The sequence below is a fragment of the Nicotiana sylvestris genome, chromosome 9, assembly GCF_000393655.2.
Source record: "Nicotiana sylvestris chromosome 9, ASM39365v2, whole genome shotgun sequence".
Lineage (NCBI taxonomy): Eukaryota > Viridiplantae > Streptophyta > Magnoliopsida > Solanales > Solanaceae > Nicotiana > Nicotiana sylvestris.
Genome location: NC_091065.1, coordinates 14,535,376 through 14,607,464, shown reverse-complemented (window position 1 = coordinate 14,607,464; position 72,089 = coordinate 14,535,376). Strand labels below are relative to the sequence as shown.

At 38.2% G+C, this 72,089-nt stretch overlaps 2 protein-coding genes and 1 pseudogene across 11 annotated transcripts; 2 read left to right on the top strand and 1 right to left on the bottom strand.

Moving 5' to 3' along the window:
• Positions 1-21,807: 21,807 nt before the first annotated feature.
• On the bottom strand, positions 21,808-22,212 carry LOC138877249 (uncharacterized). Its single transcript, XM_070156842.1, has one exon. It carries the CDS (start codon positions 22,210-22,212, stop codon positions 21,808-21,810), a length of 405 nt encoding a protein of 134 aa, XP_070012943.1.
• Positions 22,213-25,300: 3,088 nt separating this feature from the next.
• Positions 25,301-34,045, top strand: LOC104240770 (putative disease resistance RPP13-like protein 1). Of its 10 annotated transcripts, none has more exons than XM_070155736.1 (8): positions 25,301-25,660; positions 25,739-29,919; positions 30,015-30,111; positions 30,964-31,050; positions 31,531-31,609; positions 32,347-32,455; positions 32,667-32,736; positions 33,098-34,045. In XM_070155736.1, exon 2 carries the CDS (start codon positions 25,748-25,750, stop codon positions 29,888-29,890), a length of 4,143 nt encoding a protein of 1,380 aa, XP_070011837.1. In that variant the 5' UTR covers positions 25,301-25,660; positions 25,739-25,747; the 3' UTR covers positions 29,891-29,919; positions 30,015-30,111; positions 30,964-31,050; positions 31,531-31,609; positions 32,347-32,455; positions 32,667-32,736; positions 33,098-34,045. The 10 variants fall into 10 exon arrangements, with proteins under 10 accessions (XP_070011837.1, XP_070011834.1, XP_070011835.1 ...); XM_070155733.1 differs by having other exon boundaries at positions 31,188-31,609; XM_070155734.1 differs by having other exon boundaries at positions 30,964-31,056.
• Positions 34,046-44,469: 10,424 nt separating this feature from the next.
• LOC104233342 (putative disease resistance RPP13-like protein 1) lies at positions 44,470-66,667 on the top strand (annotated as a pseudogene).
• Positions 66,668-72,089: the final 5,422 nt, after the last annotated feature.

The window sequence follows — 72,089 nt, the reverse complement described above, 5'->3', positions numbered from 1 at the left end:
AGACTTCAGCCTCCGACCTTCAGTGGTGCAGAGGGAGAGGATGCCCAGGGTTTCTTGGATAAGCATTAGAGGATGCTTCGTACAACGGGTATTCTGGAGACCAACGGGGTCATTTTCACTACTTATCAGTTTTCGGGAGCTGCCTTTACTTGGTGGGAGACTTTTTAGAGGCATAGGCCTGTTGGTGCAGCACCCCTTACCCGGAAGCAATTCTCCATTCTCTTTCTAGAGAAGTATGTGTTGCAATCTCACAGAGAGGAGCTGCGCAGGCAGTTTGAGTAGTTGCATCAGGGAGAGATGACTGTGACGCAGTATGAGATGAGATTCTGTGAATTAGCTCGTCATGCTATTTGGTTGGTTCCGACAGATAGAGAGAGGATTAGGAGGTTTGTCGATGGCCTCACTTATCAGCTTCATATTCTCATGACCAGGGAGAGGGTGACTGGTTCTACTTTCAAGGAGGTTGTAGACATTGCTCATGAGATTGAGTCTGTTTGTCGCCAGGAGTGAGAGGAGAGAGAGACCAAGAGGCCTCGATGATCTGGTAGTTATAGTGGTGCTCCTTCAAGAGGTCAGTTTCAGCACGGTAGAGGTCGTCCATTCAGGCATGCTCAACCAGCTCGCCCAGGTTATCGTGGGGCGTCATCGGGTCATGGTTCTCATAGTTCTCATCAGGTCCAGTCATCACTTAGTGCCTTTCCAGCTTAGAGTTCATCCCGTGCTCCATCAGTTCAGGGCTCTTCTATGCCAGGTGCATCAACTAGTCATTTCGGTGCTAGGGGTTCCATTCAGTCCCCGTCTCCAGCACCCGGGAGTTGCTATGAGTGTGGAGAGATGGGCAATATGTGGAGGTAGTATCCTCGTCATCTTGCGGGTTCATCTTAACAGAGGGGTCAGTCATCGGCTTCAGCGCCAGTTACTTCACCACCACCCGCCCAACAAGCTAGGGGTGGAGGTCAGTCAAATAGGGGTCGCCCTAGAGGGGGAGGTTGATTAGGTGGCGGTCAGGCCCGTTTCTATGCACTTCCAGCTAGACCCGATGCTATTGCTTCCGATGTTGTTATTACAGGTATTGTTTCAGTCTACCACACAGATGCCTCTGTATTATTTGATCTCGGTTACATCTTTTCTTATGTGTCATCATACTTTGCTCGTTATTTAGGTACGCCCCATGAGTCTCTTGTTTCAACTGTCCATGTATCTACCCCGGTAGGCGATACTGTTGTGGTAGACCGTGTGTACCGATCGTGTGTGGTGAATATTAGGGGTCTGGAGACCCGAGTGGATCTTTTACTATTATGTATGGTGGATTTCGATGTCATTTTGGGCATGGATTGGCTATCTCCGTGTCGTGGTATTCTGGAATGTCATTCTAAGATAGTCACATTGGCTATATCGGGTGTGCCACAGAGTGGTAAGGTGTGACTGATTATGTTCCCAGTAGGGTAATCTTATTCTTGAAGGCCCAGCGTATGGTTGGGAAGGGTTGTCTTTTGTATCTAGCCTTGTGAGGGATGTTAGTGCAGAGACTCCCAGTATTGATTCTGATCCAGTTGTGAGGGAGTTTCCCGATGTGTTTCTTGCAGACCCGCCGGGCATGCCACCAGACATGGATATTGACTTTGGTATTGACCTGGTGCCAGGAACTCATCCCATTTCTATTCTGCCGTATCATATGGCACCCGCAGAGTTGAAGGAGTTAAAGGAGCAACTTTAGGAACTCTTTGATAAGGGGTTCATTCGGCCTAGTGTGTCACCTTGGGGTGTGCCGGTTCTATTTGTGAAGAAGGATGGCACTATGAGGATGTGCATTGATTATAGGCAATTGAACAAAGTAACAGTTAAGAACAAATATCCTTTGCCTCACATTGATGATTTATTCGACCAGCTTCAGGGAGCGAGAGTTTTCTCCAAGATTGATCTCCATTCAGGTTATCACCAGTTGAAGATCAGGGACTCGGATATTTTTAAGACAACTTTCAAGACCCGATATGGTCATTATGAGTTCTTGGTGATATCTTTTGGGCTGACCAATGCCCCAGCAACGTTCATGTATTTGATGAACATCGTGTTCTGGCCTTATCTCGACTTGTTTGTCATAGTCTTCATTGATGATATTATGGTGTATTCGCGAAGTCAGGAGGAGCACGCGGAGCATTTGAGAGTTGCGTTGCAGAGATTGAGGGAGGAGAAGCTTTATGCAAAATTCTCCAAGTGTGAGTTTTGGATCAGTTCAGTGGCTTTCTTGGGGCACGTGGTGTCCAGCGAGGGTATTCAGGTTGATCCGAAGAAGATAATGGTGGTTCAGAGTTGGCCCAGACCAGTCTCATCCACAGAGATTCGTAGTTTTCTTGGTTTAGCGGGTTATTATCACCGGTTTGTTCAGGGTTTCTCATCTATCACATCGCCCTTGACCAAGTTGACTCAGAAGGGTGCTTCATTTGTATGGTCGGATGAGTGTGAGGAGAGCTTTCAGAAGCTCAAAATAGCCTTGACCACAGCTCCAGTGTTAGTTCTGTCATCAGCTTCATGTTTATATACCGTGTATTGTGATGCTTCGAGAGTTGGTATTGGTTGTGTATTGATGTAGGAGGGTAGGGTTATCGCTTATGCTTCTCGTCAGTTGAAGACCCATGAGAAGAACTACCCCGTTCATGATTTAGAGTTGACTGTGATAGTTCACCCGTTGAAGATTTGGAGGCATTACTTGTATGGTGTGTCTTGTGAGGTGTTTACTGATCATAATAGCCTCCAGCACTTGTTCAAGCAGAAGGATCTTATTTGAGGCAGCGGAGGTGGTTGGAGTTGCTAAAGGATTATGATATCACTATATTGTACCATCCGGGAAAGGCCAATGTGGTGGCCGATGCTTTGAGCCGAAAGGCGGTGAGTATGGGGAGTTTGGCATATATTCCAGTTGGGGAGAGACCTCTTGCAGTTGATGTTCAGGCCTTGGCTAATCGGTTCGTGAGGTTGGATATTTCGGAGCCCAGTCGGGTATTGGCTTGTATGGTTTCTCGGTTTTTCTTATATGATCGCATCAGAGAGCGCCACTATGATGATCCGCATTTGCTTGTCCTTAAGGACATAGTTCAGCACGATGATGCCAGAGATGTGACTATTGGTGATGATAGGGTGTTAAGGATGCAGGGCCAGATATGTGTGCCCAATGTGGATGGGCTTCGGGAACTGATTCTGGAGGAGGCTCATAGCTCGTTGATCGCTTCCAACTCCACACTACTAAAAAGTAGGAAGAGAGGGTCGCAATAGCTTTTACCCGATATGAGGGTCGGGATCGATTTCTACAGGGAACTAGGAATGGAGTCGAGTATCTATCTAGGCTAGAAGTGTGTATTTATTCTAAATGTCACTTCCATACATTTTTGGGTTTTAGATTATAAACTACTATTATCAAACTATTAATTGAAACTAGATTATGCTACGAGATAATTGTTAAGTTGTATCTAATGGGAAGAAGGGCACTAGGGTCGGACATTACCTAGGTGGCTAGTTGACGGGTAGATGTTACTAAGGTTCGATTGACATACTTGGGGCTTATGCTATAACCGTTGCACAATTTTACCCACTCTCACACCTCTCGGTAGAGAGAGTGATTTTGCCCAATTGACTCTCTCGAGACCAAATGAGTAGGCAAATTAGCTCAAGCAACTAGGGTTCAAGTTGGGTAATTACTCTCTCGAGGTTTAACCCTTTAATGGGGACTATCAATTCTCTTGAGTTCATCCCAATTCCTTGTTGGGTCAATTTTGGAGACTTAGGCTCTCTTTCCCAAGAAGAGCCAAGTCAACTTAGCATAAATCAGTGTTTGCAACCACCAATTCATAGATTAAATCATAAAATTGACCCAAATAACAAACACCCATAGTCAATCTAACAATAGATGGCAACACCCATCAATTACCCACACTAGGGTTGAGCCACAACCCTAGCTAATGGGTTTAGCTACTCATGCTTGAAAGAGAAAATAGAGAAATAGATGAAGAACAAGACATATTAATTAAATGCTAAATTAAAATACAAGAGTCTATCGTTAATTTGAAGCTAAGATGCCAAGAAATGGCTACAAATCAAGTTCCCACGAGCGCAGCTAAGTTCTGGATATATCTGATGACCTAAAAATGGTAAAATGTTCTATTAAAACTAGGCTGGAAAAACTGGACAAAAATACCCCTGCGGGGTCAGTGCAGGCCGCATAAAATGGACCGCGGTTGCGCTAGGCTCTTGGACTTCAATTCTAGGCTCTCTGACTTGGGTTCCGCGGACCACGTAGAATGGACCGCGGCCGCAGAGGCAGCTGTCGCGGTCCGCACAACCATGACCACGGACTGCATTGGCATTTTGCCTCTCTCTGAATATCTCTTCCGCGGACCACACAAAAAGGTAGTGCAGTCGCGGAACCTTCACCGCAGACCCCATAATGTGTAATGCGGCCGTGTTGCCTAAACCTAGTTTTTGTCATCTCTCTGAATCTCTCTTCCGCGGACCGCACAAAAAGGCAGTGCGGCCACGGAACCTTCACTGCGGGCCGCGCAGTGTGGACTGCGGCTGCGTTGTTTAAAGCTTGATCTTGCCATCTCTCTGAATCACCTAGTGCAGCCGCATTCCATTTTGTGCGGTCTACACTAGGATTGTTTGCCCTTAGTTTACTTTGCCTTTGATACTTGAGTAGGTTTCACTCTTTTTGAGCCAATCTTTGATATTTCGTCACTTTGTAGATCAAACCTGCAATCAAGCACAATATATGAGCCTTTTGGGACTATTTTGTAACAATTTATAGTCAAGGCAAGAAGGAGCATGAAACTCGTTAAAATCCCTACTTATCAACTCCCCCAAACTTAAGCCTTTATTTGTCCTCAAGCAAACAAAATAAGACCCACCCCTTAAGGGAAAATCCAAGTATTTCCAACTATCCTAAAGTAACCTCAACAAGCATCAATTGGGACTAACAATTGCCCTCAATACGAACGAATCATTAACAACATTTAAACTTGGAAAAACTATGGATCAAGTATGACACAAGAGCATCAAGAGTTGACTCATTACATCAAAGAACTCTCTCAATTACTTTGGTCATTGTGGAACCCAAACTCACACATCCTCAACTCTCCCCAATCAAACCTCACATTTTAGAGTATTAGCACACAAACCGAGGTTAATGGGAATTCACTAATCTATCTCAAGGAAAGGTCACAAGTCCGGCTCTAAGTACCATATGCTTGCCCCTCATATAAGTATCCACTAATGTAAGCGTCCTTTAACTCAAGATCATATAGGGCTTTTGAGTAGTCAATGTGAAGGCTTTTGGTTCATGGTAGGAAAAGTTTGGTCTAAATGGGTTCCATCTTCCCTTGAGCACTTTTTTTGATTCATTTGGCACAATTCTCTTGACTCATTGAGTATCTCACTTCTTTTTAAGGGGTTAGAGAGACGTAATGTCACTCTTTTTATTGCACTGCAAAGCGTTTCTCCTTTTTCAACTTTTCCCACACCTTTTTCTCTTTTGTTTTTCTTTTCTTGAATCCCTTTTTATTCTTTTTCACATTGGGCTTTCTTTTTGTCTTTTTCTTTTTTTTTCATTGCCTTCCTTTTCTTTGCTTTAGTACCTTTTACCACTTTGTTCCCTCTCTCGCCTCTCCCCCCCAAACTTAGAATTTTACCATTGCTCAAGAAAAGATCAGGTGCCAAAAGAGGGTATATTTTAGAACGGATATAAGCTTATAGTATTGGTTCTTGAAAGAAAAAGGTTTAAGGCTCAAAAGGTTTAACTAGGGATTATATCATTGGTGGGCTATGGAGTAGTTCAACTATCATTTGGATCAAGGAGATCCTATAATCACTTCTCAAGCCAAATTTCACTCAAGATTTTGCCTCAATAGACATTCAGGACAAGTTTTAGACCATTGGCTCAGAACTTGGACTCACAATTCAATTTCTCACCACACAAGCTCAAGGATTGCTAAAGACATAGAGTCGGGGTCCCACACCAACCTTAGACACGATTGAGCCCACAATAGTCCGGAAAAAACACATGATGATTGTTTGGTCAAAACAAGAGTCTCAAGGTCACAACTTTCACCATCCTAATCACAGCAATTTGTCTTTTATCATGGGATTAAAGGCAAATGTGTTAGGCCCAAGTGAAGCTTTGCTTGAGGTACCCTTAACTATAAGCTACCAAAAATATTCCGCCTTTGGAAAGAACCGTGGCATTTAAGAAAACCAAAGGCTTATTGAAGCGCCAAAAATGAAACAAAAAGCTACGAGCCTATCTAAGAAGCTAAAAATGATTTTTTTTTACGAAAATAGAAAATAGAATGAATATATACAATAGGGGATTTGAATATACATGGGGATGAATATATACATTAATGTAACTTTATATACAGACCAAATGAAAGATAAAAAGTGCGATAAAAGTAACGAAACGTAAAATTATATACAGACCAAAGATGAAAATCAAAAAGACATAAAATGTAACAATATATACAGTCATCCAAAAATGTAGGGCGCACCCCCCCCCCAAGAAAATAAAAGCTGGAATTGTCCCCAATGCCAACTAAACAAATAAGCACCAAAAAACATATACAGATAGGATATGAGAATTCCCTAAGCTGTGTCCGTCTGCATGGGATCATTAGTGGTCCCCGGGTCCTCTGTATGTGCGGGAACCTCAAACTGGTTCCCGGTCTCCTGCTGCTCAGCTACTGGGACTGGGGCCTAGACCTGGACGGGCTGAATATTAGGAACATCCTGTGGCTGATTGGAGGAAGCCTCCGGTGGGTCCGCCAACTGGATGATCGCCTCATCTGCACTAGGGACCTTCCTCTTCTTCTTAGGAAGCCTCTGTGTCTGCTCCTGATGTGGCTCTGTTGCTGGTACTGCTGCTGGAGCTAGATCCTCAAATAGCAAATCTAAAGGCAGCTGGTCTACCTTCAGTCTGTCCACATCTTCTCTAAGCTCCTTCACAGACTCCTTGGAAGCCCATGTTTTTCGCAGTTTCTTGTGCTCCCTGACAAGCTCCTTCAGGGCCTTGCCATGTGAATCCACTGACTTAGCCAAGGCAGCCTGAGAATCAAGGATCTTCTGCTGGTTGGCAAGAATCTCCTTAAGTGAATCTTCGATAGACTGGGGCACCTGCACTGGTTGTGGTGCCAACTAAGCCGCAATGGTTGAAGTAAATGTAGACAACTTGGACGAAGTAGTCGACATCCAGTTGTTCAAGCTATGAAGTGTCTATCTCAGCTGGTGGGCTGTGATAGGATGGGCCCGGGAAGATGGAATCCCCGGGCCAGCTGAAGTAGAAGGACCAGCAGTAGTGGAAGGTCCGGGAGGCATGTCAGCAACTGTGGAGGCAGGCTCAATAGAGGGCTCTACCGCAACCGGCTCTTCAGACTGGCCAGTTGGGACAGAAGCAAGCGGCTTGTAATTCTTGTCCTTGGGGTTGTCTGACCCCTTCAAACTATACCACAAAAACGGAGCCACGGGTTTGACCTTGATGTCAAAAGGTCTCTTCTCTACCTCCAGGTCCTGGAAATACATAGTGAGGGTGCTGGGAAAAGGGTAGTTCCGATCATGCTCAACCCCCACTGCAGAAATGACGCGGGACATCACATTGCCCACGTTGATAGGGTATCCCACCATAATAGATGCAACAAGAACAGCCCGGGGAAGTAGAATATTCTGATCATGGGTAGTGGGGTCGAGCCGACTGTACACAAAAGTCAACCACCCTCTAGCTTCAAAGTTAAAGGTTCTCCGAAGTATTTTGGCCCCTGCTTGCAACCACTCTGGAATTGTACCCGAGATTGCTAGGTATGAAGCTAACCATGGACGAACCTCCTCACCCATTGCCAATTTCTCATTGTAAAGGGACTCATCTTCTTCATTGAACCCCAGGTATTCATTTAGTGTCTTCCCGGTAAATACCACATTTTTGTTTCGCACTTGGGTCACTTTAGTGCCCTTCAAGATGTGGGCCACCTATAAAATTCCTTGACCATGTGCTCATTCGCCTTCACACAATTATCTTTAAAGTGCTCCCAACCCACTCGAGCTCGAAACTGTGTATGTACATTGGGGTGTAGGGGTAGAAGGTCTTTGTCAATGAAGCTCCTTTCAAGAATAAACTTTCGTGCCAGCCACCATTCCCTAAACTTGTGGAATGCCACCTAGCTGACGAATCTATCTTCCCAAACAGCGGGATTTCTCGTCCGGTCAACACCCCCAACCTGAGGCACACCACCCCCAGGTAACTCCCCATCACCCCTAGCACCCTCTCCAGATATTGACGCTGTGGGAGAGGTAGAGTATTCATCCCCACTACCTGCCGCTGAGCCCTCAGACGAACTAGAAGAAATGTTGATTGAAGCTTGAGCATCGGGGGAAGAGGGATGAGTGTCTCTATGTATAGATCTCTCCGGATACGGGATGTATAGTGGGACTGAATCTGAAGAGATCTCCTAGGAGGGCTCGTACTCACTCCCCGAGTTCTCAATGGCTCTGTCAGCCGCTTTGATTACTTTCCTCATATCCTTTATGTTTTTTCTAGCCTAGGGAGTGAGTTTTACCATACTTTGCTTCCCTCCTCAGGAAGAATCACCTCGGACAGGTTATTTCAAGCCTTTGCCTCGTTGTTTAACCATTATTTGCAAGCACAAACATCTAGCTTTGTTAGTATCAGCACAGATAGTGAATTAGTTGTGGAAAATGAATTGCAGAACAAAAGCCACAAGCTGCAGAACATGTTGCAGAAACAGTGCACCGCGGCCCGCACAAAAAGGAGTGCGGCCGCACTGGGGGCACCACAGACCGCATAAAGGCGACCGCGGTCCGCACTGAGGCAAGGTCTATAACACCACCTCTCTGAATCCAACCACTGCGGCCCGCACAAAGTAGCACCACGACCGCGGTGGGCCAGCTCGGACCGCACAAAATGTAATGTGGCGCGCTGGGTAAGAGGTCAACTCCTGAAAATCCTCACCGCGTTCCACACAAAGTGGTACCGCGGACCGTGTCGAAGCACCGCAGACCGCACAAAAACGATCGCAGTCCGCGGTGGGTGCTTGGTCAAGGCACTGAGTTAGGGTTCTTGGTCTTGCATTTTTGTTCAAATTTTTACCTAACTTTGTCCCTACTCAATTTACCCAGTTAATAATAATCCTCAAGCACACAAAACTTAACTGTTAAACTAAACTAACATCAAAATTAAAGAATTACGGGGGGAAGGAAGCCTACACAGTTAATAGAAAATGACATAAAATGAAATTAAATAATTAAAATAACAAGAAGTGGTTGAATTGTTACTAGATATTGAGAATAAGTGAAGAAACACAATGCAAACAAGCTAGTACGAAGAAGAGGGAAGATGAACAGTGATTTTTAGGTCTCTGAGAATCAATTTTTTGAAAAGGGTAACAGGTGACCTCTGAGGTCTATTTATAGAAAAGCACGTTAAACCCAGCCTCACCTACCAGCGCGGCCGCACAAAATGGACTGCGGACCGCGCTGGATTTGTTCATAAGAATCTTGAGAAGGCAACCTCCGCGGTCCGCACAAAACAGACCGCGGCCGTGGAGGTCCACCGCGGTCTGCACTAAATGGGATGCGGCCGCGGTGACAAACTTTAGAGAGTACCTCACTTGGTCTTCACCAGTGCGGACCGAACAAAGTGTAATGCGGCCGCACTAGCAACTTCAGAGACTGTTCAATTTTTCCAAAATGTTTTGCACTATATCAACACAATCTCTGCAATATCTCACAACCAATTAGCTCAAAAATCAGTCCTACACTACAAAGAAAATCAAAGAAAACAAGAAGAAAAAGACATTAGTTGCCTCCCAAGAAGCGCCTGATTTAACGTCGCGGTACGATGCATGTTACCAGCACATCACTTTAGATGAAGAAGTGCCACCACGTGGCTGTCATCAAATTTTTCAAGATAATGCTTGACCCGGTGCCCATTAACTCTGAAAACTTCACCATTTTTGTTCCTTATATCAAGAGCACCAAATGGGGTCACAAACATAACTTCAAATGGCCCACTCCACTTTGACTTGAGCTTACCCGGAAACAGATGTAACCGGGAATTGAACAAGAGCACCATATCTCCAACCTTGAACTCCTTACCCCGAGCATATTTGTTGTGAAGGTACTTCATTTTGTCCTTATATAAGGATGAACTTGAGCAGGCATGGAATCTAAACTCATCGAGCTCATTGAGTTGTTCAACACGAAGATTTGCCGCAACATCCCATTCCAAATTCAACTTCCTCAAAGCCCACATGGTCTTGTGCTCTAACTCGACCGGAAGATAACAAGCTTTTCCAAACACCAACCGATACGAAGACATACCAATCGGAGTTTTGTAAGCCGTTTGATAAGCCCATAGAGCGTTATCCAACTTTTTCGACCAATCGGTCCTATTAGCATTGAGAGTTTTTGACAAGATGCTCTTAATTTCTCTGTTGGAGACTTCCACTTGACCACTAGCTTGAGGATGATAGGGGGTAGAAACCTATGATTGACACCGTACTTGGACAACAACGTGTCGAAAGCCATGTTGCAAAAGTGAGACCCCCTATCACTAATAATCGCACGAGGAGTGCCAAACCTTGCGAAGATGCTCTTTTTAAGAAATGCAACAACACTCCGGGATTCATTATTAGGCAAAGCCACGGCTTCAACACATTTTGAGACATAATCAACCGCCACGAGAATGTAGGTATTCACATAAGAGCTAACAAAAGGACCCATGAAATCGATGCCCCAAACATCAAAGATATCCACTTCTAGAATCGTATTGAGAGGCATCTCATCTCTTTTTGAAATTCCACCCGCTCTTTGGCACTCATCACACCTCTTCACCAAATCGCCCGCATCTTTGAACAAGATGGGCCAATAGAATCCACAACTAAGAACTTTCGAGGCGGTCCTCACCCCACCATGATGGCTACCATAGGGTGAAGAATGGCAAGCCTCTAAGATACTCAATTGTTCTTCCTCCGGGACACATCTATAAATCACACCATCCATGCAAATCTTGAACAAGTATGGCTCATCCCAATAGAAATCCAAACTCCAGCTTGAGATTCTTCCTTTGGTTAGAAGAGAGCTCACACAGGATTATTCCGGTCACAAGGTAATTGGCAATATCGGCAAACCATGGCATATCCTTCATTGACACCGCAATGAGTTGTTCGTCGGGAAATGAATCATTGATCTCAAAGCCATCACAAGGCCTCCCCCTCCTCCAAACAGGACAAGTGGTCCACCACTTGATTCTCACTACCTTTCTGGTCAACAATTTCTAGATCAAACTCTTAAAGAAGTAACACCCATCTCATCAATCTCACCTTGCAGTCTTTCTTGGTCATCAAATACCTAAGGGCGGCATGATCAGTGTGCACTATAACTTTGGCCCCCATAAGGTAGGGTCGGAATTTTTCCATAGCAAATACAATAGCCAATAATTCTTTCTCGGTGACTATGTAGTTCCTTTGAGCCTCATTCATGGTCTTGCTTGCGTAGTACACCGGATGAAATATCTTGTTGATCCTTTGGCCCAAAACAGCCCCGACCACAACGTCACTAGCATCACATATGAGCTCGAAAGGCAAGCTCCAATTAGGTGCGGTAATGATGGGGGTAGAAGTCAACTTGAGCTTCAAAAGCTCGAATGCTTGCATACAACTCTCATCAAACAAGAACTTTGCATCTTTCTCTAGCAACTTGCACAAAGGGTGTACCATTTTGGAAAAATCTTTTATGAACCTCTGCTAAAAACCTGTGTGCCCAAGGAAACTCCTCACCCCTTTGACAGAAGTAGGGGGAGGAAGCCTCGAAATCACCTCTATCTTGGCTTTATCTACTTCAATTCCTAGCTTTGAGATTTTGTGACCCAACACTATACCCTCTTCTACCATGAAATGACATTTTTCCCAATTGAGAACAAGGTTGGTGTCTTCACACCGGGCCAATACTTTATCCAAATTTTTTAGACACTCATCAAAAGAATCCCCTACCACGCTAAAATCATCCATGAAAACCTCCAAGATATCTTCCACCATGTCGGTGAAAATAACCATCATGCAACATTGGAAGGTCTCCGGAGCATTACACAATCCGAACGGCATTCGAGAGAAAGCGAATGTGCCATAAGGACATGTAAAAGTTGTTTTCTCTTGGTCCTACGGGGCAATTAAAATTTGATTGTACCCTGAGTAACCATCCAAAAAAACAATAGAAAGCATGCCCCGCAAGACGATCTAGCATTTGGTCAAGGAATAGCAATGGGAAATGATTTTTTCGGGTTACCTTGTTTAGCTTCCGGTAATCCATACATACTCTCCACCCGGTGACCGTGTGAGTAAGAATGAGTTCATTGTTTTCATTGGTCACCACAGTCATACCACCCTTCTTTGGCATACATTGCACCGGAGAAGTCCAAGAACTGTCAGAAATAGGATAAACCACACCGGCGTCTAACCACTTGATAAACTCTTTCTTCACCACTTCTTGCATCGCCTCATTTAATCTTCTTTGATGCTCCAAGGAAGGCTTTGCATCCTCCTCCAAGATGACTTTGTGCATGCAAAATGCGGGGCTTATTCCCCGAATGTCAGCTGTAGTCCATCCAATTGCCCTTTTTCGCTTTTGAAGTATCGCCAACGTGGCCTCAACCTGCATGTTAGTAAGGCAAGAAGAAAGAATAACTGGTAAAGTAGAATTTGAACACAAGAATTCATACCTGAGGTGTGGAGGAAATGGCTTCAACTCCAACACCGGTGGATCCTAAATTGATGGCTTTGTTGGTGGAGTTTTCTGATTTTCAAGATCCAAATATAGCTTCCTCGGCTCATAAGAATAAGAGCCCATCCCGTGTAGGGCATTCATGCACTCCACTCTACTAGCATCATCATTGACATCCATGTTCAAGAGCACTGCTTCAAAAGGATCTTCCATTTTGATCATAGCACTGGTATCATACACAATCACCGATGTGACAAGGTCTACAAATGAGCACACATCGGTGCTATTGGGCTGCTTCATAGATTTATAAACGTGGAAAACAACCTTTTCATCTCCCACTCGGAAAGTGAGCTCACCCACTTCAACATCAACCAATGCCTTCCCCGTTTCAAGGAAAGGTCTACCCAAGATAATAGGAACCTCATAGTCCACCTCACAATCCAAAATCACAAAGTCGGCCGGCAATATGAATTTGTCCACACAGACAAGCACATCATCAATAATGCCCAAAGGTCGCTTCATCGATCGATCCGCCATTTGAAATCTCATTGAAGTTGGCCTAGGTTGCCCGACACCTAAAGTTTTGAAAACCGAGTAGGGCATCAAATTGATACTAGCTCCCAAGTCACAAAGAGCTTTGGCAAAATCCGCATTTCCAATAGTGCAAGGAATGGTGAAGGCACCGGGATCTTCAAGCTTTGGGGCTATTGAATGCACTATTGCACTAACTTGGTGAGTCTTTTTTATAGTTTTACAGTCCATAGAACGCTTCTTTGTGACCAAGTCTTTCATGAATTTTGCATAGCCCGACATTTGTTCAAATGCCTCCACCAATAGCACATTAATAGATAAGCTCTTCATCATATCAATAAACTTTTTAAACTGATTATCATTCTTCTACTTCGCGAGCCTCTGAGGATAAGGTGGAGGTGGCCTTGGTAAAGGAGCCTTGGCTTTTGGCACAACCGACTCGGGCATGTCAATCACGTGTTCCCTAGACGGGTTCGTGGCATCTTGGGTTTCTACCTCGGCCTCACCAATATCAATCCTCACATTATTTTTCACATTCTCTTCAACCACATCTTCAACAATCAAAGGTACATCATCATCCCGCAACTCAACATCTTCATCCACAACTTACTTTTGCTTTGAGGCATTCATATCACCGCCTCTCCCACTTCTTGTTGTAACCGCCATCACATGATTATTATTTCCACCCTACGGGCTCACTACCGTATCACTTGGTAGAGCACACTTCGGGCGAGTATTCAATGACTAAGAGATTTGGCCTAATTGCACCTCCAAGTTTCAGATAGAGGTGTTGTGAGAAGCTAACTATGCATCCGAATCCGTATTCCTCTTCATCATCTGCTCGAACATCATTTCAATTCTACCCATATCATTACCAGAAGAACTAGGACCCTGAGAAGAGAAAGGGGATAGATTGTTCAGTTGTTGGTACATTGGGGGCCTTTGAAAGTCTTGCCCCCTATTGACTTGGTTTCCATTGTTGTTCCACCCGCCTTGATTGTTGTTGTTGCCCCAGTTGTTGTTATTTCCATTCCAGTTGCCTTGATTGTTGTTCTAATTACCCCAATTGTTGTTTTGGTTGTTGTTCCAATTGCCACTACTTTGTTGTTGATTGCCCCAATTTCCTTGGGGTCGCCATTGTTGGTTTGAAGAGTTGCCTCTATTGCCTTGATAGTTGTTGACATATTGTACCTCTTCACTTTGTGTTCATCATAACCATCATTTTGACACCCATCATATTCATCAACAAATTGCTTAGAATTTCCTTGATTTTGTTGTCTCCTTTGCCTTCTCTTATTGACAAGCATACTAACACCCTCCATGGAATTCACTTGGCGAGGATTCTGAAACTTGTTGCAACTGTGCCTTAGCCAATTGATTCATCGTAGTGGTAAGCTCAGCTATCGCTTGCCTATGATCATGTAATTCCTTGTGCAAATGGATAACCGTAGGGTCACCTTGAGGCACATTTGATCTACTCTGCCATGCTGAAGAAGTGTCTGCCATTTCATCAAGTACATCACATGCCTCCTCATAAGAAAGTTTCATAAAATTGCCCCCGTCCAATTGGTTAACAATGCATTGATTTGTAGTATTTATGCCCCGGTAGAAGGTTTGTTGGATCATGGCCTCGGTCATATCATTATTTGGGCACTTCTTCACCATCATTCTATACCGCTCCCAAATCTCATGCAAAGGTTCCATTGGCTCTTGCTTGAAGGCTAATATTTTATCTCGAAGTGCCGCCATATGACTAGGAGAAAAGAATTTGGCAATAAACTTATCCGCCAACTCATCCCAAGTTGTGATGGAATGGTTGGGGAGTCTCTCTAGCCAATCCAATGTCTTTCCCCGAAGTGAGAACGGGAAAAGTCTCAACCTCAACATATCCTTGGACACATTCGTCTATTTGCTTCCCCAGCATGTATCTACGAACCCCTTAAGATGTTTGTAGGCATTTTGATTTGCAGCGCCCGTGAAGTACCCACGCTGCTTAAGTAAGGTCAACATCACATTGTTATCTGAAAGTTGCCCGCCCGGATTTGGGGTGGGACAATAGCACTTGCATAGCCCTGGTTCGGTAATACTCCGAGAGCCACTATAGGAGGAACCGGGGGAGGGTCTGGAATATTGTCATTTGGATTAGCATTGGCATTCTGGCCTCTCTGTTGACCTTGAGGTGCAAGAGGCACCTCATATTGCTCAAGATCATCTACCCCCTCCCCGGCTATCACATTTCCAAGAGGATCATTAGCGTTGTTTAAAGCCATGTTGGTACCTGAGTAATGACACAAACAAGTAAGTAACAAGGAAGGAAAGAAGAACAATACAAAAAACTAACTAAATAGATAGCCAAAACCGTTAGCTCCCCGGCAACAGTGCCAAAAAGTGATCGCTTCCAACTCCACACTACTAAAAATTAGGAAGAGAGGGTCGAAATAGCTTTTACCCGATATGAGGGTCGGGATCGATTTCCACAAGGAGCTAGGAATGGAGTCGAGTATCTATCTAGGCTAGAAGTGTGTATTTGTTCCAAATGTCACTTCCATACATTTTTGGGTTTTAGATTATAAACTATTATTATCAAACTATTAATTGAAACTAGATTATGCTACGAGATAATTGCTAAGTTGTATCTAATGGGAATAAGGGCACTAGGGTCGTGACATTACCTAAGTGGCTAATTGACAGGTAGATATTACTAAGGTTCGATTGACATACTTAGGGCTTATGCTATAACTGCTGCACAATTTTACCCACTCTCACACCTCTCGATAGAGAGAGTGATTTTGCCCAACTGACTCTCTCGAGACCAAATGGGTAGGCAAATTAGCTCACGCAACTAGGGTTCAAGTTGGGTAATTACTCTCTCGAGGTTTAACCCTTTAATTGGGACTATCAATTCTCTTGAGTCCATCCCAATTCCTTGTTAGGTCAATTTTGGAGACTTAGGCTCTCTTTCTCAAGAAGATCCAAGTCAACTTAGCAAAATCAGTGTTTGCAACCACCAATTCATAGATTAAATCATAAAATTGACCCAAATAACAAACACTCATAGTCAATCTAACAATAGATGGAAACACCCATCAATTACCCACACTAGGGTTGAGCCACAACCCTAACTAATGGGTTTAGCTACTCATGCTTGAAAGAGAAAATAGAGAAATAGATGAAGAACAAGACATATTAATTAAATGCTAAATTAAAATACAAGAATATATCGTTAATTTGAATATAAGATTCCAAGAAATGGCTACAAATCAAGTTCCCACGAGCACAGCTAAGTTCTGAATATATCTGATGACCTAAAAATGGTAAAATGTTCTATTAAAACTAGGCTAGAAAAACTGGACAAAAATACCCCTGCGAGGTCAGCGCGGGCCGCATAAAATGGATCGCGGCCGCGCTAGGCTCTTGGACTTCAATTCTTGGCTCTCTGACTTGGGTTCCGTGGACCACGTAGAATGGACCGTGGCCGCAGAGGCAGCTGTCGCAATCCGCACAACCATGACCACGGACTGCATTGGCATTTTGCCTCTCTCTGAATATCTCTTTCGCGGACCGCACAAAAAGGTAGTGCGGTCACAGAACCTTCACCGCGGACCGCACAATGTGTAATGCGGCCACGTTGCCTAAACCTAGTTTTTGTCATCTCTTTGAATCTCTCTTCCGCGGACCGCACAAAAAGGCAGTGCGGCCACGGAACCTTCACCGCGGGCCGCGCAGTGTGGACTGCGGGCGTGTTGCTTGAAGCCTGATCTTTCCATCTCTCTGAATCACCTAGTGTAGCCGCATTCCATTTTGTGCGGTCCGCACTAGGCTTCTTTGCCCTCAGTTTACTTTGCCTTTGATACTTAAGCAGATTTCACTCCTTTTGAGCCGATCTTTGATATTTCTTCACTTTATCGATCAAACCTACAATCAAGCACAACTTATGAGCCTTTTGGGACTATTTTGTAACGATTTATAATCAAAGCATAGGCAAGAAACTCGTTAAAATCCCTACTTATCACTTGCGATATTCCATTTATCCGAGGTGCCGCAAAGATGTATAAGGATTTGAGGCAGCATTATTGGTGGAGGAGAATGAAGAAAGACATTGTGGGATTTGTAGCTCGGTGTCTCAATTGTTAGCACGTAAAATATGAGCATTAGAGATCGGGTGGCTTGCTTCAGCGGATGGATATTCCAGAGTGGAAGTGGGAGCGGATCACTATGGACTTTGTAGTTGGACTTCCATGGACTTTGAAGAAGTTCAATGCTATTTGGGTGATTGTGGATCGGCTGATCAAGTCCGCGCACTTCATTCCTGTGTGTACTACCTATTCTTCAGAGCGGTTGGCAGAGATATATATCCGAGAGATTGTTCGTTTGCATGGTGTCCCAGTTTCTATCATTTCATATTGGGGCACTCAGTTTACTTCGGAATTTTGGAGGTCTGTGCAGCGAGAGTTGGGTACCCAGGTTGAGTTGAGCACATCTTTTCACCCTCAGACAGACGGGCAGTCCGAGCACTCTGTTTAGATATTGGAGGACATGTTGCATGCTTGTGTCATTGATTTCGGAGGGTCATGGGATCAGTTTCTATCGCTTGCAGAGTTTTCTTATAACAACAGCTACCAGTCGAGTATTCAGATAGCTCCATATGAGGCTTTGTATGAGAGGTGGTGTAGATCTCCAGTTGGTTAGTTCGAGCCCGGCGAGGCTAGGCTATTGGGGACAGACTTGGTGCAGGATGCTTTAGAGAAGGTGAAGGTAATCCAGGAGAGGCTTCGTACTGCGCAGTCGAGGCAAAAGAGTTATGCTGACAGGAAGGTTCAGGATGTGTTCTACATGGTTGGTGAGAAGGTTCTGTTGAAGGTTTCGCCCATGAAGGGTGTTATGAGATTTGGGAAGAAGCGTAAATTGAGTCCTCAGTTCATTGGGCCTTTTAAGGTGCTTCGGAGGATTGGGGAGGTGGCTTATGAGCTTTCTTTGCCACCCAGCTTGTCGAGTGTGCATCCGGTATTTCATATTTCTATGCTCCGGAAGTATATTGGGGATCGTCTCATGTTCTGGATTTTATCACGGTTTAATTGGATGGTGATTTGACCTATAATGTGGAGCCAACAACTATTTTGGAGCGTCAGGTTCGAAAGTTGAGGTCAAAGGATATAGCTTCAGTGAAAGTATAGTGGAGAGGTCGGCTCGTGGAGCAGGCTACCTAGGAGACCGAGCGAGAGATGCGGACCAAATATCCTCACCTGTTTGAGGCTTCAAGTGTGTTTCTTGACTCGTCCGAGGACAAACGTTTGTTTAATAGGGGGAGGATGTGACTATCCAGCTAGTCGTCTCATGAGTTACCACTCTGTTTCCCCCATTTGTGCTTCTTATTGCTTTGTCTATCGATTCAATATGTGATCGGGTTTTTCGGCTCGGGTTCGAAAATGATTTGGTAAGGTTTGAGGAAGTGTGTGCAAAGTTAGAAAAGTCAACCGGATGTTTACTTATGTGTTAAGGGCTCGGATGTGAGTTCTGATGGTTCAGATAGCTCCGGGAGGTGATTTGGGACTTAGGAGCGTGATCGGAATGTGTTTTGGAGGTCCGGTGTAGATTTAGGCTTGAATTGGCGAAATTGGATTTTTGGCGTTTTCCGGTTGATAGGTGAGATTTTGATATAGAGGTCGGAATGGAATTCCGAGAGTTGCAATAGTTCTGTTGTGTCATTTGGGATGTGTGTGCAAAATTTCAGGTCATTCGGACGTGGTTTGGTTGGATTTTTTTATCAAAAGCGGAATTCGGAAGATTTTGGAAACTTAGGCTTGAATCCGATGTGTTTTGGTTGAATCGATGTTGTTTGAGGTACTTTGAAGATTGGTATAAGTTTGAATAAGTTTATGGGTTATGTCTGTGCTTTTGGTTGAGGTCTCGGGGGCCTCAGGGTGAATTCGGATGGTTGACGGAGAGTTTAGAATTTTTGGCGAAGCTACAGATTTTCTGCTTTTGGTGTTTCCGCACCTGCGGATTGGGGACCACAGGTGCGATGCCGCAGGTGTGAGGGAGAAGGCCGCAGAAACGGAAAAGGCCTGGGAAGGCTGAAGCCGCAGAAGTGGTTGAGGAGCCGCACCTGCGATGGTGCAGGTGCGGGCAATACATCGCAGAAAGGGTTTTGGGTGACTTAAGTGAAAACCGCAGAAGCAGTTCAAGGACCGCAAATGCGGTACCGCAGAATCGGGTATTTGGCCACAGATGCGAAATCCCTGGGCCAGAAGGTATAAATTGTTTCCTTCGCGATTTTGAGCTATTCCACCATTTCTAAGCCGACTTTTGAGCTTTTTGGACGATTTTAAAGAAGGATTTCAAGGGGACTTCATTGAGGTAAGGATTTTGGACCTAAAAACTCGTTCCTATGGTATTATTTCACGGATTAGAGCTATAATTAATGAAATTTAAGGGTTAAAATTGGGGAAACTAGGGCTTGGTATTGGAGACTTAGACTTGAGTATTTAAGGGACCATTTGTGTTCGGATTTTGGTACTTTTGATATGTATGAACTCGTGGGGAGATAAAGAATCTATTGATGTGAATTTTATCGAATTCTAAGATGTGAGACAGGGGGTCGGGTTTTGGTAATTTCGGGATTTAGTTTGTAAATTGATTATTTTCGGTTGGGCTTCGTTCCCTTAGCATATTTTGACGTCGTGATTCTGATTTTGGATAGATTCGACGCGAGTGGAGGCCGATTCGAGGGGCAAAGGCATCGCTGGCTAGAGTTTGGACCAGTTTGAGGTGTGTAATAATTGTAAATGATGTCCTGAGGGTATGAAACCTCGGATTGCACATCGTTGTGCTATATTGAGGTGACACACATGCTAGATGATGAGCGTGGGGTCATGCACTGTTGGGGATTGTGACTTAGTCCGTCCCAAATGACTATTTTACCGCGTATTTGACTAAAATCTATTTGCTACTATCATATTTTGGGCTGAATGTCATATTTGGGCCTAGTGCCAACTATTTGAACCCTTTGGGAATTTTTATTGATATTTCCTCACTATTTTGACTTTATACTTGAACTCAGTCCTGCTACATTTTACTGCTTTTCATAACTCAGCCATGTTTATTCTGCTTTAACACTTAAATGATATTTTGGGCTGAGCACTATATTTTACTGTTGCCTGAGTGGCTGTGAGATTCTGACTGAGTAAGGCCGAGGGCTTATGTTGTGAGGAACGCTGATTATGATTATGAGGTCGAGGGCCTAAGATTTGTACGCCACGGGGTGGCTTGTTGATATGAGGCCGAGGGCCTAGTGATGATGCCACGAGATGACTTGATATTGCACTTGGGCCGAAAGGGGCCCCTCTAGGAGTCTGCACACCCCCAGTGAGCGCGGATACCCATTGTGATGTGAGAGATAGCCCGAGGGGCGATCCTTTATGTGTTTATCTTTCCTATCTGCGTGTCATTTGCTTGCTTAATTGTTAAAAAGGCATTTTTATGAAGTTTTAAACGGAACTCAGTAATTTTGCACATCGTTACTGCTTCACTATTTACCGGCTTTTACTGCTTCCTTATAGTCTATAATGTGCCTTACGTGGTTTCTTGCTTTCAATCTTTATTTATGATTATTACTCACTGAGTTGGAGTACTCACTTTACTTCCTGCACCCCGTGTGCAGATTCAGGCGCATCAGGTCCCGCTAGTGAGTGTTGATCTTTCCATCTCAGGTGGATTCGAAGATTCTCTAGGTAGTTGCGGGCGTTCACAGCCCAAAGCTTCTTCTTTTATCTTATCTTCCTCTGTTTTAGATTTGTAATAGACTCTGTAGACCCTTCTTGTATCATCCGGATTGTAGATGCTCATGACTAGTGACACCCTGGTATCGGGCTATGTTGGTTTTACTTACGCATTGTACTATTCACTGCTTACTTTGGGATTATTTATTACGTTTTAGACTTAATTATTATTGTTTAATTGCCTAAAACTGAAATGGAAAAGTGTCGGCTGGCCTTGTCTTCACGAGAGGCGCCATCACGATCGGATCCGGTTTAGGGTCGTGACAAAATCAAATCCAGAAATATCAAGTTTGGAAGGAGAGTTCAAATTCCTAAAAACTGAAAGTACATAAAGAGTCTGTAATAGAACAAGGTAACGTCCGGTCTCCATGATCAAACGATAAGTCCTTATTCCTTCAATTGGAGCTTTCATACAATTTCCCATGAACAAGAAATCCTTATTTGGATTTGTAGGAATCCATGCAACGTAGTAGATACATGAGCAATTGCATTAGAATCAAGCCACCAAGTATTATTAGGAAATTCTACTAAATTTGATTCGAAATATACAAAAGCACTAACTGTACCTTCCTTTTCAAATCAAGCTTTACGTTTCAGGCAATCTTTATGATAGTGTCCTTCCTTGTTACAGTATCAACACGTATCTGCCTTATGTTCCTTGTTAGCATCCCTTGGAGCTTTAGCAGGTGCTTTATTCTTCTTGAACTTGTTGGCCTTCACTTTAAGTCCTTTACCAGATGAGGTTAATTGAATGACTTCCTTGTTTCTTAAGTCTTGACTCCTCTTGAGTAAGCATACTAGAAAATTCACTAACATTCCACTTATCCTTAATAGTGTTATAGTTAATTTGAAAAGGTCCATACTCAGGAGGCAACGAGTTCAGAATAAACTGAACCAAGAAGGAGTCATCAACTTTCATCCTAAAGGTCTGAAGTCTTGCTGCAATGTTAGTCATCTCGATGATATGATTTTGTATACTGCGCGACCCATTAAACTTCATGGTCATGAGTTCAGCTATTAATGTACCAACGAGAGACTTATCTGCAGAATGAAAATGTTTTTCCACATACTTCGGGTATTCCCCGATACTTTCTGTTTGTGGAATAGCACTCTTAATGTTGTTGGCAATTCTCATTTGCATAAACATAAGGCTCAGCCTATTAGAACGTTCTCATGCTTTATAGAAAGACTTCACATCCGCACTGCTGGTATCAGTAATGGCAGCAGGCTTATCATTCAGCAGAGCCAAGTCAAGATCCATCAGAGAAGTTCAATCCGTTGAACACAGTAACAGACGAAGCATGCGAATGAAGATGAATAGCTGCAAGATAGATAATACATGTTCACAAATCAAATATAGATTCAGTAAAACAATTAAAGCCTATCGCAGTTATCTTTTGGGTAAATACTATGACACACTATCATAATTTAAATGTCATTTAGTCTTTAATAGGTAATTAAATATTTGTAACCAAACATATACGACATCTTTGGACAGAAAATATATATTTGACTAAAAAATATTGATTTACCTCATCATATTCACTATTTATAGAATAATTGATCCAGTTTTGGGCGAATCCTTAAGTTCTATCAATAGTGAAAGTTAATTTATCCACTAATTTTCAATTATAGGCATTTTATTAATTTTATGGATAAATTATATTTTTATGTATGCATGTTTTTCATAGACATACTAGCTTTTGCCACTTTGGTGACTAACAAACTACATAAACATAGGTACACACATAAATAGTTATCAAAAGAGTATATGCATGTGAATACTTGAAACACTATAGTTTGATCACTTTGGTGACTAACAAACTATATGTAACTTTAAGCATATACATTACGCAGTGCACAATATAATATAAGAACCATATCACAATCAATGTGCTACGTGTGATTTACGTGAAACTATTGAAATTTATATGTATCAGGAAGTAATTTCATTGCTTTAATGGTCCAAAATTGTTCCAAAACATAATAATGGAAGAAACATCATAATTAAGTTTCAGTGTTTATATCAAACTAACACATACTTAGGGCCCAAGAAAGCAACGATAATTACAATTCAACTCAAAAGGATCGAAACAATACTTGCACTAGAAACCCATCTAATTTGTCATGCTAAAACCATAACTACCTAGAATTTAAGAAACCTTTTAGATATCTAAGTTGAAATATAAAGTTTAAAAAAGAGCACACATTAAATCAAAAGAAAACAGTGAATAATTAATATTAACTAATCATATCGTTAAGCCCAAGGCGGCAGACAATTTTCATACCAACATTACTATTCCTTCTTTTTATTCAATCTGGTACGTCTATCAAGTAACCGATCGGACATATGAGATTTGCTCATTAATTAAATATTAATTATGGTCCTTAAACCTATTAAGCCACCAATATACGTAGGAAAATCTTACACCCCACCCTGTCCCTTTCTATACTCTCAAGTAGCGTTCTTCTCTTGCCTCAGTTATTCAATGAATAATTAAGAAATATGACTCCATTATAATGTTTTTTTTCTTTTTCTTTGTCAAAAGCAGGAATAACACTTTTTGAAAAGAGGAAAAAAGGATAATTTTTCTTACATTACCCAGTGTGTTTATAGTACGAGGTCTTAGGTTCTATTTCTTGTTGGTTCCTTTGTCCCTTTTTTTTTCATGGTCGTTGGTTTGTGTTTTAGGAAACCACTTTATATTATCTTGCAATCCAATTAATATGTAAAATAAAGCTCTTTGTAGAGACCATTTCAAGATAGATTAATGTCTATTTAAGATACTAGAGGCCCATTTCGTATTATGGAGAATCGATAATTAATCTCGGGATAGAATTGAAGATAATTTTTTTTATATTTGATTAGGTTAAAAGTGCAATATAACTAATTTCGAAATTAGTTATTCGCAGATTGTAGTGTTATTTTTACCCATATTGAATGATGAAAATCGCGGGGTAACTTGTTTTCCACCCAAACAATATGCATACCAAAACTACTAAACCCACCAATAAAATTTCCTATCAATGTTTAGGTTTTCAACTTCAAGAGGTATAGTGTAAGAAAATTACAAAACCTTAAACATAAAAAATAATATTATTTCCTCCGGTCCACTTTAGTTGCTTTTTTGGTATCTTTCTTGTAGTTTACCATATTTGATTTTTTCAAATACTAAAAAGGAATTAACTCCTTTTTTCTTCAAGGTTGTCCTTAAAGTAAGGAGCCTTGGAATATTTGTTATATTGCATGAACAAATTAAGGTTAACATCATCATTTTCATTGTTAATTAATACCAAAATGTGAACTCCATTAATATATGTGAAAATTATTAAAAAATCAATTAAAATCGACGTGAGAGTAATAAGAAACTAAATTCGGCAGAAAGTTTAAGGGTGTATTTGGCCTTTGAAGAATGTAGAAGGTAGGATATCATTCATAGAGCAATAATTCAGTAGAATCAACTCTGCACACTTTCTAAAACATTATTCAAGATATGGTAGGCCCAATACGAAGGGAGGCCTACAAAAAGACAAAAACTTCATGATATGGTAGGCCCAATTCGGTAGAAACAATATTCTCCAATATGAAAGTTTTTCTAAAACAATATTCTCCATTATGAAAGAGAATTTTATTTTCGGTGACTCACCCAATTATAATGTTAAAATAATACAGGTTAGCCAGTTTTCGAATTGATCATCCAAAAATAGTCAGTATTTGCTAAGTCATTGAAAAATAGTCACTATTTTGCTACGATAGAGACCGATCCAGCATAATATACTGGAGTTCAGTGCACTCGTGTATAAACTTCCAACATATTACGCTGGAACTCCAACACGCGGAAAGTTCCAGCATAATATACTGTAGATTCGAGCACATGTGTATGAACTTCCAGTATATTATGCTGGACCGGTATACTTTGCTGGAACTCCAATATATTTTAAAATTTTCACTCATAAAATTTTAAACACAACCCAAAATTATATTCATGTTCAACCAAAGCTCTAGTTTTTAAGTATCATCTTAGCTTCGAAAAAAATTCAATTTTTCCGAAATTTTATCTAATTCTTATGTACAAACGGCCACTAAGTTATAAATAAAGAAGAAAAAGTGCGTTAGTGGAATGTGCACCAACGGAAAGATTAGATAAAATAAGAATAAAGTTAAAGTGAATTGTGGGTCCCACGAAAACCACAAACTTCTCCTTCTCGTTTTTTTACCACCTGAAAGTCTGAAACAATACCCAAAACAAAAATTTCCCCAACCCAAAAGTTAAAGTTTCTTCTACTTAAACCAATTCTTGACCGTATTCATTTCTACAATGTTTAAACCACTTTATATTCTTTCACTTAACCAAACTTAGATATGGTATTGCTTTGAATGTAACTAGTAAATGGGAAATCAATTAATTGTAGATTGTGAGTAACTTCAATGCAAAATTGTAGCTTGTACGGATCAAATTCTAAAGATCTTCTGCAATGGATTTAAGGTAAAATATTTCTCAGAAAAAAAGGTTAGTTTTGCTTTTATTTTCAGCAAAAGCAAGAGACAGATAGCACGGAAGCGGCTACTATTCTCTGAGCAGGTAAACCTAAGGCTATTTTTAAGATCGAAATATTGATCCTCTCCAAATTGTTATATCATTTTGTGATTTGCTTTGCAGCTTTCAGAAATGGAGATTGGCTTAGCAGTTGGAGGTGCATTTCTATCTTCAGCTTTGAATGTTCTCTTTGATAGGCTTGCTCCTCAGGGCGAGCTGCTGAAGATGTTTCAGAGGGACAAACATGATGTTCGATTATTAAAGAAGCTGAGAATTACCTTGCTTGGCCTTCAGGCTGTTCTATGTGATGCAGAGAATAAGAAGGCATCAAATCAATACGTGAGCCAGTGGCTTATTGAGCTTCAAGATGCTGTGGACAGTGCTGAAAACTTAATGGAAGAAATCAATTATGAAGTTCTGAGAGTTAAGGTGGAAGGTCAGTATCAAAATCTTGGAGAAACAAGCAACCAGCAAGTAAGTGACCTCAACTTGTGCTTGAGTGATGAATTTTTCCTTAACATAAAGGAGAAGTTGGAGGACGCCATTGAAACATTGGAGGAGTTGGAAAAGCAAATCGGTCGCCTTGATCTAACAAAGTATCTTGATTCAGATAAACAAGAAACTAGAAGACTTTCAACTTCTGTGGTTGATGACTCTAATATCTTTGGCAGGCAGAATGAAATAGAGGAATTGGTGGGCCGTTTACTATCTGTTGCTGTAAATGGCAAAAATTTGACAGTAATTCCTATTGTTGGAATGGCTGGGATTGGCAAGACAACACTTGCTAAAGCCGTTTACAACGATGAGAAGGTGAAATACCATTTTGATTTGAAAGCTTGGTTTTGTGTGTCTGAACCATATGATGCTTTCAGAATAACAAAAGGGTTACTTCAAGAAATAGGTTCATTTGACTTAAAGATGGATAACAATCTTAATCAGCTACAAGTCAAATTGAAGGAAAGCTTAAAGGGCAAAAAATTTCTTATTGTTCTGGATGATGTTTGGAATGACAACTATAATGCATGGGAGGACTTGAAAAATCTTTTTGTTCAAGGAAATGCAGGAAGTACGATCATTGTGACGACACGTAAGAAAAGTGTTGCCAAGACGATGGGTAATGAGCAAATTAGCATGGATACTTTGTCTAGTGATGTCTCTTGGTCTTTATTCAAAAGACATGCATTTGACAACATGGATCCTAAGGAACATCTAGAACATGTAGAAGTTGGGAAAGAAATCGTAGCTAAGTGCAAAGGATTGCCTTTAGCTCTGAAGACGCTTGCTGGCATTTTACGTTCCAAATCAGAGATTGAAGGGTGGAAACGTATTTTGAGAAGTGAAGTATGGGAGCTGCCAGACAATGGCATATTACCAGTATTGATGTTGAGCTACAGCGATCTTCCTGCACATTTAAAGCAATGTTTTTCCTACTGTGCAATATTTCCGAAAGATTATCCATTTCGGAAAAAACAAGTCATTCAGTTGTGGATTGCCAATGGTCTAGTACAGGGGTTGCAAAAATATGAAACAATTGAAGATTTAGGCAACCTATTCTTTCTCGAGTTGCAATCAAGGTCACTTTTCGAAAGGGTCCCAGAGTCTTCTAAAAATAATGCAGAGAAATTCTTAATGCATGACCTTGTCAATGATTTGGCCCAAGTTGCATCTTCAAAACTTTGTGTTAGGTTGGAAGAGTACCAAGAGTCTCATATGTTGAAACGAAGTCGACACATGTCCTATTCAATGGGCTATGGTGACTTTGAAAAGTTGCAACCTCTCTACAAATTGGAGCAGCTCAGGACATTGCTTCCAATCTACAATATCGAGCTATATGGTTCTTCTCTAAGCAAGAGGGTGTTGCTTAACATATTGCCAAGATTAACATCCTTAAGGGCACTATCATTGTCTCGTTATAATATCAAGGAGTTACCAGATGTCTTGTTTATCAAATTAAAACTCCTAAGATTGGTGGACCTTTCTTTGACACAGATAATACAGTTACCGGATTCAATTTGTGTGCTCTATAACTTGGAGATACTTCTCTTGTCATCTTGTGAATTTCTTAAGGAGTTACCGCGGCAGATGGAGAAGTTGATAAACTTGCGTCACCTTGACATTAGCGGCAGTTCTCGCTTGATGATGCCGCTACATTTGACCAAGTTGAAAAGCCTTCATGTGTTATTGGGAGCTAAATTTCTTGTAGGTGATCGAAGTGGTTCAAGAATGGAAGATTTGGGTGAACTATGCAACTTGTATGGAACTCTATCAATTCAACAGTTGGAAAATGTGGCGGATAGAAGGGAAGCTTTGAAAGCAAACATGAGCGGTAAGGAACATATTGAGAAGTTATTATTGGAGTGGAGTGTAAGTATTGCGGACAGTTCACAAAATGAAAGAGACATACTTGGTGAGGTACATCCAAATCCAAACATAAAAGAACTTGAGATCAACGGATATAGAGGGACAAACTTTCCAAATTGGCTAGCTGATTATTCATTTTCTGAGCTGGTGGAATTGTCTCTAAGTAATTGCAAGGACTGTTATTCCTTGCCAGCATTAGGCCAGCTTCCTTCTTTGAAATTCCTTGCAATTCGAGGGATGCATCGAATAATAGAGGTGACTGAAGAATTTTATGGTGGTTCGTCCTCCAAAAAGCCTTTTAACTCTCTTGAAAAGCTTGATTTTGCAGAGATGTTGGCGTGGGAGCAGTGGCATGTACTAGGAAATGGGGAGTTCCCTGTACTTCAACACCTTTCAATTGAAGATTGCCCCAAGTTGATTGGAAAGTTGCCTGAAAATCTTTGTTCTCTGACAAAATTGACAATTTCACATTGTCCGAAACTCAATCTGGAGACACCTGTAAAATTTCCAAGTCTAAAAAAGTTTGAAGTTGAAGGTTCTCCTAAGGTTGGAGTTCTTTTTGATCATGCGGAACTGTTTTTGTCTCAACTTCAGGGAATGAAACAGATAGTTGAATTATACATCAGTGATTGTCACTCTCTTACCTCCTTGCCTATTAGCAGTCTGCCAAATACCTTGAAAGAAATAAGGATAAAGCGTTGTGAGAAATTGAAATTGGAGTCGTCAATTGGTAAGATGATTTCAAGAGGAAGTAACATGTTTCTTGAAAGTTTGGAACTGGAAGAATGTGATTCTATAGATGATGTATCACCTGAGCTGGTCCCATGTGCACGCTATCTGAGAGTAGAAAGTTGTCAAAGCCTTACTAGACTTTTTATTCCCAATGGGGCTGAAGATCTCAAAATCAATAAATGTGAGAATCTTGAAATGCTTTCGGTGGCTCAGACGACGCCCTTGTGTAACTTGTTTATTAGCAACTGCGAGAAGCTGAAGTCGCTGCCAGAACATATGCAGGAGCTCTTTCCATCTCTTAGAGATCTGTACCTGAAAAATTGTCCAGAAATAGAGTCCTTTCCTGAAGGAGGATTGCCCTTCAATTTAGAAATCCTCGGGATCAGGGATTGCTGTGAACTGGTGAATGGCCGAAAGGAGTGGCATTTACAGGGACTCCCCTCTCTCACATATTTAGACATCTACCATCACGGTTCTGAAAACTGGGATATTATGTGGGAGTTGCCTTGCTCTATTCGAAGTCTTACCATAGACAATTTGAAAACATTTAGCAGCCAAGTTCTCAAAAGCCTCACCTCTCTTGAATCTCTATGTACTTCTAATTTACCTCAAATTCAGTCACTCTTGGAAGAAGGGCTTCCCACATCTCTTTTAAAGCTAACATTATCTGACCATGGTGAGCTCCATTCCCTACCGACCGACGGTCTTCAGCGCCTCATTTCTCTTCAACGTCTACGCATCGATAATTGCCCTAATCTCCAATATGTTCCAGAATCAACGTTTCCCTCTTCCCTCTCTGAGCTACATATTAGTAGCTGTAGTTTTCTCCAATCGCTTCGAGAATCAGCGCTGTCCTCCTCCCTCTCTAATCTTTTCATCTACAGTTGCCCTAATCTCCAATCTCTAATGCTGCCCTCCTCCCTCTTTGAGCTGCATATCATTGATTGCCGTAATCTCCAATCTCTTCCAGAATCAGCGCTGCCCCCCTCCCTCTCTAAGTTAATCATCCTTACATGCCCTAATCTCCAATCTCTTCCAGTAAAAGGGATGCCCTCTTCCATCTCTTTTCTGTCTATTATTGACTGCCCATTGCTCAAACCAAGTCTAGAATTTGAGAAGGGCGAATACTGGCCAAATATTGCTCATATTCCCAACATAGTGATCGATTGTGAATGCCTGTGATGATTAAAACAAATGGTGTTTTGACAGATGTAAGTTATTCTTTTTTTTCCAATAGTTTTTATTTGTTGTTACCTCTCTTTGATTGTTTGTTAATTCTTTTCCTTTATTAAATCTTGTTGAGCAGCGTGGAGCGTCTGTTGTCATTGTGAAGCCGAGGAAGCATCTTCAAATTGGGGTGAATGGTGATCTGTTGCAACTACAGAAAGCTGCGATAAAACATTGTAAGAGAAAACCACATATAGGTCGTGATTCAAATAATTTACTCCATAAAGATTATAGCATAATATGATATTAATGAACTAGAAATGTCTGTGCATTGCCTTTTCAAATATGAATCAATTTTTTCTTGAAAATTTTAGTTCATGTATTTCTTGATGTTTCAACAACAACAACAACAACCCAGTATAATCCCACTAGTGGGGTCTGGGGAGGGTAGTGCGTACGCAGACCTTACCCCTACCCTGGGGTAGAGAGGCTGTTTCCAATAGACCCTCGGCATCCTTCCCTCCAAGAACTCCCCACCTTGCTCTTGGGGTGACTCGAACTCACAACCTCTTGGTTGTCGTTTTCCTTTAGCCAGTGAGTTGAGGAATGACCATGTTCACTCTTGAGCTTTGATCTGTCTACTGGGAAGTGTAAAATCCTTTTTTCACTCCTTAAATGCAGAGCTCTATCGTAACTCAAAGATACACGAGGCAGAATGTTTGTTTCCAATCTATCAAATAAAAAAAAGGAGTTTGCTTCTTTCTAATTTAAAAAACTTAAAGCATCAGCACCGTATTAAGGTTATTATGTATGATCATCTCCTTGATCAGTTGGTGAAAGAAAGAAATGTACTTCTTTTTTGTGTGTAATTTGCCAGCATTAGTTCTCTTTCATCAGTCTGTGAAAAGGGCTAGTCATTTCTCTTAAGTCCATCCACTGCTCTTAACTGTCAAAACTAGGTCATTATTACACATTTATTAAACTTGATTTGCTCCAAGTAATTCTTTCTCTACTGTGGATTAACAACAATTATTTGTTCTAACAAACTTTTCTTCTTAAAGATTTTCACTTGATTGCACCACTTCCAGATTTATGTTCCAAGATATCATAGCCGATAACAAATGCAATGTTTGATGAATGATAACCATTTTGCGAGGAGTCTCTCTAATGAATCAGTAAGTGTAAGTGAAGAAAAGTACTTCTCTTTTGTGTGGCATTTAACAGTACTACTTCTCTTTTGATATTTTGTCCATAAAACAATGACCTTGTGCTGTTAACTATCAGTGCTGATACTATGTCCTTGTTACGATAGGTCTTGTGGTTTTATTATAGCTGAGGGTGACAAAGTAAGCTCTGTGTATTGTAAAATTAATGCAACTTGATTTGCGCCAAGTCATTCTTTTTTACCTATTCACCTAAGCCTGGAGTCGGTATTAAACTTGTCATCTGGTATTTGATGAGCACGAATATATGTTTTACTCCTACCGATATGCTGATTGGTAGTACAATGCAAAGGTACATCGGCAAGAGCTTAGTCTTTTTTACATTTGTAGTATGTTTCAAGACCATCTTATATAGGCCTTTTTTTCACTTTTTGTTTTCGTTACTTCTCTTTGCTTGTTTGTTAATTCTTCTTGTTTTCTTTTTGGAAATAGCATTGAGCAGTGTGGAGCACCTATTTCCACTGTGAGGCGATGCATCTTCAGATCGGAGTGAATGTTAGATGATAGAAAGGTGATATGTTGCAACTATAGTAATCCTTATACTTTCTGCGAGACATTGTAAAAGAAACATAGTATAGATAGGAATTGATAATTTGCTCTCGAAGTTGATAGCATAACATAACACTGATGTACTGCAAATCTTTTACGATTCACATAGGTAAACTAATAGGATTAGAAGGTTAATATATAGAATTCCGGTTGTGCCCTTTTATTATTATAAGGTTATTTTTGTAAACTGACATTGTATTCATGCTTTTATAATAATATAGATAGATTATGTATGATCATCTGATCTCAACTTAACAATCTTTTTTCTTTCTTTGTTAGGAGTTTGGTAACAATGTGTAAGCTATTCAATCTCTTGTTATGACTCGTGATTCAAATTTTCCAAATTGACAATTGTTTTTGAGATTGGGTGTTTTTCAGATTTAGATTTTGATTAGCTTCTTGGAATAATAAGGAAGGTGATGTAATCCCAGAATGGCTGCTCTTTTTCCAGTTTCGATAAACTAGATACAATCCTTATTTTTACTCCAGAAAGTTGATAGATTTATGTAATCTTTTACCAAGCACATAAATGTCCACTCTTGAATGCCAAGCTCTAATAGAATCAAAACAATACGCGACAAAAAGTTTGTTTCTTATCTATCAAAAATAAAAATAAAAATTGCTTCCCAATAATTTAACAACTAAAAGTATCAGCACTGTATAGTTTATTATGTATGAATTATGATTTTCGGATATCAGGTTGTTCATTCCTATACTCCTGTTCTTCGATTTCATTCCTTTGAAGAAGCAAAAGTTCGAGTACAGTTGGAAAGGCAAGGAAACATATCCTACTTGGAATGATTTCAAGGTTAGATAACAAATATATACTGGTAGTAGTTTCCAATTTACTCGTTAGACTTGACAGCATAACATCTCTTATTAGTTCTTTTGTTTCAGTTGATGCATATATTAGCTGTTCAAAATATGATGCAGAATAACTTGGTACTTTATTTTGAGGATTTCCTCCTTTGCTTTTCTACTAGCTCGATTTGGCCGTTGATACATTGTCATTGTTGCAGTTGTTCAATCCTCTGTTCGTTGTTCTCAAACTCCAGTCAATTCATGGAATCACAAGGAAGAGCATGAATGGTCAGAAACACGCAATCTCTATTTCACAATCAAGTACTTTTTTTCCTGTTCCTTTTAAGAACTAGACTACATCAAGCTTGGAAAGCAAAATATATGGATCAAGATCTTCAAACTCTGTTCTTTTTCATCACGTAATGCTTTGTTCATTTTATCCTTGAGTTTCTAACCACCCTGCATTTGATAGGTAGTATTGATGAACTTTCTCATTTTCTGAAATTCTAGAGCATATATAGTTGAATGGATATTAAATTGTCACCTTCCAGCTTCATTTTATCTGTATAGTTATACAAATGTGGGCTGCTGAAATAGTAGCACATTGATTGGCTAAGTGTTCTAACATATCCTTTTCTTTTGTTTTCAGTTTGGTTTTTATGAGTTGTTGCGAAGGGAAAGTTGTTGAGGTATTTAAGTTACTCTGAGAAAGGACTTTCTATTAGGCCTTTGTGCTCTGGTTACGTTTGGCCAACAGAAAGCAAAAGACGACATAATTATTGGATTTTCCGTATTGAGTAATTTGAACTTCTGGATGCACTGTAAAATGTAAAATGTACAAGAAACAGAGGAGATTCTGAGGAAAGAACATTAAATGTCAATGAAAAGAGAAAGTGAGGTTTCAATAGTGTCTTATTTTCTTTCCTCAAGTTGGCTAGTGAAAGCTGTGCAGACATTCTTTGGAAGTTGGAACTATACTCTGCTTGTCAATAATTCAGCTCCAGATTCAGGACGGATTAAACTGAATTCATTGCGTTCTCAAACTACATATAATTGCCACTGAGCTTTGATATGGCGTTAGAGATTATAGCATGTTACTTCTTGTACGTTCAAACTTTTTTTTACTTGGGCAAATGCCAGGAAACTGGGAAGTGGGGCCTGTAAAGAGAAATGGATCCTAAACTTTTTTAAAAAAAAATTCAATTATTTGTAACCATTTGAGATGTACTGTACAACTAGTCAACAATAAAACTTTTGAGTGCTATAGTCAACATTTCCAGCAAAGCTGCAACAAGCTCTGGCGGGTGAGGATCAGTAACTGATGCTACTGCAAGTGCACAGACCTCCTCAACGTTCGGGGTATCGCAACTATGCTGTAGTAGCTGGACTAGTAACTGGTGTTGGTGCTCTCGGTTGGTATCTTCTGTCAAAAGACAAGGCTGAAGAAGTACAGGACTGAAGTATTCGTCCTTCATAGTAACAACTCAAGTAAAACAAAACAAGATCATGTATGAAAACATTTTAGGTCTTCATCTCATGTCCTTTTGATATATATGGTTTCTACTTTCTACCGGCGGCATGTACCATGCCACGTCTATATTAGAGCGTATTTAAAAATTAAGTTTGATCTGCGGCTATTAGGGAAAAAGAACTCGACTTCAATGCTTGTTTTTCACCTTTTGTACCGCCAGGCAGCTCAAGAATATTAGTGGCTTAAAGTCAATTTTTAATCTGGAGCCTTTCAGAAGAAAAAATAAATAATTCATCTATATTTTTAATTGAAGTCTATTTTTCTAGCTTTTTAAGACGTAAAGTTGATAATAGTTTCTTTTTATAATAATTTAATCTTTCCTAAGATATTGTTGATTTTAGATAATAGAACCAGATTCAAGAAGTTGATAACTTGATATCGAAATAATTTTTGATGTTCTAATATACTTGTTGAAACACTTAAAACTTGAGAGGAAAAAAGGGAAAAAGGAATGCGAATATAGTTTTATTCAACGGTACACTTGAACTCTTGTTTTTTATAGAAAAAATAAAACTCTTTTCTTTCGACAGAGAACAATATAACGTTTAATTGGAGAAAGAGAATTACCCCCCCCCCCAAACCCTTGTCCTGGATATAAAACTTTTCATTATTTAAATTTTGCGATTAACATAATTAGTGAAGTACCTATATTATTATTATTCACCTTTTACATTTCTCACTAAAAACGTGTAATAAACTTTTAGAATCTGTTTTTTTTTGGTATCTTCAATAGTCCAAGTCTTATTCTTTTATCTTTTACCTATTATAAAATAATTCACTTTTTTTTATTTTAAAATACCCAATATATTTAGACCATATACCTCTAAAGATTGTTGTGAGATGTATATGATCCAACTTACCTTAATTAGATATATTGGGTTCGAGTCCTGTGCTTAAAGAAATCCTGTTGAAATGTTTTCTCCCTTTTACTAGGCTTACGTGATACGAATCTAAATTAGTCGGGATCTCAATACAAATACGAGGAGAAAACAAAAAGAAAAATTTTGGGCCCCCGAATTTGAGGGCCTAAAGCCTTTGCTTTAGTGGCTTGACCCTTGGGCCGCCCCTGTTTGTACCTTTCATAACCTATTGATATCATGGGAAGAAAGCAGTTCAGTAGACAATAACCATCTATCCATCTATGTTTGCTAATTTGCACACTCTAACCACCTATGCACCGCCATCCGTTCCATATTAGAGTGATGTTTTGCCTCCAATATATTGTTTCTTTCTGCTTGATATTTTCAAGGCACTAACTATCTTAGTTTCACATTTTTAGGACTATGCCAAGGTAGGGTGTGTTGTGCGACGGGTGCGGCAGTGATGAACAAGTAAGAATTACCTCAATTAAACAATAATAACAATCCAGTATAATTTCACAAGTGAAATTCAGGACGGATAGTATGTTCGCAGACCTTACCCGTACCCTTGTATAGTAGAGAGGCTGTCTCCCATAAACCCTCTGCCCAGGAAGAATTGCCCATTAAAGTTGATAAAAATTGGACCTTAAGAATGCCATTCAAGTTAGTGATAAATATAATACCAAAATTTACCTATTAAAAATATAATTCGCTATATTCACAGTAGTACAACTTGAGTACAGACAAGAGAAAACAAAAACCATTTTTCTTTCAAAAAAAAAAAAGAAAAACATAGATGAACTTCTTTGTTTACAGAAGGGGAAGTTTGATTCGTTAAGATTCTCGTAACTTGTTAGATATGGCAAAGAGAGTGCCAATAATAACAATTACAACCCCTGAAATCAAAAGGTTTGATTGTCTTGTTCCTTCTACAAATAAAACAAAAAGTTAGAGGTAAATAAATATATCAAAATAAAACAAAATTCTGAGAAAACTAGATTCATTTGTCATAACTTTTCTTCAATAAGAGAAGCTGGTGTTTATAGTGGGAGCTCTTAGGTTCAAATTATTCAGGCAAATACAAAACGAGAGGTAATTTTTACACATGTTCAGATGGACACATAATCTTGGTAGCAAAACTGGTAAAATTAGTCGAGGTGCAGTTGTTTGAACACCACGATTATCCAAAAAAAAAGGAAATAATAGAACCCGTGAAATTAGTCGACGTACACGCAAGGTAGCTCGAACGTGTCACGACCCATTTTCTGAACAAGCCAGGACCGGCACTCGATCACTAAACATGACCGAGTGAACCATCTCTGCTTATCAAATCTATTATAACTCCAAACTTTATATGCAACAAGGCAATACTCTAACCAAATGTTTTTGATTAATTTAAACATTTAAATAAATCAACTCCAAAACTTTATTCATAGTAACCAATGAAATACTGCTAAGTTATTATCAAAAACATCTGAATCTTAACCCAATGACTATGTCTATGAAGCCTCTACTGATAAGCTGACGCACTGCTTAGGACATGAGATTTCCTAGCCAGTTCTCTAAGTAAAAAAGAAATAACTAAATAAAGATGACTCTAAGGAATACTCCACGAACAAAAGCAGAGCTCACCAATAGCACTAAAAGAGAAGAAAGTCCTAACTCGTAGCCTGCTCGCCTGCAAATCCGATTCCTACGTTGTACCGCAGACCAACGTAGGTTCCCAAAAGAGAACGTCAGTACCATCCATTATACTCAGTGAGTTTCAACAACAGGGGGCGAAACTTTAATAACATATACATTATGAGCAAAAGTTCTAAATGCATGTAAAACATAAAGCTTATAAGAATAATTCTAAATAATTGCATAATAGCAGTTTATGAATATTCTAAAAGAAATTCTTTTCTTTTTCTTTCTTATAAAAAAATACTTCACTTTATACTTTGGGAGTTCCAACTATCCTGACTTAATTCTGTCTCAGTCACCGTGTGATCGGCACGGATTCGATCCCAACCTGATCGAATAGGCCCAATCGACGAGGTGTCACTCGCTTCACGGTTCTCAGCGCTCATGTCTCATACCTTAGCATGGCTAAGTAAATTCTCAGCAACGAGACCCTCGGCTCGTGTGCTCCCTACTTTGGCACAAGTAGTTTCAGGAAGTCAACGCCTTGGTCAGGACCCTAGGCCTGGACGATGACTCCTGTCACACCTCCTTTTTCCGCCCCCGCGAGGGTAAGGAGTTTTTTCCAATTAAAGGACAGTCGAAACGGGATTTGTTTATTTATTTCAGAGTCGCCACTTGGGAGATTTAGGGTGTCCCAAGTCACCAGTTTAATCCCGAATCGAGGAAAAGAATGACTCCATATTACAGTCCGCGAACCAGAAATCCGGATAAGGAATTCTGTTAACCCGGGAGAAGGTGTTAGGCATTCCCGAGTTCCGTGGTTCTAGCACGGTCGCTCAATTGTCATATTTGGCTTATTTATCTGATTTTAATACAATTATGAACCGATGTGCCAATTTTAACTCTTTACCACTTTATTATTATTATTATTTTTTTTAAAAAAAATTGTGAACATCGTTTAAAACATGTCTTTGGATTACGTCACATGAAATGCACCCGCAATCCGGAACACATTTTTATTCAATGTTTTAGGATTTAGATTTGGGTCGCATGAAATGCGCATCCGAGTTTAAGAAGGTAAAATTAATTAAATCGCGCCTAAAGAGTCTAGCGTATCATTATTTTGGGTAGGGCCGTGAAATTTGCTAAAACGGCTCCTCCCTAATTCTAAGCGATTAAATGTACATTTATTGAGGGCCCCGCAATCTATACATTTCATTAAGCGAGGCTCATCTCATTTATTTGGACAAATCTTAAAACGACTACATTTTTCTATAAAAATGAGTCTCTAAAATAAAGAAAGAAAATCCTAATTTATTACTAGCTTTTATTATTTTAAGAAGACATGACATGCTAATTGCTTGATTAATACAAATATTGATGAAAAAGGAATTTCACTCTTAATTTCGAAATTATAAATAAAATAAAAATTCAACAACTAATATTCAAAATAAACAAATATAGCTAGATTAAAACTCAGCATTGTTATTTTTAAAAAAAATTATTGAGATTAATTATTCACAATCATTTGAAACTAGATTTAACCATAATTACTAAAGCTTATTAGAAAGTTTATTAGACTTAAACGTTCTCTTAATCTTGCTTAAGCTCAAGTCATGCCTTAATGCCTAATTTACGATGTTTAATTTAAATTCGTGTCTTAGCTAAATTTAGCTACTTGTTCATGATCAACCTATAATCTTGAAGCCTTCATAACTAGTGAATTAACCTATTTTGCCGAACTGATTTATTACAGACTAACTTATGATATTATTTTCTTATTCCAGTTATTATTTAGTAATTCATGAAATAGCTTAAATACAATCAACAAAAGGAACAAAGAAATAAAAACGAAATTAAAACTTCAAATTTTCATTCTTCATATGTATTCACGCTTCATATTTCGGATTACAATAAACAGCTTTTCAGTTGTGTACCTGATATTGGAAGCAAAAGAAAATGAATATGAGAATCAGCAACAGCAGTAAAATCAGTACAACACAGCAACAATAGCCCAGCAACAGTAACAACCCAGTAACAGACCGGTGGAGTAGTAATCCAAAAAAAACAAAAGCTTCCAGCTTTTATGAAACAACAATTAATTCTGATTTCAAACAACAAAAGAAAACAGAATATTTTTTTTAGTTTTTTTTTTATATTTGAAAGCTTAAATATTTTTCGGAATTTTCTATCTCTTAAATGTTCAGCCCTTTTCTCTCTCTTATTTTCAGATTTGTTTCTCTCTCCCGTTTTTTTCCTGTCTGTGTATTTCTCTTGTCCTCCCTTTTTATTCTGATTTCAAGACTTCTTATAACCCCTCTCATAAAATCTTTCCATTAATTAAAATCAACCCATTTTCTCTACCAAACCCATTATCTTCCCACTCATCCCCATTACATTAAATAAACATATCACACCACCCCATTATATTTTGTCCCCCATGCTTCATTTAAAATAATGCAAGATTCCCCCTTTAAATTAAATCTTGTCCCCCCTTTATATTAAACAACTATATCACAACCCACCCCATTTCATTTTGTCCCCCATGCTTCAAATAAACAATTTCAAAATGTACAATTCCTAAACTACCCCCTCCGACCTTACTGAAATTACCAAACTACCCCTGAACGTACTACAAATTTACCAAACTACCCATCAGCTATAACACATCAATTAATCAAACTTAACCAAAATATAGACAATATGATCAATTTCTAACAATGTTCAAACAACAATATGAACACGGATGAACATCATAACAACAATATCACATGAACACGATTTTAACAACATTTCAACAACAAAGCACATGAACATGATTTCAACAACATTTCAACAACAAATCACATGAACACAAATTGAACAACAAAGAACAACTAAAATTTGATTGAACAATATTTTAGCAACAAACAATCCTATTTTCGGATTCAACAACAACAACAAACAAGTATATTTTGATTTCTAAATTCAATAATATTGAACTTAAAATCAACTACTCTAACAACATTACAACAACAATTCCTATATTAAACTTTATGAGACAAATTCAAGAAATAATCACAAATGGTAAACAAGAAATCAAACTATACAAAATTCGGATTCAAGATCATCCAAACAAAGTATGAACATGAATGAATCTATTTTAACACAACAAACATGACGGATTAAACGATTAAATCAATATATTTCCTTTAACACAACTAAATTCTTTTTAGACAAATAACAAGATTGACGAATAAACAATTATGAACTTAAGCTTGAACTTAACAATATTAACAATTTCCAACAATACATAAACACATGAAACAAATTGAAGAAATAGTTAATTAAATTTCAATTTGAATCTAACAAACATCAAACTAACAAATATTCACTTAAACAATAATACAAACATGAAATGAATATGAAAACAACTAATTAAACTTCTATTTTGAAATCTGAAAATTAATTTAACAAAGCACATGAACATGAACAAACTAGAAAAATGATTTCAACGATGAACAACGAACAAAACAAGAATTGAATTCTTTAACGATTTTAACTTCGAGAAATATAAAAACGAAATATGGACAAAATAAAACTCAAAAACAACTAACCGAAGATGAATCAACGAAGAACTTTGATTGTAAACAAATCTGTCCGAGCCTCGACCAAAGCTCGAACAAATGACGACGAAGACGAAGAGAAGATGAAGGCAAAAAACAGCAGCAGCGGCAAGCATGTTTGGTGAAGGTCGACGAGCTGTTCGTCGTCGATGGAGCAGTGGAAACGCAGCAACAATGGAGGACAAAAAGCAGCAACAATGGAGGACAAAAAACAGCAGCAATGGAGGACAAAAACAGCAGCAATGGCGGACAAAAAGGACGCAGCAGCGGCGACATGGATGACGCAGAAACAGCTGCGACGATGGTTGTTTGGACGCGACGAAGATGGTGTAGCTGGTGGGAGTCATTGCTGCTCGTCATGGCTGCTCGTTCATGGCTGCTTGGGGCTGTTTGAAGTCGTCCATGACTGGACGTGGTGAAGAAGACGACGAAGAAACAAGGGGGGACAACCATGGATGTCGAAGTTTGAAGGTGGTCGTTTGGTTTTAATGGCGGACGGGGGTCGATTTGGGTGGTCCGACGAGGGGTTGTGCGTGTGTGAGTGTGACGTTGGGCAGCCATGGTTGAGCTTTGAGGGGGAAGCCATGGATGACCTTGGAGAAACTTGAGGAAGAAGAAGAAGATAGGAGGGGGGCGGATGACTTCTTAGTCTTTTTAGGGTTTTTTCTTCTTGTTTCTTTTGTTTTGTGTTGTAAAATGTAAGACAAAGGGGTTTGGGTCTTTTGGGTTATGGACTGGGTCGACCCAGTTCGAAATGGACTGGGTCGTAGGGAAGATTGGGCCATTTTTTGGGCCTATAGCTTGAAATTGAAGAAGAGGCCCAATTCCGACTTTCTTTATATTTTCGCTCTCTTTTCTTCTTTTATTTTTCTAAAACTAAATTATAAAAATACTTAAACTATTATTAAGAACTAAATTAAGTTATAAAGGCGCAAATTAACTCCCAATAACAATTAACGCACAATTAAGTATTAATTAAGCATAAAATTGTATATTTGGACATTAAATGCTAAAAATGCAAACGATGCCTATTTTTGTAATTTTTAATTTTTGTAAAACAATTTTAATTACTATCAATTGTAGAATTAAATCCTACATGCAAAATGCGACATATTTTTGTATTTTTTATTAATTTAGCGAATAAACACGCACAGACAAATACAAATAATTCTTCAAAATATCACAAAATATCACAAAATTGCACACCAAAGAAAAATCATTTTATTTTTGAATTTTTTGGGAGTAATTCTCTTATAGGGCAAAAATCACGTGCTTACAACTCCTTCTCAGAATAAAGGATACTCCCAAAAATCTTTTCTTTCTAAAACTTCTTCTTGTGACTTTTCAAGTCTAAATCTTTTATACATACTCATACTGATATCCTTAAATGTAAGGCATGACATAAGAATGAAATAACATTCAAAAGTATTTATAAAGGTTCTTGATCCTTCATGAATTTTCAACATGAAAATGGCATATAAGAATAACATAAAAATCTGAAATTTATGCACATATATCCAAATAATCATCTAAACTTTAACTAAAAAATAATTCTAAGCTAATAGGTACTTACTATTCCAATTAAGTATATATTAACTCTTTTATGCAATTCATCAAACACCTTGTGTGCGTGCTTTTGTGAGTTAAACCACTTTAGTAAAGGGCTATATCAACTCACCTCAATTTCTCCTTTCAAGCAACAATGTAAGTTCCAATTCTTGTAATCAACTCAACGATCAAATACTACAATGATAAGTCACAATAAGTATCCAACTTCCCAAAAGCATTAATCTTTTGTCAACTTTAAGAACTTTACGTTCAACTTCTAAATTTCTAAGTTTTGGGGTGAGGTCTTGTTCTAACAATCCTTTACTGCCTCTAACAACCTTAACCCGTCATAACAATCCAATAAAAATAAAGAATTTATCTTTTAACACCAAAAACTTACTCGTATTTGATGGATGTTCTTGAGGTTTTGTAAAACTTTCCTATGAATTTACCTTATTAAGGTTTTAGATTCTAGTATATAATGATGTTATAGCTTACAATTCCGTAAAAAGAATTACCTCAGTCGTGGCTTAAAGAAGGTCCTGCGGATTAGCTCTCAATGACCGATACGTTGCTTTGTTCTTGCTCCTAGACCTCTGGTTCTTTTTCAAAGTCTTTAAGCCTTTTTGCCTGACTAAACAGAATCAAGTTCTGTTTTTGCTTAAGGCTTTAAGCCTTTTGTTTCCCAACATATAATTAGTTCTGTTTCTTTTAAAGATTTTTTTTAACTAGTAATTAATGATATTCACTTTTAATAATTAATAATATTAAAATTATTAATATTTCCCTAATTGTATATCCAATTATTTAAGTATACACACACACACACATATATATATATATATATACATACATATATATATATATATATATATATATATATATATATATGTATGTATATGTATATTTCACTATAGGCAAGATAAAAAATAATATTAATAATAATAATTTAGTTCTATAAGTAGCGTATCTTGAAACTTTTATAAATTTGAGGAGTGTCACAGAACGCTACGGTCATCCAAAAATAACTTGGTGGATATATTACTCGGTTATTGTGCTGGTGAGAGATAGTAAAACTCGTAAAATAGTCTGAACACCACAATTATCCAAAAAAAATGACGGTAACAGAACTCGTGAAATTAATCAAGGTAAATGCAAGCTAAGATCGGACACAAAAAAAAAAAATCAATGTTTGAAAAAACAAAAATGTTAAATAAGGAAATTAAAGAAAAAGGGCTACCTTGACTTTCTTTTGTTTTGGAAAAACTTTCACTTGTCTAGAAGTAGTAGTAAAAGAAGGATATCTTTCAAAATCTTTGTCCTCTTCTGTTTCATCCACAATTTTAGCCTCAGCTAATGGTGGTTCAATTTCTTCAAGAGTTGTCATATTAACTTTGCTTTATGAAAGTTTTATAGCTTTTAGTTTTATTAAAGTTTAATATTATGTCATACTGTTTGTTTAGTTGATATGGATGAATTTAAAGCCACAATTAGAAGATATTCTGTAACACGTAAAGCACAAGTGTCTTTAATTTTGACTCTTACTTGCTATGTGTTCTCTGGATGGCATCCTCACTTTGTTAATCTTTATGCAATTTCTTATTTGTTTGCTTGCCCTTTTTTTTCATTGTCGCTGGTAATTTTATGTTTTAGGAATACTTGTTTATATTATCTTGCAATTAAATTAATAGGTAAAACGGAAAAGGCATAAAAATGTCATTCAACTTTCAGAAATGGTCTATCCATGCATCCATTAAAAAATGCTCATTTCATGCTACTGTCGTTACACATTTGACTTATCCATGCCATTATTGACTAACGGCGGTGACATGGATGAGCCAAATAAAAATTGAGTCGTTAGTCAATAATGACATGGATGGGCCAAATGTGTAACAGCAGTCGCATGAAATGAGCATTTTTTTAATGGATGACATGGATAGACCATTTCTGAAAGTTGAGTGACATTTTTAGGCCTTTGTAGAGACTATTTCAAGATAGATTAATGTCTATTTAAGATACTAGAGGCTAGTTTCGTACGAGGGATAATCAATAATTAATCTTGGGGATAATTAGTAATTAGTTTTGGAATTAAACTTAAAATAAATTTATCATATGTTTGATTGGGTTAAAATCGCGGTATAATTATTCTCGGGATTAATTATTCTGGGATTGTAGGGTTATTTTTATCCCTACGGGAGAGTGAATAATAATCGGCGATAATTAATCTTTGAATAACTTGTTTCCCAGCCAAACGATATACATACCAAAACTGCGAAAGCCACCAACAAAAAATTCCTATTATTTTTTAGGTTTTCAACTTCAAAGAGGTATATTGCAAGAAAATCACAAAACCTTGAACATAAAAAAAAAAAAAAATACTACTATAATAAGAAAATAAATTCGGCAGAAAGTTTAATGGAGCATTTGGCCTTTGAAGAATGTAGAGTGTAGGATATTATTCAAACTTCAGCAAAAATTTCAACGAATCCAACTGTCCACAATTTCTAAAACAATATTCATGATATAGCAGGCCCAATTATCACTATTATAAGCTGTAGAAAAGTTAATGAAGCTAAAGGCACACCTAACACATACCTGTCCCTTTCCATACTCCTCTCAATTATTCAAAAGGGATATCACAGAGGCAAGAATCCAAATCAAATCAGCATAAATTAAGGGGTTAATTTGCCACCCAAACAAACAAACCTTGGAACAACATTCAAGAATCTAACGAGCAAAATGTCAAGAAAATTTAAACTCTGTATACAGCAGCTGCCCTTTTAGAATGAAGCTTATTTTAATGCCAACCACAGTAGGTGGACTTTGAGTTTTAGCAAGTTGCAACGTACACTTCCTCTCTTCTCCCAATCATTCAACGAATAGTTAAAGTCTCCATTACGAAGTCTTTGTCTTTAGTTGGGTAAAAGTTCTTATTTTTGAAATGGAAAAGGCTTAAAAATTGCCACTCTAACTTTCAGAAATGGTCTATCCATGTCATCCCGTAAAAAAAATGTTCATTTCATGCCACTGCCGTTACACATTTGGCCCATTCATGCCATTATTGACTAACGGCAGTGGCATGGATGGACCAAATAAAAATTGAGCCATTAGTCAATAATGGCATGAATGAGCCAAATGTGTAATAGCACCAGCATGAAATGAGATTTTTTTAATGGATGCGTGGATAGATCATTGTAAGTTAATGACATTTTTAAACCTTTGAAAAAAAAGGAGAGTTTTGCTTTTATTTTCAGCAAAAGCAAGAGACTCTAGTATACTCTGAGCATTCTTGTTTGCATATTACTCTTAGCATTGAACAGGTAAACCTAAGGCTATTTTTAAGATCGAAATATTGATCCTCCCCAAATTGTTATATCATTTTGTGATTTGCTTTGCAGCTTTCAGAAATGGATATTGGCTTAGCAGTTGGAGGTGCATTTCTATCTTCAGCTTTGAATGTTCTCTTTGATAGGCTTGCTCCTCAGGGCGAGCTGCTGAAGATGTTTCAGAGGGACAAACATGATGTTCGATTATTAAAGAAGCTGAGAATTACCTTGCTTGGTCTTCAGGCTGTTCTATGTGATGCAGAGATTAAGCAGACATCAAATCCATACGTCAATCAGTGGCTTAACGAGCTTCAAGATGCTGTAGACAGCGCTGAAAACTTAATAGAAGAAATCAATTATGAAGTTCTGAGAGTTAAAGTGGAAGGTCAGCATCAAAATCTTGCGGAAACAAGCAACAAGCAGGTAAGTGACCTCAACCTGTGTTTGAGTGATGAATTTTTCCTTAACATAAAGGAGAAGTTGGAGGGCACCACTAAAACATTGGAGGAGTTGGAAAAGCAGATTGGTAGGCTTGGCCTAAAGGACTATCTTGTTTCTGGTAAACAGGAAACTAGAGGACCTTCAACTTCTTTGATTGATGAATCTCATATCTTTGGTAGGCAGAATGAAATAGAGATTTTGGTTGACTGTTTATTGTCTGTTAATGCCGATGGAAAAACGTATAGTGTAATTCCTATTGTTGGAATGGCGGGGGTTGGCAAGACAACACTTGCTAAAGCTGTGTACAATAACAAGAAGTTGAAAGATCATTTTGATTTGAAAGCTTGGTTCTGTGTGTCGGAACAATATGATGCTTCTAGAATAACAAAAGGATTACTTCAAGAAATTGGCTCATTTGACTTAAAGGTCGATAACAATCTTAATCAGCTACAAATCAAATTGAAGGAAAGCTTAAAAGGTAAAAAGTTTCTTATTGTTTTAGATGATGTTTGGAATGACAAGTACATGGAGTGGGATGACTTGAGAAATCCTTTTGCACAAGGAGAAATTGAAAGTAAGATCATTGTGAAGACACGTAAGGAGAGTGTTGCAGAGATGATGGGTAGTCGGCCAATTATCATGGAGATTCTTTCTATTGAATTCTCTTGGCCTTTATTCAAAAGTCATGCATTTGAAAATAGGGATCCTAAGGAACATCCGGAACTTGAAGAGGTAGGAAAACAAATTGCAAAAAAGTGCAAGGGTTTACCCTTAGCACTAAAGACACTTGCTGGTTTGTTACGGTCCAAATTAGAGGTTGAGGAGTGGAGACGCATTTTGAGAAGTGAAGTATGGGAACTGCCAGACAATGGCATATTACCAGCATTAATGTTGAGCTACAACGATCTTCCCGTGCATTTGAAGCAATGTTTTTCCTATTGTGCAATATTTCCCAAAGATTATCCATTTGGCAAAGAACAAGTTATTCAACTCTGGATTGCCAATGGTCTCGTGCAACGTTTGCAAAAAGATAAAATAATTGAAGATTCGGGCAACCAATACTTTCTCGAGTTGCGATCAAGATCATTGTTTGAAAGGGTCCCAAGGTCTTCTCAAGGGAACACCGAGAAATTCTTAATGCATGACCTTGTCAATGATTTGGCCCAAGTTGCATCTTCAAAACTTTGTATCAATTTGGAAGATAACAAAGGATCTGATATGTTGGAAAGATGTCGACACCTATCATATTCAATGGGATATGGTGACTTTGAGAAATTGAAACCTCTCGACAAATTGGACCAGCTGAGGACATTGCTTCCTATCAATATCAAGCTCTATGGGGCATTTCCTTTAAGCAAGAGGGTGTTGCATAATATATTGTCAAGACTAATATCCTTAAGGGCACTCTCATTGTCTGGTTATGAGATTGCGGAGTTGCCAAATGACTTGTTCATCAAGTTAAAATTCCTAAGATTTTTGGACCTTTCTTTGACAAAGATAAAGCAGTTACCGGATTCAGTTTGTGTACTCTATAACTTAGAGACACTTCTCTTGTCATGTTGTCAAAATCTTGTGGAGTTACCGATGCAAATGCAAGAATTGATCAACTTGCGTCACCTTGACATTAGCGACACTCCTTGCTTGAAGAAGCCGCAACATCTAAGCAAGTTGAAAAGCATCTGTGTGTTATTGGGAGTTGAATTTTTTCTTGGTGGTAGCAGTGGTTCGAGAATGGAAGATTTGGGTGAACTATGCAGCTTGTATGGAACATTATCAATTCGACAGTTGGAAAATGTGGCGGATAAAAGGGAAGCTTTGAAGGCAAACATGAGAGAAAAGGAACATATTGAAAAGTTATCATTGGAGTGGAGTGAAAGTATTGTTGACAGTTCACAAAATGAAAGAGACATTCTTGGTGAGCTACATCCAAATCCAAACATAAAAGAACTTGAGATCACCGGATATAGAGGGACAAACTTTCCAAATTGGCTAGCTGATCATTCATTTTCTGAGCTGGTGGAATTATGTCTAAGCAACTGCGAGGACTGTTATTCCTTGCCAGCATTAGGCCAGCTTCCTTCTCTGAAATTTCTTACCATTAGGGGGATGCATCGAATAATAGAGGTGACTGAAAAATTCTATGGTAGTTCGTCCTCCAAAAAGCCTTTTAACTCTCTTGAGCGACTTGAGTTTGCAGAGATGCTGGAGTGGAAGCAGTGGCACGTACTAGGGAATGGAGAAGAGTTTCATGTACTTCAGAATCTTTCAATTAAAAATTGCCCCAAGTTGATTGGAAAGTTTCCTGAAAATCTTTGTTCTCTGACAAAATTGACAATTTCAAATTGTCCGGAACTCAATCTGGAGACACCTATCCAACTTTCAAATCTAAAAAAGTTTAAAGTTGAAGGTTCTCCTAAGGTTGGAGTTCTTTTTGATTACGCTGAACTTTTTTTGTCTCAACTTCAGGGAATGAAACAAATAGTTGAATTATGCATCAGTGATTGTCACTCTCTTACCTCCTTGCCTATTAGCATTCTGCCAAATACTTTGAAGGAAATAATGATAAAGCGTTGTGGGAAATTGAAATTGGAGGCATCAGTTGGTGATATGATTTCTGGAGGAAGTAAAATGTTTCTGGAGAAATTGGAACTGATAGAATGCGATTCTATAGATGAGATATCACCTGAGTTGGTCCCACAAGCACGCTATTTGAAAGTAAGAAGTTGCCACGGCCTTAACAGGATTTTGATTCCCAATGGGACTGAAGATCTTGGAATAAATGATGACTTCTTTTATGGTAAATGTGAGAATCTTGAAATACTTTCGGTGGCTCAAACAACGTCGTTGCGTACTTTGGATATTAGGCAGTGCATGAAGCTGAAGTCGCTGCCAAAACATATGCAGGAACGCCTTCCATCTCTTAAGAAACTGGAACTGTATGAGTGTCCAGAAATAGAGTCCTTTCCCGACGGAGGATTGCCCTTCAATTTAGAAGTCCTTAAAGATCGTCGATTGCAAGAAACTGGTGAATGGGAGAAAGGAGTGGGGTTTACAGAGACTCCCGTGTCTCACAAATTTACACATCTACCATGATGGTAGTGACGAAGAGATTCCTGCTGGTGAAAATTGGGAGTTGCCTTTCTCTATTCGAACCCATTGGATAAGAGATCTGAAAACATTAAACAGCCAAGTTCTCAAAAGCCTCACCTCTCTTGAATCTCTATGGACTGCTTATTTACCTCAAATTCAGTCACTGTTGGAAGAGGGGCTTCCCTCGTCTCTTTCTGAGCTTATATTATATGGCCATGATGAGCTCTATTCACTACCGACCGAAGGTCTTCGATGCCTCAGCTCGCTTCAAAGTCTAGAGATCAGGTTCTGCAATCAACTCCAATCTATTCCAGAATCAGCGCTGCCCTCCTCCCTCTCTAAGCTGGTCATCTGGGATTGCCCTAAACTCCAATCTCTTCCGGTAAAAGGGATGCCCTCTTCCCTCTCTGAGCTGACCATCTGGGATTGCCCTAATCTCCAATATCTTCAAGTAAAAGGGACGCCCTCTTCCATCTCTGAACTAGATATTTCTTGTTGCCCATTGCTCAAACCATTCCTAGAATTTGAGAAGGGGGATTACTGGCCATATATTGCTCATATTCCCACCATAAAGATCGATTGGAAATACCTGTGATGATTAAAATGAAGGTGTTCTAACATATGTAAGTTATAGTTTTTCTTTTTTTTTTCTTTTCAAGTAGCTTTTTATTTTTTGTTACTTCTCTTTGCTTTTCTGTTAGTTCTTATCCTTTGTTAAATCTTGTTGAGCAGTGTGGATCATGTATTGCCACTATGAAGCGGAGGAATCATCTACAGATTGGGATGAATTGAATGTTAGATGACAAAGAAAAGGTGATAAAATCCTTATATTTGCACTGAAACATTGTACACAAGATTTGGCATTGGTAGGAATTCACATATTTGCTCCAGAAAGTTGATAGCTTAATGAAATATTAATGAACTACTAATCTTTTACCACACACATATATCTCAGCAATATTATTATTGTCTTCCGAAATTCATCTCAATTGCTATTCATGTATTCTTGTTATATACCTCACGGCTCACTCTTCATCTTACTTGATTGTTTCTAGTTCATGTATTGCTTGAACTTTCATCATCTATAGCAATTCATCTATTCTTTTTCTTCCCCTTTTTCTGAGTTGAGCAAGGAGGAGGTGGTTTAGAGTAATGCACATGTCCACTATTGAATGCGAAGCTCTAACAGAATTCAAAGGTATATGCGACACAAAGTTTGCCTCGTATCTAAAAAAAATAGAAAAGTTTGCTTCCCAGTATGATTATCTGATAGCAGCTTAGCAATTATTTTAATCAGGATTTGGGTAACAATATATAAGCTATTAATGCTCTAAGCTCCGCTGGTGAATGGAAGTTGTGCTGACATTCTCTGTTGAATGGACAATAACCTTGAATGTGGCTTGTCAGCAAAGTGTAAGTGAAGAAAAGCACTGCTTTTTGTGTGAAATTTCACAATACTACTTCTCTTTGATCATTCTTAGAAAATATTGTGCAAAATTTTGTATCAATTATATCACCTAGTGCTCTTAACTACCAATGTTTCAGTTTTGTATGTATCTTAATTAAAAAAATGATCTGTAGAATGGTTTAACGGCAAATTAAGAACAACTTTTCTTTTTTCTTCTATTTATCAGGATTTTGAAAACAGTATGATCAGTCACTTTGCTCTATTTTGAGAGTGATTTGGTTACGATACAATGTCATTTTCTCTTGGAAGGCTCTTTCAGTTTTTAGCTGAAGATTCCAATTGATAGTCATATACTGCTCAAACTGCATCTTGAAATTGAGTAAATGGAGGAGTGGCCAGTGATTGCTCAATCCCCCCACTGTATGGGTTGATAATGAACTCATATAGCGAGCAAGATCATTGGTGGTATTATCAAGATAAATAAGTGATTCTCCAAAAATTACTTGTCTTCCATTCGCTTGCTTATCAATTGCTTGTCTTTTCTAATATTCTAGACTGTTATGCATCATTTACTTCTGTTGCAAAAATTATTAGTCTCTTCATTCCCCTATTTATACTCTCCCGTCACTTCCTGTATAACATGAATGCTTGTTTTGACAGGTAATAGTAACACGATTTATCAGCCCTTTGATCGGCGAAAAATTTGAAACAATATAAGGCTTACAATATCTGAGGTAATATTGCTTTTCCCTGAAAATTTATTTCCCATTTTATGCTTTTGTGTACAATCATTCAAGCAGTGTATGGTCTCAAATCTCCATGCTGGTACAAAATGCTGATACTTGAAGCGAACTTCTTTTCTTTTGCAGAAGGAGGTTGATTAGAATGATATGATGCCTGAAGTTTCAGCTCAAACCACGTCTAGAATTTGGCAAGGGGGATTACTGGCCAAAATTGCTCATATTTCCACCATAAGAGTCGATGGGAAATACCTATAATGATTAAAACGAAGGTGCTCTAACTGATCTAAGTTAATTCTGTTTTTACTTTCCTTTGTTTGTTGATTCTTTCCCTCTGTGAAATATTAGTGTATAGCGTCTTTGACACTATGAAGCCGAGGAAGCATCTTCATATCAGGATGAAAGATGACAAAAAAAAGGGTAATATGTTACAACTACAGAAATTTTTATTCATTGTAAGAAAAGAAAAGATATAATAGGCTGAAATTAATAATTTTATCTAGGATGTTCATAGCAAAATGTAATTTTGACAAACTAGAAGCCTTTTTACCATAAGCATACATAGACGTGAGACGGATGTGCATAGTCTTCTGAAATATAAGTGTATCTTACTTGAAAAATCTTACTCAATAGAATTACCTCTGCGAATACGCCTGCCTGAAGTTTCATCTGAACTAGTATCTCCTATACTTCTTCTACTTCATTCCTCTTGATTAAAAAAAAGATTTGCAAAGAAAATCTAGATATATAATTTGACACTTACTTTTAGAGATCAAATACATCACACGGAAGATCTTACATGGAATAACATTTTGTTTGACACTTCTATGATTAAAAATTTCTCATATCAAATTTCAGTGCTGATGAAACTCAAAGATATAACTAAAGCAGTTTTATGTGAATTTGACAGTTCCCTACGGAAGGTAAATGTCAGCGTTAAGCATGTATGATTGGATAACCATCTCAAATATAAAGAAAACATGAGTGTAAGCTCTCTCCTTGTAATTTAACACCTCTAGGTAGAAGTAATTAACGCAAAAGAAAAAAATGAGAATCTTAGGCATGCTGACATTTAGCTTAACGTCTTTTCATTAGAGTATTTCATATGAAGACTATTGTATACTTTCTATATTTTCGTTAGGATTTTGGCATTGGTACAATGCTTGCCAGGTAAGATCTTGTTGCTTAATATGGGAAGGAAAATCTGGGCAGAGAGTTGTCAAGGTTCATTCTTACGTGAAATGCTCCGCTCAACTTCAATGTCTGATTCCGTTATCTAAGCACATGTTATATCAAAGTGATTTCAAGTTGCAGCGACTGCATTTGATAGCAAATACTAAGATTTTATCAGTATAGCACAATAGTTAAAACATCAATTTTTAATTTGTTTTGAATATTCAGAGGTTTGGACTGCAGATATAAACATTACGTTATATCATGCACATATATGTCAGCCAGATGTGCATAGTCATTTGAAATATGAGTCAATCTTACTTGAGTATTTCTTGAAGTTTCACCTCAACAGAAATTCTTGTTATTTTTTGTTGTTTCTCTTTTTTACAGTGAGTTGAGGAAGAAGGTGGTGGTTATGGAGTAATGCAAATGTTACCTCTTGACCTTTGATATTTCTATGGGTAGATACGAGACAAAAAGTTTGTATTCCATAATTTAACATTTAAAAGCATCGGCATAATGTTAGTGCTATTTTGTATGATTATCTTGTTGCGGAAGCCAAATGTATATAGTGTGAATAAGTCACAACTACTATACCAAAAATTATGACAGCCACCAAATAATAAATAAGACAATAAAGCAACAATAAAGGGAACACCAGAATTTACGAGGTTCGGCTAATTTTGCCTACTCCTCGGACACAACCAATATTTTATTTCACTCCAAAAATACAAGTGAAATAATACTAAAGAGAGAAGATACAAATGCCTTAAACAGATGAGAAGGCAAATGAGAGGTGTGTTTCAATCCTAAACATTAGGCCTTCTTTTATAGGGGAAAAATCCCTTCCAAACTTAACTCCCAACCAATGTGGGACTTTGGCATTTTGCCAAACTTCAACAAATCTCCACCTTGGCAAAATTCCACATTTTCAATTCTCTCTCAATAACAAATTTTGGTTGTGTCTTCATCTTCAATCTTCAGTGTTCAACAATGTTGATCAAATCCAAACAATGTTGAAACTTGACCGCAGTCACCACCTTTGTCAGCATATCAGCAGGATTCTCTGTAGTATGAATTTTCTTCACCGTGACTCCACCTTCTTCTATGATTTCTCGTACGAAATGATACCGAACATCAATGTGCTTCGTCCTTGCATGATAAACTTGGTTCTTCGCTAATTGAATAGCACTTTGACTATCACAAAAAATTGTGATACCTTTTTGTTCAACACCAAGCTCCTTTAGCAATCCTTGAAGCCAAATTGCCTCTTTCACAGCATCTGTAATAGCCATGTACTCTGCCTCTGTTGTAGACAAAGCAACTGTTGACTGCAAAGTAGACTTCCAACTAACTGGTGCCTTTGCAAAAGTAAACACATAACCAGTAGTTGATCTTCGTTTGTCCATATCACCCGCAAAATCTGAGTCACAATATCCAACTACAGACTGATTGTCTTCCTGCTCAAAAACTAACCCGACATCTACAGTATTATGAATATACCGTAGAATCCACTTCACAGCTTGCCAATGCTCCTTCCCTGGATTGTGCATATATCTGCTAATAACTCCAACAGCTTGTGAAATGTCAGGCCTTGTGCAAACCATTGCATACATCAAGCTACCAACAACATTTGCGTATGGTACCTTTGACATATACTCTCGTTCAGCTTCATCCATTGGCGACATAGTAGTACTTAGCTTAAAATGGGAAGCAAGTGGAGTACTAACTGGCTTAGTCTTGTCATCTATGCCAAAACGTTGAAGTACTCTCTTCAAATATTCCTTTTGAGATAAACAGAGTTTCTTTGAACGTCTATCTCTAATTATCTCCATGCCAAGAATTTTCTTTGCCTCACCCAAATCCTTCATCTCGAACTCCTTCTTCAGTTGAATCTTCAACTTATCAATTTCTTCCGAATTCTTGGAAGCTATCAACATATCATCAACATATAGGAGAAGATATACAAAGGAACCATCTTTAAGCTTGTGCAAATACACACAATGATCGTATTTGCTTCTCTTGTACCCTTGCCGCAACATAAACTCGTCAAATCGCTTGTACCATTGTCTAGAAGATTGTTTCAATCCGTACAACGATTTTTCAAGTTTGCACACCATATTTTCTTTTCCAGCAACTTTGAATCCTTCTGGCTGAGTCATGTAGATTTCCTCCTCCAAGTTTCCATGTAAAAACGCAGTTTTTACATCCATCTGAACTAGTTCCAAATCCAATTGTGCTACCAAAGCCAACATAATTCTAATGGAGGAATGTTTTACAACTGGAGAAAACACTTCATTGTAATCAATTCCCTCCTTTTGAGCATATCCTTTGGCCACCAATCTTGCTTTGTAGCGAACATCTACTTGGTTAGGAAATCCTTCCTTCTTTGCAAATACCCATTTGCACCCAATTGCTTTCTTTCCCTTCGGGAGATTGGCCAATCTCCATGTATGATTCTGATGAAGGGACTGTATTTCATCATTCATGGCAATCCTCCACTTATCTTCTTCTGAACTTTGGACAGCGTCTTTATAAGTAGTAGGAACATCATCAGCTACAATTGAGGTTGCACAAGCAACCGTCTCTATGAGACGAACAGGTTTCGTTATTGTTCTTTTTGGCCTGCTGGTTGCTATTGATTCAAGTTGTTGTTGAGGTTCCTGAGTTGGAATCTCCTCTACTGGCTCTCCTTCCAGAGGGTAATCTTCATTTGTTTCCTCCTCTGCTTCTTGTGTAGGAAAAATAAATTTTCCCTCAAACTCCACCTGCTTAGAAGCACCTTTATTTTGTTTGGTGTCTTCTGTTACCTTATTTACCATAGCAGATTCATCAAAGGTAACATCTCTGCTGAATATTACTTTCTTTGTCATAGGACACCATAAGCGATATCCTTTGACTCCAGAAGTAATTCCCATAAAAATAGCCTTCTTTGCCCTTGGATCCAATTTTGACTCCGTCACATGATAATATGCAGTTGAGCCAAACACGTGCAAAGAGTTATAATCTACAGCAGGTTTTCCGTACCATTTTTCAAATGGTGTCTTGCCATCAATAGCAGCAGATGGTAGACGATTAATGAGGTGGCATGCATATGTAATTGCCTCAGCCCAAAATTCTTTGCCCAAGCTAGCATTGGACAACATACACCGTACCTTCTCCAGCAAGGTCCGGTTCATACGTTCTGCCACTCCATTCTGTTGTGGTGTATGTCTAACAGTGAAGTGTCGGACGATGCCATCATTTTCACAGACCTTATTGAAATGATCATTTTTGTATTCACCTCCATTGTCTGTGCGAATACACTTGATCCTCCTGCCTGTTTGATTCTCCACCATCGTCTTCCATTTGAGAAAAATTCCCAGCACTTCATCTTTGTTTTTCATTGTATACACCCACACTCTTCGGGAAAAATCATCAACAAAGGTTACAAAATAGTGCTTCCCACCCAATGAAGGTGTTTTGGAAGGACCCCAAATATCAGAGTGTACATAATCCAAAATGCCTTTAGTATTATGGATCGCTGTACCAAATTTAACCCTTGTCTGTTTCCCTTTAACACAATGCTCACAAAACTCCAAGTTGCAAGCCTTGACTCCTTTTAACAATCCTTGATCTGATAGAGTTTTCAAGGATTTTCCTCCAGCATGTCCCAAGCGCATGTGCCATAGCTTGGTTGCTTCTGCCTCTTTGTCGTCACTGGATGTCACTGTCGCTGTCCCAATAACTGTACTGCCACAATAGCGGTACATATTATTATTCTTCCGATTAGCCTTCATTACCACTAGTGCACCGGAGCATACTCTCATCACTCCATTTTCTGCAATGATTTTAAACCCTTTTGATTCCAGGGCTCCCACAGAGATGAGATTCTTCTTCAAATCCGGTACATATCGAACATCTGTTAATGTTCTGATCATTCCATCATGGTTCCTTAATCGTATTGAACCAATGCCATATGAGGTAAGAGGGTTGTTATCCGCTGTGTGGACGACTCCATATTCTCCTTCTTGAAATTCCACGAACCAGTCCCTGTTGGGACACATATGATAGCTACAAGCCGAGTCCATCAACCATATGTCTGATGATGTTGATGACTCTGTTGTAACTAATGAGAAATCTGAATCATCACAATCAGCTACATTTGAATCCATAATGGCCTTTCCATTGTTATGTTTGGCCTTATTCTTCAACTTCGGACAGTCTTTCTTCCAGTGCCCTTTTTCTCGACAAAAGGCACATTCATCTTTGCTGGGTCTGGATCTTGACTTGGATCTTCCCTTCTTTGTCCTCGTTTGACTTTGAGGACGACCCCTCACAAATAGTGCTTCTCCTTCTCCGCCCTTCTGTTTTTCTCGCTTTCTTTGTTCATAGCTGTACAAAGCCGAACAAACTTCTCTAAGAGAAACTTCGTCATTTCCATGGAGTAGAGTAGTTTCAAGGTGCTCGTACTCATCAGGAAGTGACGCCAACAACATCAAGGCCAAGTCACCATCATCATAAGTTGTATCCATATTTTGCAAATCTGTGACCAACTTATTGAAACTGGTGATATGTTCATTCATCGTGGTACCAGGAACATAGGTGAAGTGAAACAGTCTCTTCTTCATGTACAATTTATTTTGACTATTTTTCTTCAAAAATTTATCCTCCAGTGCTTTCCATAATTTACTTGCAGAAGTTTCCTTTGTGTATGGATATTTCTGCTCTCTAGCAAGGTAGGATCGAATGGTACCGCAAGCAACACGATTGAGAATCTTCCAATCTTCTTCTCCAATAACATCTGGTTTCTTTTCTTCAATGGCCAGATCTAGCCCTTGTTGAAAAAGGACATCTAGAACCTCGCCTTGCCACATCCCAAAATGCCCGGACCCGTCAAAAATTTCTACCGCAAATTTCGCATTTGACACAATTCTTGTCATAAGCGAAGATGCCAATGATGACGTATTGTTGACACTTGATGTAGATTCTTCTTGTTTATTGTCTCCCATATTTGACACAAATATTATTTAATAGCTGACGACACAAATCAAGATTATTTCCTTTCTGATGTAGAAGATCAGACTAAGCTGCAACCACAGAGCATACTCAGACAGAACCTTGACTCAGTTACCAAGATAAATCTTTTCTGATGTGGAAGATCAGACTATGCTGCAACCACAGAGCATACTTAGACAGTATCTTGGCTCTGATACCAATTGTTGCGGAAGCCAAATGTATATAGTGTGAATAAGTCACAACTACTATACCAAAAATTATGACAGCCACCAAATAATAAATAAGACAATAAAGCAACAATAAAGGGAACACCAGAATTTACGAGGTTCGGCTAATTTTGCCTACTCCTCGGACACAACCAATATTTTATTTCACTCCAAAAATACAAGTGAAATAATACTAAAGAGAGAAGATACAAATGCCTTAAACAGATGAGAAGGCAAATGAGAGGTGTGTTTCAATTCTAAACATTAGGCCTTCTTTTATAGGGGAAAAATCCCTTCCAAACTTAACTCCCAACCAATGTGGGACTTTGGCATTTTGCCAAACTTCAACATATCTGATCTCAACTTAACGATCGTTTTTCTTTCTTTGTCAGGATTTTGGGGACAATTAGCTATTCTAGCTGATTTCCAGTTGGTGACAAGAAAGATGTGTCGAAATTCCTTATTGAATTTGGCAAAACTCCTTCTCTTTCATCCGCCAGAACCTATGCAACAACTCCATCAATCTCTTGAAAATTCTATGTTGGTTGTTCACTGCTCAAACCACACTTCAAAATTATGAAACTGGAAGAGTGGCCAATAATTGCTCAAATTCCCATTGTATGGGTTGATAATGCACTTCAATATATGTAGCATGCAAGATCATTGGTGGTATTATCAAGGTAAGTGATCTGCAAATAAATATTGTTATTTATTTTTTAAAACTTCTTTTGCTTTTTCATTATTATTTTTTAAAAATCCTATAGACTGCTGTGCATCATTTATTTATGTCGTGAAAGTTATTCGTCCCTCTGTTTCCTTGTTTCTGATCTCCAATTCTCCAGTCACTTCCTGTACAACATGAATGGTTATCTCCTATACTTCTTCTACTTCTTTTTTCTGCTTTGCTTTTCCATCTTCAATTTTAGTTTTGGACATGAAAAACACATATACTATCTCTTATTCACACCAAGTTAAACGAATATAAGCTCTCTCCTCGTAATTTAATACCTCTAGCTAGAAGTAATTAATGTAAAAGAAAAAGAAAAAAATGAGAATCTTAGGCATGCTGACATTTAGCTTAATATTTTTTTCACTAGCGTATTATCATCTGAATAACTTTTAGTCAAGAATTTTGGCATCCGTATGAAGATTATCTGATCAGATGTTGTTGCTTAACATGGGAAGGAAAAGCTGGGCAGAGAGTTGTCAAGATTCAGTCTTAATTATGTGAAAATGCCCATCTCAACGTCACGGACACATGGTGAACGCGTGTTTGCATACTTCAATAATTACATTGAAAATATATCGAACAAAACAAATATAAATTTTTAATATCTACATAGCATTTATTTCCTTGAGGATAGCTCACAGAGGCGGATCCAGGATTTGAAGTTTATGGGTCCCTATTCTAATAACAAATTGATATACAATAATAACTGGGTTCACAGTTATATATTTATTAATATTTAATGGATTTTTTAACTAAAAAATACAGAGTCTACGCAAAAGTTATTGGGTTCCCGGGAACCCAGGAGGTATACTCTACATCCGCCACTGATAGCTCATCCAATAGAAAAGTGTTCAATACTTTGTTTGTTTATGCATTATAAAACCAAAAGTAGAAACCAAAACCTGGCCAACCTGTAATTTTTTTGTAACTGTTGTAGTCAAAGCACACTTGGTGAATTGGCCAAATCTGGTGCATATCCTCACCCATGCCCAGGTATGTTGGATCGCTGTAAAGTGGTGGCCATCTCTGTACCATCATCTGCCTTAGGACACAAGGAGAGTTGCCCTTCTCCATCACTTCAGTATGCATCTATATGTCTGCGCAAAGGCAAGAATGGCTCAGCATTTGGATTGATGGTCAGCTCATCTGGTATGCCACCTAAAGTTCTATCCTCTTATTAACATATATAAACTATTTTGTCAGTTAACTCGCCTTTAATATCCTTTCTATTACTTCTCCTTGTTTGTTTACTAGCTGTGTTTTCCAGTCACATAATGTTTATTAGTTTCCCCAGTCGCTGGATATACATCAATAATGAGGATTCTTCGATTCCAGTCCTTTGAAGAAGCAAAAGGTCAAGTACTGTTGGAAAGGCAAGGAAACATATGCTACTACTCATTTCAAGGTTAGATAACAAACAGCGATTCGATCATGTTTCAGTTACCAGAATCTTTATTTTGTACTGGTAGTAGTTTTCAATTTACTCGTTAGACTTGACAGCATAACCAAGAAAGAGCCATCTCTTATTAGTTATTTTGTTTCAGTTGATGCATATTAGCTGTTCAAAATATGATGCAGAATAACTTGGTACTTTATTTTGAGGATTTCCTTCTTTGCTTTTCTACTAGCTCGATTTGGCCGTTGATACATTTTCATTTTTTCAATTGTTCAATCTTCTATTCGTTGTTCTTAAACTTCAGTCAATTCATGGGATCACAAAGGAAGAGCATGAATGGTCAGAAACATGCCATCTCTATTTCACAGGTACTTTTTTTCCTATTTCTTAATTTTAAGAAGACTACATCATGCTTGTAAAGCAAAATATATGTATCTGCTCTTCCCTTATATATTTCTTATTCTCAGGCCATACATTCTAAACGTTTAGTTATGTGAATTAAATTATTTGTTATTTTCCCTTGAGTAGAGCATTAATGAAGTGTGGTTTTTTTCTTTTAGTTTTCTGTGTAGTATGTAGCTGGATATTCAAGTCTTGCTTCAACTCATGCTAACTCGTTGATGTGACGGTGCCAATTCCCCTTTCACTGCTTTGTTTTGTTTCTAGGTAGGTAAAGCAATTGCATGCATGTAATTAATCAAATCATATGAAATCATGTCTAATACAAGTGATAAATGAAATCAAAATTCCTTTAAGTGTCCTATTATTTCAGTTACTTCTTTTCCAATTATTGTTATTGTTTGTTGCTATTGCTTCCTTTTTTGAGCCGAGTGTCTATCGGAAACAGCTTCTCTACCTTTACCAGGTAGGGGTAACATCTGCGTACACTACCCTCTCGGGACCACACTTGTGGGATTATATTGGTTTTGTTGTAGTGCTTTGTTCATTTTGATCATTGAGTTTGTAACCACCCTGCATTTGATAGGTAATATGATGAATGTTCTAGTTTTCCGAAATTCTAGAGCATAGTTGAATGGATATTAAATTGTCACCTTCCAATTTTATTTTATCTCGTTGTGTTATTTTCCTCTCTTTTTTTTGAGTCAACCTCATGTGGCAGCTTGGAACTTGAAAATCAGCATAAATTTGCATCAGAGATTAATTTAAGGTGAGGAAACAGAACAAACGTATCTTGATGTCGTTGATGTTGGGAAGCGTGTCAAGCTAATAGAAGGAAAAGAATATTTAAGAGAGAAAAGCAATAAATTGCACAAGAAAAGATAAGACAAGATTTACGTGGTTCGGCAATTTTTGCGTACTCCACGGCCACACAAAGAATAACTCTTTATTAACTGAAGAGAGAAAGAAGAAGTTTTGGGATGATCTACAAATAAAAATGTAGACCCCTATTTATAGGCATTTGAATGCCCTGCCGAGGTAAGCGCTTACATCATAAGAATGCTGAGGTAAACGCTTACATCACAAGAATATCGATGTAAGCGCTTACATCATATTTCATCTCTTTTTGATTTTTCTTTCTTTTGTCTACTTTCACATACAACAATAGGTTTGCTCCTATCAATCTCCCCCTCAAACCTATGTTACATCAAGAAAGAAAAAAAAGATTTGCTATTCTCTGGTGGCGCCTTCACGCTATCAGTCTTGAAGGCTAACTGAGGCAGTGCACAACCTCAGTTTGTCAATACCGACAACTTTGGTTAACATGTCTGACGGGTTCTTTGATCCCGGTATCTTCTGCAGGGAAAGAGTTCTTTCGTTTATCAACTCTCGGATATGATGGTACCTCAACTGGATATGCTTCGATCTTGCATGAAACACTGGATTCTTGGCAAGATGAATTGCACTCTGGCTATCGGTGAAAAGCTCACAATTGTCCTGCTCTTTACCTAGTTCTTTAAGAAAATTCTTGAGCCAAATCATCTCTTTTCCAGCTTTTGAGATTGCCATGTACTCTGCTTCAGTGGTAGATAGAGCAACACTTTTCTGAAGTCTAGACATCCAACTAACAGTAGTACCAACCAAGGTGAGCACGTAGCCCGTGGTACTTTTTCGACTATCCAGATCGCTGCCTAAATTTGCATCAGCAAAACCTTGGAAGATAATATTGCTCTTTTTAAAACAAAGTGCCATACCTGAGGTGCCTTTGAGATATCGCAATATCCATTTTACACCTTCCCAATGCTCCTTTCCTGGATCTGACATGTATCTACTGACAACTCCAACAGCATGGGCTATGTCAGGTCTAGTGCAAACCATAGCATACATCAAACTTCCTACTGCTGAAGTATACGGAACTTTGGACATGTACTTCCTTTCTTCATCTGTCTTAGGTGATTGGTTCTTTGACAGATTTAGATGGCTTCCGAGTGGAGTGCTTCTGGTCTTTGCATCATGAAGATTGAACCTGCTTAGTACCTTTTGTATGTACTTTTCTCGAGACAATTTAAGGTTCCTTCCGACCTGTTTCTACTAATCCTTATCCCAAACATTTGCTTAGCTGGTCCTAAGTCTTTCATTTCAAACTCCTCTGTCAGTTGTTGCTTAACCAAATTGATCTCATTTATGCTAGATCCTTCAATTAGCATATCATCAACGTACAACAGTAAAATGATATAGGATTCATCAAGATTTTTGATATAACAGCAATGGTCCACCTCACATCGTGTGAAACCATTTTTATGCATGAATCCATACCATTGTCGGGGAGCTTGTTTCAAACCATACAAACTCTTCTTCAACTTACACACAAGGTTTTCTTTACCAAAAAACCTTCAGGTTGCTTCATGTAGATGTCTTCTTCAAGGTCACCATGCAAGAAAGCAGTTTTAACATCTAGCTGCTCCAAATGCAAATTTTCTGCAACTACGATACTTAGCACCAACCTGATAGTAGTTAATTTGACTACAGGAGAGAAGATCTAGGTGTAGTCAATTCCTTCCTTCTGCTGAAAGCCTTTTACTACTAATTGTGCTTTGTATCTCTTCTTACCATCATGCTCTTCCTTGACTCTGTACACTCACTTGTTCTGCAATGCCTTCTTTCCTTTTGGTAACTCCGTAAGTATCCATGTTTTATTCTTTTGAAGAGAATTCATCTCTTCTTTCATGGCTAGCTTCCTCTTATCAGAGTCTATCACCTGCATTGCTTCAACAAAATGCTCTGGTTCTCCAGCATCAGTAAGAAGTAAATAGTGAAGAGAGAGAGTTAACCTATCTGGAGCATTCATGACTCTTTTAGATCTCCTCAATGTAGGTTCATGAGTAACAAAATCTGAATTTGATTCAGGTCCTGATTCCAGATTTGGTTCTGCATTTGATTCTATCACTGGTTCCGGTTCTGATCCAGGTTCGGCTTCTAGTTCTTCTTCAAATTCGGCTTCTGGTTCTTCATATTCAATTTCAGAATCAGTTGTAATCCCTCTAGCCACTTCATTTTCTGAGATTTCTTCTAACTCAACTGTTTCAGACATTGTCTGTTTGCTGGTGTTGGTTGGTTCTACTTCAAGCTTGTCCTTGTATATCAGATTTTCATTAAATGTGACATTCGTGTGTCTTAGGATCTTTCTATTCTGATCATCCCAAAATCGATAACCAAAATTATCATCACCATAGCCAATAAAGAAACATTTCTTTGCTTTAGGATCAAGCTTATCTCTATAATTAGAGTTTACATGCACATAAGCAACACAACCAAAAAATTTCAGATGTGAGAGAGTTACCTTCTTTCCTGTCCATACCTCTTCGGGAATTTCAAAATTCAGCGGTACAGAGGGTCCCCTATTTATGAGGTAAGTTGTCGTGTTAACAGCCTCAGCCCAAAAATACTTCGGCAATCCAGAATGTATTCTCATACTTCTAGCTCGTTCATTCAGGGTTCTGTTCATCCTCTCAGCAACACCATTTTGTTCCGGTGTTCCAGGAACTGTCTTGATCATTCTAATCCCATTCTCCTAGCAAAATGCTTTGAACTGTTAGCTGTCATACTCTCCTCCATTGTCAGATTTTAGACATTTTAACTTTAGACTTGTCTGATTTTCAACTTCAGCTTTCCATCTTTTAAAGGTAACAAATACATCAGATTTATTTTTCAGAAAATAAACCCACACATATGTATGCACTAGTTCCAGCTTCTCTTTCTTTGGCGTCGTTCCCACCTTTGAGAAACTAACTCTCTTTTGTTTCCCGTAAATGCAATCTTCGCACAAACCTAATTCAACATGTTTTAGGTTTGGCAACTTTTCTTTGGATGCCAAAAGCTTCATTCCCTTCTCACTCATATGCCCGAACCTCCGGTGCCACAATGTTGTATTACGACCATGATCAACTGTTGCTATAGTATCTCTTTCTATTGCAGTTGCATACAGTATTCCCCTTTTGAAGCCTCGTGCCACAACCAAATTCCCTTTGGTTATCTTCCACGATCCGTTGCTGAATGTTGTATATCCTTCATCGTCAATCTGACCCATAAATATAAGATTTTTCTTGAGGCCAGGAACATGTCGTACATTTTGCAATTTCCATAGCGTTCCTTGTGAAGTCTTTATATGAACTTCACCTTTTTCGGCAATGTCGAGAGGTTCACCGTCTACTAGATAAACTTTCCCAAATTTTCCAGCAATATAATTATGCAATAATTCTTTGCATGATGTAGAGTGAAAGGATGCACCTGAGTCCAGAATCCAAGATTCGACTGGACTATCTGCACAATAAATTAGTGCATCAGACTTGTTCAGCAATTACATTTGCTGAATTTTCTTCCTTCTTCTTCTTTGGTTCTCTACACTGGCTACTGTAGTGACCCTTTTTATTGCAATTCCAACAAGTAATGTCCTTGCGAACTTCTCCTTGACTTTGATTTGCCACGACCATAACTCTGTCCTCTTTGGTTGATTCTCCCCCTACTTTCGGTACTAAAAGCAGATCCTGGGGAATCACTTGATTCTCTTCGGCGAATATCTTCGCTTAGAACCAAGTCTCTAATATCATTCAATTTGAGTTTGGTACTTCCTGATAAACTGCTAACTGCAGTTACTGTTGCAGACCAACTCTCCGATAGAGATGATAGTAGAATCAACGCCCTGATTTCGTAATCAATTGTTATATTAACAGAACTCAACTAAGTTAATATTGTATTAAACTCATTGATATGTTCCGTGACTGATCCACCTTCTGTCATTTTTAAGTTGAACAATCGACGCATCAAATAAACTTTATTTGAAGCAAATGGCTTCTCATACATATTTGATAACGCCTTCATCAGGCCTGCAGTGGTCTTCTCGTTAATGATGTTAAACGCCACATTTCGTGTTAGCGTCAAACGAATCACACCAAGAGCTTGGCGATCTAATAGATCCCAATCCGCTTTGGACATAGTCTCCGGTTTCACCTCGGTCAGAGGTAAGTGTAATTTTTTCTGGTACAAATAGTCCTATATTTGCATTTTCCAGAATCCAAAATCTTTGTCATTGAACTTGTCAATCTTAACCTTCCTTTCTTCCGATGCCATTTTTCACAAAAAATAATTTATGTGAATAGTGCTTGTGAATAGTAACGATGATCAATAGTGTTGCGCTATTCTTGTGAATAGTACCTGTACCAATACTGTACTTTTCTACCAGAATTACACTATCTGTGCTCTGATACTAGTTGTTGGGAAGCGTGTCAAGCTAATAAAAGGAAAATAATATTTAAGAGAGAAAAGCAATAAATTGCACAAGACAAGACAAGATTTACGTGGTTCGACAATTTTTGCCTACTCCACGGCCACACAAAGCATAACTCTTTATTAATTGAAGAGAGAAAGAAGAAGTTTTGGGATGATCTACAAATAAAAATGTAGACCCCTATTTATAGGCATTTGAATGTCCTGCCGAGGTAAGCGCTTACATCATAAGAATGTTGATGTAAGCGGTTACATCATAAGAATGCTGAGGTAAGCGCTTACATCGATATGTAAGCGCTTACATCATATTTCATCTCTTTTTGATTTTTCTTTCTTTTGTCTACTTTCACATACAACAATAGGTTTGCTCCTATCAATCGTTGAAACTATGTAAGCTATTATAGCTCTTAGCTCAGTTGGTGAAATTAAAGTTGTGCTGATATTCTCTATTGAATTGGCAAACACCTCGACTATGGTTTATCAGCAAAGTATAGTCATTTTTATCGTCCAATGCTCTACTATCAGAACTGATATTTTTGTCATATTAACATAGGTTCTTAGTTGTGTTAAAGCTGAGTGTGCGTTATGCTTATACTTTGAACTGATAATACATTGCTCGGAGTAATTCTTTGTTAATTGTGGATTTGTCAGCATATAGATTTGATGGTAGCAAGTCTGAGGCATGGCTCTATTAATTTTCTTCTTCTCTACCAAATTCCTCGGCTTAATAAATTTTACTTGATTGCACCACTTTCAGGTTTTCGTCCAAATATCAAAAGAAACCAGAAAGCAATGTTTGACAGAATGGAAACATTTTGCCCGAAATCAGAAATTAGTATGTATTTGTGCTCTCTTCAAAGGGTATGAATTAGGTTTTTCTCATCGTCAAACGAATATCTTTATGTTAAAGCTGTATATAGAAGTTAAATTCCAAAAAAGAAAAAAGAAAAAAGAGAGGAGATATCCATCCAATTCTTCTGTTGTTTTGCATTTCTGTCTTTACTGTTAGCGTAAGCGTAGGATGAATATTAACCTTGTACATCTGGAGCTTGATAATCATGGAAAGATATGTTGTACTCCTAGTGATATGTAAAAATGCAGTAGTACAATGCAAAGGTACATCACCTAGAGCTTAGAATTGTTTAGTTTTTTATATTCATGTTACTAGACCATCTTGTAAAAGTCGACAGAAATCTTTAATTTTTTTTTTTTTTGTTATGAGAATTATTGTCTCTGGAATGGATTTACAGCTAAGTAAGAACAACTTTTCTATTTTCTTCTATTTTGTAGGAATTTGATAATATTACAAGGTTCAATTGATTGCTTTCTCTGCTCTATTTTGAGAATGATCTGCAACAATACAAAGTCAATATTTCTTCATGGAATGTTCTTTCAGTTTTTAACTGAAGTTTGCGCTCTCAATTAATTAAGTATTCAATGGCTGGAAATGAGTCCTTTGCAGTAGCAAAAGAGAGATTGCTCGCATGGATCGATAATGAACTCATCTAGCGAGCAAGATCATTGCTGGTACTATCAAGTTTAGTGATTCTCCGGATAATGGTGCCTATTAATTTTTAGGCTTCTCTTTCCTTGTTTATTAGTACTAATATTTTAGACTGCTGTGCATCACTCTTTTCCGTCGAGAAAGTTATTCGGTCCTCTGTTCCCCTATTTTGAGTCTCCAGTCACTTCCTGTGCAATAACAACCTTCACATTTTCAATAGGTAAGTTTTTGACTATCCCTTGTAGAAGAAATACTTAAAAGGGAAAAACAAAAAGGTATGTGTTTGATTCTATTTGTTCTTCTTTTGTGGAGGAGGTTGATTGGAATGATGTTATCCCTGAAGTTTCATCTCAAAGGCGTGCATTTTATTCGTCTTTAAATGTAGAGTAAGGAAATTGATACAGCCTCTTAGAAGGGAAAAGTTTTGATGGTGTCTTTGCTCAAATTAAGAAGAGAAAAGTTGTTGGACATTTAATAAACATTTATTCCGCCATTGAGAAACGGAGTTGGTTCGACATGATTCGGACGTTCGGTTGTTAAAATTGAAGTTTTCTTGAAAATTTCCTTTGATTTGGTGTCTTATTCGTAGTTCTACGCGTTATTTTTGTATTTTGATCGTGTGAACGAGTTCGTATAATGTTTTTGAACTTGTTTGCATAATTGGTTTGGATCCCCAAGGGCTCGGGTGGTTTCGGATAGCCTATGGACCTTTTGAACTTAGGAAAATTTCTGTTTTTTTTTTTCATTTCTGCCGGTGCCTGGTAAAAGCTTCTACGCAATCGCATATATCCAACAACGATCACGGAAGGTAAGTTGGGACTGGGAGGAGGGGTGGGGGGTGGAGTACCCTACGCGAATGTGAGGAACAGGACACGACACAGAATAATGGAGGGACTACCCTTTGCGAACGCATCCACACCCACGCGAACTCGTAGTATTGGATGGGCTGGGCTTGGATTCTGAAGCTACTCTATGCGAATGCGTGACTAGAATTGCGAACGTGAAGGCTAGGGGGGCTAAGACTACGCAAACGCGTATGACGCAAATTCGGATATACTCGAGCTCTAATACGGGTATTGGACACCATGTGAGAAACCAAAAAAAAAATCACTACAATGAGTTGTGGAAAAGTAAATGAAACAAAAGGCACACCTAACACATACCTTACAGAAATTTATCATTTTAAGCTCTTTTATTTTTCAGTCCCTTTCTACACTTTCAAGTAGCTTTCCTCTCTTGCCTCAATTATTCAGCCTAGGGTACTGAATAGTAAAAAACCAAGAGTCCATTACGAAGTCTTTGTCTTTTTGTTGGATAAAAAATCTTACTTTTAATTGAAAAGAGAAACATGGACAGTTTTGCTTCTTTTTGCTACGTGTCAGCTGTGGACGGTAGTTAATAGCAAGCATAGTTATGCTAGGATTATTTCGTATTGACAACGCTCTACTTGATGAAGTGATAACAACCTTTTCCACCTTTTATAGTTTAGTGATATCATTTTATTATTTAATTAGATGGTATTATTCACATCAATTAAGTCTAAAATTAAGTAAGTCTAAAATTTGTAGGCAAAAAAATTAAGTAAGTCTAAAATTTGTAGGCAAAAACACTAAGTAATTTTTTTTATTTGTCCAACTATCGCACAATGAAATAGCTTTGTTTTTTTTGCTTCCATGGTGACAATGGCAATCATGATTCTACTTAATGGTCGATGGAATAGTAGTGGTCGATATATTGATTTCAATATCGATAGTATTGTAATCAACTCATATTCAAGCTATGATGCATTAGTTTTAGCCATTGCAGAGCATCTATTAATACAATAACAAAGTAAGGATTTCACTAAGGAGTTTTAAAATATAAAAAATTAAATACGGAAAAAATAAGGGGACTCAACATATAATATATATGCACAAAATAAAAAAAAATTATTTATAGATTTAACCCGAAAAGAAAAAATATATAATTGCAAATATCAATTGCATTTACAGAAGAAATAAAAAGGAAGGAAAAAGCGCCAAAAATATCCCTCAACTATGAAAAATAGAGCAAAATTATCCTTATTTTAGGTTTGGCCGAACATTCCCCTACCACTAGTGGATTGGTTCATATTTTCCCCCCAACTATGAAAAACAGAATAAATTTATTCTCTATTTGAATTTGGTTCTAAATATGTCGTTATTATGAATAGACTAGTTCATATTTGCCCCTCAAAACTAACAGACTTCCAACTTTTTAATTTATAATATATTTTATTATTAATATCGAGTGCCACTATGCAAGACAATAATTTTAACTCAAAAAATTATTGGAATACCTTTTAAGTAGAATATAGATCCAAAGTGGTTAAGAGAGCCAAAAATATCTAATTGCTCACCATATTCATGTCTTTTCCCTATTAGAAAAAAATACTCTCATGAACTTGACTACTATTAAACAGAATACCAGTTCTAGAAAATTAGTAATCTTTCACGGGAAAATAAATAATTTTCAAGAACACAAATACAAATTGAAATTCTTAAATTAAAAAAAGATAATTAAAAGTAAATGAAAAAATTAGAGGGAGTTCTTATGTATACTTAACAATAGTTGTGATCTTGCTTAAGAAATCGCGATTGCCTCGATGCTAGAAAAAATAAAATTCATAAGATATTAATTTCATTTTTTAAAACTAAATTTATGAATATAATTGCATTGCATAGACAAGAGAGTATTGATCTCCATAAAGATAGAAACTGAAAGAGAGAAGTCTTATTAGTTATCCTTTGAGCAAAACAAAATTTTGTCAATATATGCTTTTGATGTCCAATTCTGAAGAAAAAAAATTCAACATGCGCTTTTTTTTTTCTTTCTTTCTTTTCTTCCTCCCATTTTAGAAATATAATTCAAATTTTTTACCCAAAAATAAAAGGGTTTATTTGAGCAAATATGAGCTAGTCCACCAATGATAAGGGCACATTACCCTTATCAAGAGCGGACTAACTTATTGTCCCTCAAAACTAACAGAATTTTTTTATTTTGATCAACCCTTCTATTTTATGATCAGAATTTTTATTTAACTTCTATTTCTTGATTATGTTACCTTTTCTCTATAGGCAAGAGCGATGCAAATTTATCAGCCCTTTGATCTGATGGCGTCATAGTTGGAAGGAAATTAATTTTGCAATTTTCTGATATTGTTGCGGAAGCCAAATGTATATAGTGTGAATAAGTCACAACTACTATACCAAAAAATTATGACAGTCATCAAATAATAAATAAGACAATAAAGCAACAATAAAAGGAACAACAGAATTTACGAGGTTCGACTAATTTTGCCTATCCCTTGGACACAAGATATTTTATTCCACTCCAAAAATACAAGTGAAATAATACTAAAGAGAGAAGATACAAATGTCTTAAGAAGATAAGAAGGCAAATGAGAGGTGTGTTTAAATCCTAAACATTAGGCCTCCTTTTATAGGAAAAAATTCCCACCAAGTTTACTTCCCAACCTATGTGGGATATTGTCATATTCAACAAATCTCCACCTTGGCAAAATTCCACATCTTCAATTCTCTCTCAATAACAAATTTTGGTTGTGTCTTCATCTTCAATCTTCAGTGTTCAATAATGTTGATCAAATCCAAACAATGTTGAAACTTGACCGCAGTCACCACTTTTGTTAGCATATCAGCAGGATTCTCCGTAGTATGAATTTTCTTCACTGTGACTCCACCTTCTTCTATAATTTATCGTACGAAATGATACCGAACATCAATATGCTTCGTCATTGCATGATAAACTTGGTTCTTCGCCAATTGAATAGCACTTTGACTATCACAAAAGATTGTGATACTTTTTTGTTCAACACCAAGCTCCTTTAGCAATCCCTGAAGCCAAATTGCTTCCTTCACAGCCTCTGTAATAGCCATATATTCTGCCTCTGTTGTAGACAAAGCAATTGTTGACTGTAAAGTAGACTTCCAACTAACCGGTGTCTTTGCAAAAGTAAACACATAACTAGTAGTTGATCTTCGTTTGTCCAGATCACCCGTAAAATCTGAGTCACAATATCCAACTACAGACTGATTGTCTTTCTGCTAAAAAACTAACCCAACATCTACAATATTGTGAATATACCGTAGAATCCACTTCACAGCTTGTCAATGCTCCTTTCCTGGATTATGCATATATCTGCTAATAACTCCAATAGCTTGTGAAATGTCAGGTCTCGTACAGACCATTGCATACATCAAGCTACCAACAACATTTGTATATGGTACCCTTGACATATACTCCTGTTCAGCTTCATCCTTTGGCGACATAGTAGTACTTAGCTTAAAATGGGGAGCAAGTGGAGTACTAACTGGCTTAGTCTTTTCATCTATGCCAAAACGTTGTAGTACTCTTTTCAAATATTCTTTCTGAGATAAACAGAGTTTCTTTGAACGTCTATCTCTTATTATCTCCATGCCAAGAATTTTCTTTGCCTCACCCAAATCCTTCATCTCGAACTCCTTCTTCAGTTGAATCTTCAACTTATCAATTTCTTCCGAATTCTTGGAAGCTATCAACATATCATCAACATATAGGAGAAGATATACAAAGGAACCATCTTTAAGCTTGCGCAAATACACACAATGATCGTATTTGCTTCTCTTGTACCCTTGCCGCAACATAAACTCGTCAAATCGCTTGTACCATTGTCTAGAAGATTGTTTCAATCCGTACAACGATTTTTCAAGTTTGCACACCATATTTTCTTTTCCAGCAACTTTGAATCCTTCTGGCTGAGTCATGTAGATTTCCTCCTCCAAGTTTCCATGTAAAAACGCAGTTTTTACATCCATCTGAACTAGTTCCAAATCCAATTGTGCTACCAAAGCCAACATAATTCTAATGGAGGAATGTTTTACAACTGGAGAAAATACTTCATTGTAATCAATTCCCTCCTTTTGAGCATATCCTTTGGCCACCAATCTTGCTTTGTAGCGAACATCTACTTGGTTAGGAAATCCTTCCTTCTTTGCAAATACCCATTTGCACCCAATTGCTTTCTTTCCCTTCGGGAGATTGGCCAATCTCCATGTATGATTCTGATGAAGGGACTGTATTTCATCATTCATGGCAATCCTCCACTTATCTTCTTCTGAACTTTGGACAGCGTCTTTATAAGTAGTAGGAACATCATCAGCTACAATTGAGGTTGCACAAGCAACCGTCTCTATGAGACGAACAGGTTTCGTTATTGTTCTTTTTGGCCTGCTGGTTGCTATTGATTCAAGTTGTTGTTGAGATTCCTGAGTTGGAATCTCCTCTACTGGCTCTCCTTCCAGAGGGTAATCTTCATTTGTTTCCTCCTCTGCTTCTTGTGTAGGAAAAATAAATTTTCCCTCAAACTCCACCTGCTTAGAAGCACCTTCATTTTGTTTGGTATCTTCTGTTACCTTATTTACCATAGCAAATTCATCAAAGGTAACATCTCTGCTGAATATTACTTTCTTTGTCATAGGACACCATAAGCGATATCCTTTGACTCCAGAAGTAATTCCCATAAAAATAGCCTTCTTTGCCCTTGGATCCAATTTTGACTCCGTCACATGATAATATGCAGTTGAGCCAAACACGTGCAAAGAGTTATAATCTACAGCAGGTTTTCCGTACCATTTTTCAAATGGTGTTTTGCCATCAATAGCAGCAGATGGTAGACGATTAATGAGGTGGCATGCATATGTAATTGCCTCAGCCCAAAATTCTTTGCCCAAGCCAGCATTGGACAACATACACCGTACCTT

Bases quoted from the DNA above. Each gene is read 5' to 3' on its own strand.
- LOC138877249 (XM_070156842.1), bottom strand. From the start codon at position 22,212: ATGAGAATTGCCAACAACATTAAGAGTGCTATTCCACAAACAGAAAGT.
- LOC104240770 (XM_070155735.1), top strand. From the start codon at position 25,748: ATGGAGATTGGCTTAGCAGTTGGAGGTGCATTTCTATCTTCAGCTTTG.